The following is a 72,089-nucleotide window of genomic DNA, read 5'->3' as shown; positions in this document are numbered from 1 at the left end:
CTCTAATTTTCTCCTTCTCTCTTTCTTTCTCTCGGAGGACCTGGGCCCTAGGACCATGCATCGGGACTGCCGCCCGTGGTGACTCCTTGCTGTCCCCAGTCCGCCTGGCCTTGCTGCTATTCCAGTTTCAGCTGTTCTGCCTGCGGTTATGGAACCGCCACCTGTCCCAGATCTGTTGTTTTTCAACTCTTAATGATCAGCTATGAAAAGCCAACTGAAAATTATTCATGATTATTATTTGACCATGCTTGTCACTTATGAACGTTTTTGAACATCTTGGCATAGTTCTGTTATAATCTCCACCCGGCACAGCCAGAAGAGGACTGGCCACCCCTCATAGCCTGGTTCCTCTCTAGGTTTCTTCCTAGGTTTTGGCCTTTCTAGGGAGTTTTTCCTAGCCACCGTGCTTCTACACCTGCATTCTAGCTGTTTGGGGTTTTAGGCTGGGTTTCTGTACAGCACTTCGAGATATTATCTGATGTACGAAGGGCTATATAAAATAAAATTGATTGAAAATTGATTGATTTTACGAACTAAAAAAGTTATTTGTACAAGTATAGTTTCAACCTCTCCCTGTCTGTGTCTGTAAACCAACATGTTTCAAGCAGACCGCCATAGTCCCTGTGCCCAAGAACACTAAGGTAACCTGCCAAAATGACTACCGACCCATAGCACTCACGTCTGTTGCCATGAAGTGCTTTGAAAGGCTGGTCATGGCTCACATCAACACAATTATCACAGAAACCTAGACCTACTCCAATTTGTATACCGTCCGAACAGATCCACATATGAAGCTTCCTGCCATCCAGGACCTCTATACCAGGCGGTGTCAGAGGAAGGCCCTAAAAATTGTCAAAGACTCCAGCCACCCTAGTCATAGACTGTTCTCTCTGCTACCAAAGTCTAGGTCCAAGAGGCTTCTAAACAGCTTCTACTCCCAAGCCATAAGTCTACTGTACATCTAATCAAATGGCTACCCAGACTATTTGCATCCCCTACTCCCCCCTCTTTTACGCTACTGCTACTCTCTCTATCATTATCTATGCATAAGTCACTTTAATAATTCTGCTCATATGTATATATTACCTTGAATTACCGTGACTAACCGGTGCACCCCTCACATTGACTCTGTACCGGTACCCCCTTTATATAGCCACGCTATTGTTACTGCTGCTCATTAATTATTGTTACTTTCATTTCTTATTTTTTAAGTATTTTGTAATGGTCCTAGCCCTCACCCTCCGATCCAACAGGTCCCAGACGTGCTCAATGGGATTGAGATCCGGGCTCTTTGCGGGCCATGGCAGAACACTGACATTCCTGTCTTGCAGGAAATCATGCACAGAACGAGCAGTATGGCTGGTGGCATTGTCATGCTGGAGGGTCATGTCAGGATGAGCCTGCAGGAAGGGTACCACATGAGGGAGGAGGATGTCTTCCCTGTACCGTACAGCATTGAGATTGCCTGCAATGACAACAAGCTCAGTCCGATGATGCTGTGACACACCGCCCCAGACCATGACGGACCCCCCACCTCCAAATCAATCCCGCTCCAGAGTACAGGCCTCGGTGTAACACTCATTCCTTCGACGATAAATGCAAATCCGACCATCACCCCTGGTGAGAGAAAACCGTGACTCGTCAGTGAAGAGCACTTTTTGCCAGTCCTGTCTGGTCCAGCGACGGTGGGTTTGTGCCCATAGGCAACGTTGTTACCGGTGATGTCTGGTGAGGACCTGCCTAACAACAGGCCTACAAGCCCTCAGTCCAGCCTCTCACAGCCTATTGCGGACAGTCTGAGCACTGATGGAGGGATTGTGCGTTCCTGGTGTAACTCAGGCAGTTGTTGTTGCCATCCTGTACCTGTCCCGCAGGTGTGATGTTTTGATGTACCGATCCTGTGCAGGTGTTGTTACACGTGGTCTGCCACTGCGAGGACAATCAGCTCTCCGTCCTGTCTCCCTGTAGCGCTGTCTTAGGTGTCTCACAGTATGGATATTGCAATTTATTGCCCTGGCCACATATGCAGTCCGCATGCCTCCTTGCAGCATGCCTAAGGCACGTTCACGCAGATGAGCAGGGACCCTGGGCATCTTCCTTTTGGTGTTTTTCAGTCAGTAGGAAGGCCTCTTTAGTGTCCTAAATTTTCATAACTGTGACCTTAATTGCCTACCGTCTGTAAGCTGTTAGTGTCTTAATGACTGTTCCACAGGTGCATGTTCATTAATTGTTTATGGTTCATTGAACAAGCATGGAAAACAGTGTTTCAACCCTTTACATTGAAGATCTGTGAAGTTATTCGTTTTTTTACTAATTATATTTGAAAGACAGGGTCCTTAAAAAGAGACGTTTCTTTTTTTGCTGAGTTTATATTCAAACTAGCCTAAAGCACACTATATTCACTTTTCTTTGTTAGGGTTTTATCATGTTATGCACTGTAAAACATTTCCTGTAAAATTACAGTAACAAATTGGCATTCATTTTCCAGTAAGTTACTGTCATTTATTTTACAGTAGAGCTACTGTAAAATTTTACTTTACCACACATATTACTGTAATCTACTTTACATTATCGAGTCAGTAATTGTAATCTAATTTACAGTACCAATTTACAGTACAAACAGCATATTATTGTAATGACCCAGTGACATTTACCTTTACTCACATCAGTCATAGCAAGTAACACATTTCTGTAACCATTACTGTTGTAAAATGTTGTAGTTAAGCATACAGTGGTCTTCAGAATATATATCTATGACTATCTCTGCAGAGTGCCAATACAGTACTAAGCTATTTACAGTAACTTGATGCCAGCATCCTGTAAATTATTACAATATCCAAAGCAATTAAAAACAGTACAATACTGTAAAAGTGACAAATAAACTGTATGATAGATATTTTGACAGTATTTTACAGACATTTCAAGGGATTGGAGCAAGCAGGTTGGATGCTAGGCATTTGTACTGTATATTACAGCATATTCATTAATAATAGGAGTGTTTTATTACTTGCACTTCTAGAGGCCTAAACAAAGGCTTCCAAACTTCCCGTCAGCGGAAATAAAATCGCAGCACCCCCACCCCAAACAGCAAGATTTTCCCACAGCTATAGACACGCCTTAAAATATGTTAATGAGACAGTGATTATTTATCCTCCCACAATAATTTTCCACAATGCACCATAATATGTGGCGGCAGGTAGCCTAGTGGTTAGAGCGTTGGACTTGTAATTGTTAGGGAACCACTACCACACATCAGTTAAATTAACGTACAGTGTTCTCACTAACAGGTGCAACAAATATAGCCTCTTACAAGACATCTCTCAAAATATGTTAATGAGTCAGAAACAACAATATCATGCACCCACTAGTGTTCAAAAGTTTTTTTCTGCTCCAAAAATGCATTATGGTATTGTATTCTGAATTGCTGCAATTGGCCAGTAAATTGCTGTAGATTTTCAGTTTGTATTACTGTATTTTTACTGTATTTTGTGGGGGTACAGCATTCTCACTCACGGGTGCAACAAATATAGACTCTTACAAGGCACACCTCAAAATATGTTAATGAGCAAGATACTTTTCCCGCCCACAAAATTTTCCTCAATGCACCATCATTAATTCTATCAAACTCATTTAAGGTAATTTTACAGTGTTTACTGTTGCAATGACAGAAAAGTAGTCTTACAGTGCTCTGCAAAAAAGTATTACAGTGTTTTACTGTGCATTCTGCAGTGTTTTACTTTTGAAATTGCGGAAAAGTCTTATGTGCTGTAAAACACATTAACGGGAATTTATTGTGCATTCTACAGTGTTTTACTGTTGAAATTACAGAAACATCTTACAGTGTGCATAATGCATGGTATGATGATTAAGTATGTCTGTCTGTCAATATGGCCTAGCTGTCTCTCAGAGAAGCTCCTGACCTCAGTGTGCAGTTCGGCGCCGGGCTCAATGTGGGCGGAGTCAAAGGCGTTTAACCTGAACCCTTCCCGTCTCCTTCAAGGTCACCCAAGTTGAGGTAAACGTCTGAGGTATCAACGTCAACGCAAGCGAATCTTAATCGAACCTAATCTACATGGACAAAAATATAAACTACGGAAGTAAGTGAGAGTGTCACTAAGCATAATGTACTTTGTAATATTCGTGTTATACCAGTGCAGTGGTATATTTTTATATAACCAACTACTGCACCAATGTTAGCATAGCGTTAATTAGCACCCATTTGCATGTGAGCTAGCTAATTGCTCACAATGAGGGAATCTTATTTGGACAAATTTGAGCAGTAAGCCTGGGTTTACATGTACAGTTATGTAATCAATTTGTTCGTTGATTTTCTGTGTTTCTTCAATGTATGCCTTGTGTTTGGCTGGCTCTAAATGTGTATTGTTGATGCCAATCCCTTAGTTTCACATAGTGAGTCTACACAGCCTACACATAGTGTATATACAATAATGAAATCACCTGGTCCCAACATACATGGCAAGTCAAGAAGTCATTGTAACTTGTCCACACTGCAAACTGAAGTTAAATAAGAAAAACTTAAACACATTTACGAAGAAAGCATACACATTGCTTTGAAACAGTGTCCAAGGAACAGTTTTTGGCATGTGAGTGCGTTGATGTGAGAAATGGTGTGTTTGCAATCAAAATACATTTTCTGGTCCAGGAACACATGTTGTGAAAAATACTTGGGCTAATTCAGTTCCAACTGTGTTCAAAACTGTTATGCATGCTGAAGTATAAAAAGCTGTTGAATTGTACTTTTTCTTTACTTTCACATACACTGTGTTCACAGAAACATTGCTCGGATCTTGTCCCTTGGACCTTGGAGGACTTTTGGTGTGGATGATGTTCAGGTTAGATATTCCTTTAAATTATTCCACTGAACTGTACCATTTGATTGTCATTAGCTTATTTAAAATTGTACCTTGTTCACACCACAGGGCCTACAAAAGCAAGGTTTCTCAAACAACTGTGGGGTGTTTGTTTTGATGGTAAAATGCTGGCTATTCAGTATATTATATCAGTCCTATTTTCTGTTATAACATATGAAAAGTTATTATTATTTCTGTGCTTGCAGCATACAAAGCACACCATTGTTATTGCTCATACTTTTTCTTGTTTATTATTCTTGACACTTTTGGGGACCTATTTCCTACAGTTTTTAAACTACATACACAATTTATACATCAAACTCCTGCAGAGCTGGATACTGATGTGACATGCTGTGACTTCTTGGGGGGGGTGTCTTCTACATCCTGAAATATATTATTATTATTTACTATTATCATTATTGTTATCATAACTATCAAAGTTAACAACCTACTCTTTCTTAACTTACAGTACGCTCTGTACATTGCAATGGAAGCACAGTGTGATTTCACTGAGGTATCTACAAATTATGAAATTCTCATCACTAGTGGACATAATGTTTTTTGGGATACTCATCCGATTGTGTGATTTTCTTTTTCAAAGGAAAACATGCAGCAAATTAGGCGAGGGTGGTGGCTTTTGTTTGCATGGTGGTTTTGTGAAAGTGGGGTGTAATTTGACTTGATCACCCAATGAGGCAATACTCTTAATATTTATTCTTCCCTTTTCTTCAAGGAAGCAGGTGTTCTTCCCAGGTACACCCTAGAGGCGAACGCCAAACATTTAAAGGCACTGTTTACCCTCCTAGTGTAATTCGGATGGACGGGGAAGACCGCATTACAACCCTTAAAGAACTACAGTTGTATGATGGCCTGGATGAAGAGGAAAATATTCTCCTCAAGGAACCATTCATGTTACAGAAAGATTATGAGATGTTCTATGTGGAAGCAGTTGACAACAAGAAAATAACTGTCTTTGCCTCTTTTGAGGAGCAGGAGTGAAGCCATTTTTGAGGAGAGGTCAAACCTTGTTTTTGTCTGCTGTGTTAATTGCTTCAATTGTTAACTGTTAATTGTGTTAATTGTGTTTAGTAGAGATAATGTAGAAGTCACCGAGTCTCTGATCTCTTTACTGGAGCTGGTATAACTTAATGTACAAAACACATTGTACACACATTCCCTTACATTACGCTAGCTGTCTAGAGCACATCGGACTGCTAGCTTAAGAGGCCCATCGGACAAATTCTTTGGCCACTATACCTATTTTGCCAATTGGCCTGGTTTACCACACGGAGCCCTGCTGATCTGTCTGCCGACGTCACAGCACGAGGGGGCCACAACAGACTTTCTTCCGTCATGACGTCCCTCAAAGGCCCGTCTGCTAGCTTGCCATCACTGGACTCCTATGATCACTTGGCTATGCATGCCTCTCCCTAATGTCAATATGCCTTGTCCGTTGCTGTTTTGGTTAGTAATTATTGCCTTATTTCACTGTCGAGCCTCTAGCCCTGCTCAATACGCCTTAGTTAACCCTTTAGTTCCATCTCCCACACATGCGGTGACATCACCTGGTTTAAATTATATTTCTAGAGACAATTTCTCTTTCATCGTCACTCTATGCACAGGTTTACCCCCACGGTATTCACATCCTACCATACCCTTGTCTGTATATTATGCCTTGAATGGTCCCGTGTGGCTCAGTTGGTAGAGCATGGCGCTTCCAACGCCAGGGTTGTGGCTTCATTTCCCACGGGGGGACCAGGGTTCAATTCCCACGGGGGGAACAGGATGAATATGTATGAACTTTCCAATTTGTAAGTCGCTCTGGATAAGAGCGTCTGCTAAATGTAAATTGAACTTATTCAAGAAAGATCCAGTGTAATACATTATAAAAATAAAGCGAACTGGATGGAATATGGGGAAAAATGCACCAAATTCTTTTTCAATCTTCAATATAGAAATGCTACCAAAAAAACGTATTAAAACTTGTTACAAATGATGGAGTCACGCATGATTCACCAAATTATATTTTGAAAGAGGAAGTAAAGTACTTTAAGAATATGTTTTCATTTCAGGATCCTCCATCTCCACTAACTGAAACTAATTGTATGGATTTTTTCCCCTAATAATAATGTAAAATTAACATCTGTACAGAAAGACTCATGTGAAGGCCTAATTACAGAGGAGGAACTACTTGATGCAATTGGGGCCTTTAAGGATGGGAAAACTCCAGGACTGGCTGGCATACCAGTGGAAGTATACCATTTTTTTTTTGATATACTCAAAGGACCATTATTAGCTTGTTTTAACCACTCCTATATAAATGATAGATTATCAGACACGCAACAAGAAGGTGTGATATCATTATTACTGAAACAGGACCCAAGTGGTATATATAAAGATCCAGTCCATTTAAAAAATTGGAGACCTCTTACACTTCAGTGTTGTGATGCAAAAATCCTAGCAAAATGCTTGGCGCATAGAATAAAAAAAGTTTTGTCAGATATTATTCATCCTAATCAGACAGGTTTTTTACATGGACGATACATTGGAGATAATATAAGGCAAGTACTGGAAACAATAGAACACTATGAAATATCGGGGACACCAGGCCTGGTTTTCATAGCTGATTTTGAAAAGGCTTTTGATAAAGTGCGACTGGAGTTTATATATAAATGCCTAGAATATTTCAATTTTGGGGAATCTCTTATAAAATGGGTAAAAATTATGTATAGTAACCCTAGGTGTAAAATAGTAAATAATGGCTACATCTCAGAAAGTGTTAAACTATCTAGAGGAGTAAAACAAGGTTGTCCACAATCGGCATATCTATTTATTATTGCCATCGAAATGTTAGCTGTTAAAATTAGATCAAACATTAATATTAAGGGATTAGAAATCCAGGGCCTAAAAACTAAGGTGTCATTGTACGCTGATGATTCATGTTTTCTTTTAAAACCACAACTAGAAACTCTCCACGGCCTCTTAGAGGATCTAGATACATTTGCTATCCTCTCTGGATTAAAACCAAATTATGATAAATGTACCATATTACGTATTGGATCACTAAAAAATACACATTTTACATTGCCATGTAGTTTACCAATTAAATGGTCTGACGGAGATGTGGTTTACCACAGGTTACCTATTTGCTTATGGTTTTGCCTACACCTAGTGACCTGCTTTATAAATTATACGAACAAAAAATATTCAATTTTATTCGGAACGGCAAGCCAGATAAAATTAAAAGGGCCTATTTATATAACGAATATGAATTCGGAGGGCAGAAATTATTAAATATTAAAGCATTAGACCTCTCACTAAAGGAATCAGTCATACAAAAGTTATACTTAAATCCAAACTGGTTCTCTAGTAGATTGGTACGAATGTCTCATCCTATGTTCAAGAAGGGCCTTTTTCCCTTTATTCAGATTACACCTGCTCACTTTCGGTTGCTTGAAAAGGAAATAATCTCCAAAATATCTTTATTTTTTAAACAAGTCTTAGAAAGTTGGTTGCAATTTCAGTTTAATCCACCTGAAAGGACGGAACAAATAGTACAACAAATCTTGTGGTTAAATTCAAATATAGTAATTGATAAAAAAAACTGTATTTGTCAAAGAAATGTTTAAAAAAGGTATAATTTTTGTGAATGATATCATAAATAGGACTGGTGGAGTAATGTCACACATGCAGCTAACACAGACATATAGAAATGTCTGCTCTACCCAAAATTACAACCAATTAATTGCAGCATTACCACAAAAATGGAAGAGGCAGGTAGAAGGGGATAAAAGTAAGGAACTTGTATGTCGGCCTTATATTAAAGAACATAAATGGTTAAAGAAAAGTGTGATAAATAAAAACATATACCAATTTCATTTAAGGACCAAAAAACTTACAGCTGTGCCATATAAATTGCAAAATAGTTGGGAAGAGATTTTCGATGTACCCATTCCATGGCACATGGTTTATGAATTGATGCGCAAAACAACGCCGGATTCAAAACTTCGAATTTTTCAATTTAAATTATTGTACAAAATTCTTGCAACTAATAGAATGTTATATATATGGGGGATACAATCTTCCCAGCTCTGTAGATTCTGCTGTGAGGAGGCAGAGTCATTAGACCATTTATTTTGGTATTGTCCGCATGTAGCTCGTTTTTGGTCACAGGTCCAGGAATGGTTGAAGAATTGCAACATTTGCGTAGAACTAACGCTACAGATAGCAATACTGGGGGATCTGAAAAGCCATAGTCAATCAATCAATAATATAATAATTATTTTAGCAAAAAAATGTATTTTTAATTTACAATCCATGGAAGCTATGAGAATAGGAAGATTCAAATCTTTTGTGAAGCATCACAGCACAGTTGAAAAATATATTGCAAATAAAAATCCGAAATGGATGATGTTGGAAGATAGATGGGAAAGGTTGAGTGGAGCTGAAGGGTGGGACTAATAACAAGATAAACAATGTAGGGCATACGGGATCTGTGAAATGTGTATAGGTGCGGAGCTATTGTGAAATAGCACAGTTACAAGTGGAAATCAAACTGGATGGACAACAGAAATAGAGGAAGGACTAAGAACAAACAAGAGAGAACTATTATAAAGTAGACTGTGTCTGTAAAATGTGTATAAGATGTATAAATTGAAGGTAAAAACAGAAATGTTTATCAGTTTACTCCAATGGGGGGATCGGTGGTAGGGTTTGCGGGGAATAATAATAAAGGTATACTCGTTAAAAAAAGTATGTATGTCTATGTAGGTATGTGTATGTATATATGTGTATATGTATGCATACGTGAATGGATATATATATTTACCCCAAAAAATATGGGGGATTGGAAATGATGCAGACAATTACATTGGAAGCAACATTCTTTCCGCAATATTAAGCTGATCCACCCCCAATAAAAAAAAAATATATATATATATATATATATATTTTTTTTTTTTGAATCTATTCTACCGTGCACAGAAATCTGCTCCTTTTACTCTCTGTTCTGAACGTATTAGACGACCACTTCTTTTAGCCTTTAGCCGTACCCTTATCCGACTCCTCCTCCTCCGCTCTTCCTCTGGTGATGTGGAGGTTAATCCAGGCCCTGCAGTGCCTAGCTCCACTCCCATTCCCGAGGCGCTCTTATTTGTTGACTTCTGTAACCGTAAAAGCCTTGGTTTCATGCATATTAACATTAGAAGCCTCCTCCCTAAGTTTGTTTTATTCACTGCTTTAGCACACTCTGCCAACCTGGATGTCCTAGCCGTGTCTGAATCCTGGCTTAGGAAGACCAACAAAAACCCTGAAATGTCCATCCCTAACTACAACATTTCCCGACAAGATAGAAATGCCAAAGGGGGCGGAGTTGCAATCTATTGCTGGGATATCCTGCAGGGTTCTATATTACTATCCAGGTCTGTTCCCAAAAAATTTAAGCTTCTACTTTTAAAAATCCACCTCTCCAGAAACAAGTCTCTGATGTTGCCGCTTGCTATAGACCACCTTCTGCCCCCAGCTGTGCCCTGGATACCATATGCGAATTGATTGCCTCCCATCTATCTTCAGAGCTCGTGCTGCTAGGTGACCATAACTGGGACATGCTTAACACCCTGGCCATCCTACAATCTAAGTTTGATGCTCTCAATCTCACACAAATGATCAATGAACCCACCAGGTACAACCCCAAAGCCGTAAACACGGGCACCCTCATAGATATCATCCTAACAAACCTGCCCTCCAAACACACCTCTGCTGTCTTCAACCAGAATCTCGCTGTCTTCAACCAGAATCTCAGCGATCACTGCCTCATTGCCTGCGTCCGTAATGGGTCTGCGGTCAAGCGACCACCCTTTATCACTGTCAAATGCTGCCTAAAACACTTCAGCGAGCAGTTCTTTCTAATCGACCTGACCCTGGTATACTGGAAGGATATTGACCTCATTCTGTCAGTGGAGGACGCCTGGTTGTTCTTTAAAAGTGCCTTCCTCACCATCTTAAATAAGCATGCCCGATTCACAAAATGTAAAACCAGGAACAGATTTAGCCCTTGGTTCACTCCAGACCTGACTGCCCTTGACCAGCACAAAAACATTCTGTGGCGTACTGCATTAGCATCTAATAGCCCCCGCGATATGCAACTTTTCAGGGAAATTAGGAACCAATATACACAGGCAGTTAGGAAAGCAAAGGCAAGCTTTTTCAAACAGATATTTGCATCCTGTAACACTAATTCCAAAATGTTCTGGGACACTGTAAAGTCCATGGAAAATAAGAGCACCTCCTCCCAGCTGCCCACTGCACTGAAGCTCGGAAACACTGTCACCACCTATAAACCCGCGATAATTGAGAATTTCAATAAGCATTTTTCTCTGGCTGGCCATGCTTTCCACCTGGCTACCCCGACGCCGGTGAACAGCCCTGCACACCTCACTGCAACTTGCCAAAGCCTCCCCCATTTCTCCTTCACCCAAATCCAGATAGCTTGTAACGATTGTCGTCTGGAGAAGGAGAGGAGGACCAAGGTGCAGCGTGGTAAGTGGTTATATTTTTTAATAAAATACGAAAACGCTTGACAACCAACAAAAACGACAAACGAACAGTCCTGAAAGGTGAAACAAAACACTAAACAGGAAACAACCACCCACAACCAAAATGGGGAAAACAGGCTACCTAAATATGATTCTTAATCAGAGACAACGATCGACAGCTGCCTCTGATTGAGAACCATATCAGGCCAGACATAGAAATACTACAACATAGAAAACAGAACATAAACTACCCACCCCAACTCACGCCCTGACCAACCTAACACAAAGACATAAAAATAAACTAAGGTCAGAATGTGACATAGCTGATGTTCTGAAAGAGCTACAAAATATGTATTCCTACAAATCAGTAGGGCTAGACAATCTGGACCCTCTCTTCCTAAAATTATCCGCCAAAATTGTTGCAACCCCTATTACTAGCTTGTTCAACCTCTCTTTCGTATCGTCTGAGATCCCCAAAGATTGGAAAGTTGCCGCGGTCATCCCCCTCTTCAAAGGGGGAGACACTCTAGACCCAAACTGCTACAGACCTATATCTATCCTACCCTGCCTTTCTAAGGTCTTCGAATGCCAAGTTAGCAAACAGATCACCGACCATTTCAAATCCCACCATACCTTTTCCGCTATGCAATCTGGTTTCTGAGCTGGTCATGGGTGCACCTCAGCCACGCTCAAGGTCCTAAACGATATCATAACCGGCATCGTTAAGAGACAATACTGTGCAGCTGTATTCATTGACCTGGCCAAGGCTTTCGAATCTGTCAATCACAATATTCTTATCGGCAGACTCAACAGCCTTGGTTTCTCAAATGACTGCCTAGCCTGGTTCACCAACTACTTATCTGACAGAGTTAAAAAATCATACAATGTGATTTTCTGGATTTTTGTTTTAGATTCCGTCTCTCACAGTTGAAGTGTACCTATGATAAAAAATTACAGACCTCTACATGCTTTGTAAGTAGGAAAACCTGCAAAATCGGTAGTGTTTCAAATACTTGTTCTCCCCACTGTATATTTACATTTAAGTCATTTAGCAGACGCTCTTATCCAGAGCGACTTACAAATTGGAAAGTTCATACATATTCATCCTGGTCCCCCCGTGGGAATTGAACCCACAACCCTGGCGTTGCAATCGCCATGCTCTACCAACTGAGCCACACGGGACCTATACAGTATATATATTTATATATATTTATATAGTATTTATATGTATTTATATATATATACAGTATATATATATAAATACTCAATTAAATAATTTTTTAAAAGTTATAACATTTATCAACACAATTTTAACAGTACATGACATACATAACAAGTCTGTTCACTGCAACAATATCCATAGCTTGTCTCAAATATAGCATGAAGCAAAAAGGGTTACAACACATTTGCTGGTACCACTTTTATATAATATTTCTTACTATCTTCAAAAATGAAATACGTTTTTATTTAACGTGTGCCTTGCACAAACGTATGTGTCTGTATTTGGTGTGTGTGTATTCGGTGTGTGACTGTCAAACCTCAGATGGACAAAAACCCATGGGCGTGGTCAAACGTGGGCGGAGTCCATCGTTTGACTCCGCCCACATTGAGCCCGGCCCTGAATCGCACGCCACAGTCAGGGGGACTCGCACGCCGCAGTCAGGGGAATCGCAAGCCGCAGTCAGGGGGAATCGCAAGCCGCAGTCAGGGGGAATCGCACGCCGCAGTCAGGGGGACTCGCACGCCGCAGTCAGGGGGAATCGCACGCCGCAGTCAGGGGGAATCGCAAGCCGCAGTCAGGGGGAATCGCACGCCGCAGTCACGGGTAATCGCACTCCACAATCAGGGGGAATCGCACGCCGCAGTCAGGGGGACTCGCACGCCGCAGTCAGGGGAATCGCAAGCCGCAGTCAGGGGGAATCGCACGCCGCAGTCAGGGGGAATCGCACGCCGCAGTCAGGGGGAATCGCACGCCGCAGTCAGGGGAATCGCAAGCCGCAGTCAGGGGGAATCGCAAGCCGCAGTCGGGGAATCGCACGCCGTAGTCAGGGGGACTCGCACGCCGCAGTCAGGGGGTATCTTACGCTGCAGTCAGGGGGACTTGTAATTAAATCAGGTGTTTGTTTGGCCTCAGTGTGTGTGTTTTGTGTGTGTGTGTGTGTGTGTGTGTGTGTGTGTGCGCGTGCGCGCGCGGAAATCACAGAGAGATGTGGAGAATGCTGAGAGGATGTTTCTTTAAGACCTATTGCCTTCCAATCCGAAAGAGGGGGAGGCTATGGTAAGGTGGTGTAGCGCCCCTCCCCGCTCCCTTATGCCGTTTACATGTGCAAAGGAGAGAGACAGGGGGAACCATATATCTGGGTATTTGAAAGCAGCACAGGCACGGAGGCATAATCCGCGGAGAGGTGTCCGAGACATATTTAACGTCAGATTTGGACAGTATGAGCATCGCGCGATGACTGTGGTAAGGATGTAACTTCCACCGCCCCTCCCAACCCATTTTCTTATGGCATGAAACGAGAAGAGTCTGTGAAAATGTGTGCGTTTGTGTGTGGCCCGATAACCAGTTAGCCTATGTTGATTGTGTTGTCAGGAAGGGAGGGGAATATAGGAGGGTGTTAAATACATACAATAAACGATGCAATAAATATAAACGAGGCACCTGTACTGTACTTAACCTACAGGTGCGTTAGCAACACACGTTAGCAACACACACCTCGATGTATTTAGGGCGCTCACGAGAGAGAGAGAGAATGTAGCCTACAAATAACGTTATATGTAGCCTATGCATTGCCAAGTTCTTCTAAGCCTATAATAAACTAATACACTAGCATATAAACTACCGTTATTAAGCAACGATTTCCAAGAATAAGCATTATTTTAGTGCTTTTCTCTCGTTTGTCTCTGGAGTAAATTGTATCAAATGCGTGACATGTATTTTGGATCCCGTTCAGTGTATTTCTGACGTGCTGTTCTCCAGAAAATGAGTAGCCTATATCCTATGGCATGATGAGCGTTAACCATCGAGATATCTTCCTGCAAACTGTGGATGTTTTTATGAACATTCAGGAATGTCTGTAGTTGTGTGGGGCTGTGTGTGTGTGTTTTATCAAATTATATTTTTCTTTCCATACATTAAAACATGGAAGTAGTCTACAGCTGTCATCTCCAAACGCCTCATTTTCAGCACTGAAACACTGTTGGTGATGCGATTAAAAACATGTTTGATTGTCTTTCCTTCCTTTGATTCTGTCTCACTCTGCCCAGCTGCCGACAATCAGTTATTGATTTCAATGATGCGTTTCGTGATAGGAGATGGATTTAAATAGGCTAGTTGTGTTTGCTATTGTGAATAATGTGGCACAGGACAAACCGCCGCTGTCTCAGTCATCATTAATGTGTAAAAATGTCAAGTAAATAATTTAATGTGTGCGTAAATGCTGAGTAGGCTATATAAGACAACATTTATGGTGAACAGATCATCCCCCACTTTCTTCCAATGTCGGTAATAGCGAAAGGCTTGGCCACACTCCCCTCTCTCCCCCAATGTCTGGTGAACAGCGCTGTGTAGGCTGCCTTGCTCCTTCCTTCCTCATCAATCGCTCTGTCTCGCTCTCTCTCTCTCTCTCAAACGTTTCATATTTTCCTTATTAGTCCCCCATTCGTGGATAGCTGCTATTTTAGTAACCTAATACTGTACAAGATTGAGGCCTGCTCCTAATTGGCTATATAGAGAGCAACCACGAGATGGCCTACTACTCTGGGCTTGAAAGAACAACCACAAACATGCTAGGAATGTGACAGCTATAGGGTGTTGACAGAGATGATGAGGGTGATGGCAAGTATGATGATAAATTGTATACAGAGATAATTTTGTAGCTGTTCAATGATGCAGTATTAGTCAGTGTGTCACGTGCAAAGAAGACATGGTCCTAGATGACCAACTAGCATTCATAAGCTGAGTACGCTTAAAATCAGCCTCCCCTATCAGCTGCCCCTATCGTCCTATTCTTTCCAATGAAAAATGATGGAATATCTTATCACAAGCCCAATCATCTTTGACTCCTATATAATAATTTGTCCATCATTTGGGACTTTGCTTGTCTTGAGAGTTTTGTCGCTTTTGTATCCTCGTGTCAACTGTTTGTAATTGCCATTAACATGTTTGAATAGCCTACCTCACAAAGATAATGAAAATACTACTACATTACTATTGGTATTATATATTGTGGAAAGGCTGGGGCCACATCTAGTACTTGTCCTGAAGTGCAGGGGCCAAATGGTCACATTGCCTGGTTGTCCAGTCTGTTTGTGCTTTCATCATATGGCAGTGTTCTGCATTGCTTTTGAATGTGTCTCTGTAAATATCTCTAGTCCTCTGTCTCTCTAGTCCCCTGTACAGGCAGTGCACTGGCCATCACTAAGTACCCCTACCTCAGAGCTGAATCAGGTGTGTCAGTGCTGGGCTGGAACAAAAGCCTGCACACCGAGTAGCTCTTCAGGACCAGGGTTGGAGACCACTGCCCGTACCAGTAGAAGGATGGCATGAGAGACAGCCTTGGTGGTCCTCCTTACCTCTCCTGGATGAGATGGACAATGCTGATATAGCAGCAGGAGTAACCCAGGTGCAGTAGGTGCTGGGTGGGTTACAGTTTGCCAGACATCCTCTTCCTGGCAGGTCATGGAGGGAATGCTATAGTGGTTACCCAGACTGACTCATGGTTCTGATGGCCTGACTTGCCTTATCTACAGCCACCACAACATGTAATAAAATGTAACACTGGTCCTAGACCAGTGTTATTCATTACTGGTACTGACTGGGGACTCACAGGGTGTGCAGGCTTTACATCTATTTCAGCACTAACACACCAGTTTCCAGACCCCGATTTATTAAATGAATTATGTGTTAACAAGGGGCAGGGACATATGCCTGCACAGCCTGTGGGTGCCCAGGACCAGGCTTGAAGAAAAACACTGATCTTTCCTTAGATCTCTATTTTAGGCCTATCCTCTCTGTTCACAAACCTAAACTGGACAGGTGTGGGAAACAAGCTTTTTCATCCAGTCACCTTATTGATCTGTGATCATTAGATAAATATAAGGGAAGGAAGGGTGTGTAAAGTATTGGGACACAGGCTGGGAGTTGTAGTCTTCCCGCGCAGCCCGTTGTTGTTACTGTACCACTAGTAGTCTCTCTCGAAAAGACTACAGAGCCACTATGTGCCGGTCTGCCCCCCAATCTGGAGAGGTGAGGGTCTGGAACTGGGCATGTCTTCAGCATTTAGATTAGGTTACATAGGTCTGCGTGGTCTCAAAAGCCTGCACACTCCGTGTCTCCCCAGGACCAGGATTGAATCAAATAATCAGCAATTTTTTCAAAACTTGATTAGCTGAATCAGGTGCATGAGTGCTGTATTGGTGCCTTGCACACGCTTTGTTTGTTTAATCACAGAGAATACACTAAGATGTTTAACACACTAGATGTGGTCAATATCTGGGTCATGTTTAGTAGGGAGAAAACATGTAGAAATGGGGAGGTACTACCAATAAGAACACAGATCGTTTTGTTTTCCAGTGTAAAACATTTGCTAACACATGCCCTGCTGAACACGACCCAGGTCCCGCACCTATATTTCATTACATATTTCGTATCATTATCTGTCCATGTTTGAGAGATGCTTGAGATTACTACACTTACAGTACATCAAGTTACAGTACAGGTTTATGTTGTGGAATTGTCTTACAGTAGTTGTAGTACTGGCCTAGCTTGTCTTTTCCTATGTTGTATACAGTGCATTAACTGAGGTGGGCCTAGTATGACACTTTGTCTATCTTTATTTCTTTCAGCTATCGCTCCGGGTGTTGTGAAGACCCAACCTGTGGATCCAGTCGGAAGGTGGGCCTTCCACTATCCATTCCTGCCCTCCCTTTCCTCAGCCAATGCTAGACTCCTACCACAGCCCAGTTTCACAGAGATACTTCCTCCTTCGGTCATTCAAGAGCACATAGATCAGGGATTATCAACTAGATTCAACCGCGGGCTGATTTTTTCTTGAGTGGATGGGCAGGGGGCCGGAACTGACCGCAAGAAGCCCAAACAGATATAACATTTGACTAAAACATAATAATTGTAGCTGATTTGCTGGTGATTTTACAGTCATTTATGTCCAAAAAGAAAGAAATAACAATTTTCTTTGCTCTGCAAACTTGGGGGGGCCAAAAAATATCACCAGAGGGCCAAATTTGTCCCGGCCCCGCAGGCCGCCAGTTGAGGAACCCTGACATAGTTCCTTCCTGGTAAACAAAACCCAGGTTGTTGCACAGTAAGAAAAAAGCAGCGAGAGAGAAAAGTGCACTAGGCCTATTTATTGGTGTTGTTTTGGAGAGAAGAAGTAATGCAATAGATGGAATCAGAAGGAGTGAAATGGAAGCGTCAAACATGATTAAAAGCTATTTTTTACAAAGAAAAAAGGAACAATTTATATTTTTTATACACTGTCATTTCAGTCAGAGATGAACAGACTCAAACAGAAGATCTCGTTCAAGTAACAGACATTCTGTCAACGAATCACACGTACACACACTTTGACCCACCTGCACACAGGGCTTTTGGGTAAACACAAACTCCCAACATAGACGTTTTCTCTCAGAACCCGCCACACACTCTCCAGTCTCATGATGATGTGCGAAGTGATGCCCACCATTTCGGAGGACGGGCGCGGTGGAGGCCCCTCCTCTCCTGGGGTCGGGGCTGGGGGCCCTGGTGGGGCCATAGAGGGAGGGGGCTACGGTGGCCGAGGAGAATCAAGGGGTGGGGGTGATGAGGGAGGCAGCACAGGGAACCTGGAGTCCCTGATGGTCAACATGCTGACCGAGAGGGAGAGGCTGCTGGAGAGCCTGAAGGAGACCCAGGACAGCCTTGGGACGGCCCAGCTACGCCTCAGAGAGCTAGGCCATGAGAAGGACTCCCTCTCCAGACAGTTGTCCATCGCCCTGCCACAGGTAGTGTGTGTGTGTGTGTGTGTGTGTGTGTGTGTGTGTGTGTGTGTGTGTGTGTGTGTGTGTGTGTGTGTGTGTGTGTGTGTGTGTGTGTGTGCGTGGGGGGGTACAGTATGTATGAGTGGGGGTACAGTCAATGTATTTTCATGTGAGTGAGTATGTGGGTGTGATTGGCATGTCTGAGTGTGTATTTGTGCGTGCGTGTGTGTGTTTGTGTGTGGTGCGGGTGTGCGTGTGTGCGACTGCATATGTGTGCACGTGTGTTCATGCATGCGCATGCTTGTCTGTGTATGCGTCAGTTGCAGAGCAAAGCTGGCTCACAATAAATCCCTGCAGTGGCAGATCAGTGTGCTCCCCCATATAGAGAAAAACGATCAAGTGTAGAGAGGGACGTCAATTAATTCCAGTCCTGCCTCTTTAAAATAACCGGTATTGTACTTACACATGGAGAGGATTTGTGCTTGTGTTCCCTTTTGTCTTTTTGCTCCCTTACTGTCGGCATTTTCTTTGAGCTATTTTTCATCTCAGATTGAGGGAAACATTTGTTTGTTTTTAGCACTGTAATTACCATACAGTCATTGGTAATAGGTGTAATAGCCTATGGATCTGATAGGACATTATAAAGTAGTACTGTGTTCATATTTTTCATTAGATTGACCTTCATGGCCACAGTAGGTGTAGGGTAATCTACTTCAGTGGGCATATATACTAACTTTGTACAGTCGTGGTCAAAAGTTTTGAGAATATGAATATGCAAATGTTTGAGAATACAAATATGAATTTTCACAAAGTCTGCTGCCTCAATTTGTATGATGGCAATTTGCATATACTCCAGAATGTTATGAAGAGGGATCAGATGAATTGCAATTAATTGCAAAGTCCCTCTTTGCCATGCAAATGAACTGTATCCCCAAAAACATTTCCACTGCATTTCAGCCCTGCCACAAAAGGACCAGCAGACATCATGTCAGTGATTCTCTCGTTAACACAGGTGTGAGTGTTGACGAGGACAAGGCTGGAGATCACTCTGTCATGCTGATTGAGTTCGAATAACAGACTGGAAGCTTCAAAAGGAGGGTGGTGCTTGGAATAATTGTTCTTCCTCTGTCAACCATGGTTACCTGCAAGGAAACACGTGCCGTCATCATTGCTTTAAACAAAAAGGGCTTCACAGGCAAGGATATTGCTGCCAGTAAGATTGCACCTAAATCAACCATTTATCGGATCATCAAGAACTTCAAGGAGAGCGGTTCAGTTGTTGTGAAGAAGGCTTCAGGGCACCCAAGAAAGTCCAGCAAGCGCCAGGACCGTCTCCTAAAGTTGATTCAGCTGCGGGATCAGGGCACCACCAGTATAGAGCTTGCTTAGGAATGGCAGCAGGCAGGTGTGAGTGCTTCTGCACGCACTGTGAGGCAAAGACTTTTGGAGGATGTCAAGAAGGGCAGCAAAGAAGCCACTTCTCTCCAGGAAAAGCATCAGGGACAGACTGATATTCTGCAAAAGTTACAGGGATTGGACTGCTGAGGACTGGGGTAAAGTCATTTTCTCTGTTGTTTGGGTCATCCGGAAAAAAGCTTGTCCGGAGAAGACAAGGTGAGCGCTACCATCAGTCCTGTGTCATGCCAACAGTAAAGCATCCTGAGACCATTCATGTGTGGGGTTGCTTCTCAGCCAAGGGAGTGGGCTCACTCACAATTTTGCCTAAGAACACAGCCATGAATAAAGAATGGTACCAACACATCCTTCCAGAGCAACTTCTCCCAACCATCCAGGAACAGTTTGGTGGCAAACAATGCCTTTTCCAGCATGATGGAGCACCTTGCCATAAGGCAAAAGTGATAACTAAGTGTCTCGGGGAACAAAACATCGAGATTTTGGGTCCATGGCCAGGAAACTCCCCAGACCTTAATCCCATTGAGAACTTGTGGTCAATCCTCAAGAGGCGGGTGGACAAACAAAAACCCACATATTCTGACAAACTCCAAACATTGATTATGCAAGAATGGGCTGCCATCAGTCAGGATGTGGCCCAGAAGTTAATTGACAGCCTGCCAGGGCGGATTGCAGAGGTCTTGAAAAAGAAGGGTCAACACTGCAAATATTGACTCTTTGCACCAACTTCATGTAATTGTCAATAAAAGCCTTTGACACTTATGCAATGCTTGTAATTATACTTCAGTATTCCATAGTAACATCTGACAAAAATATATAAAGACACTGAAGCAGCAAACTTTGTTTGTGGGATCTTGTCTAGGTATAGTTGCCTGTGAGCACTACTCTGAGCTTCACGTTTCGTTTGTTCGCTTTATTGTTTTTGTTCTTTAAGTTTCTCTTCCAAATAAAAGGATGGAAACATACCACGCTGCATCTTGGTCCACTTCTTATAACGATCGTGACAGGTACAAGAACAAAAAAATCTACTGGCAGCGCAGCAGTCAATTTTCACAGGCCAGTGACCAAAGAGAAGGCGGCAACCATAGCATCTTATTATCTTAAACTAAGCAAAAAAAGAAACGTCCCTTTTCAGAATCCTGTCGTTCAAAGATAATTTGTAAAAATCCAAATAACTTCACAGATCTTAAGTTGTGCCCTACACTGTTTCACATGCTTGTTCAATGAACCATAAACATTAATGAGCATGAACCTGTGGAACCGTCGTTAAGACACTAACAGCTTACAGATGGTATGCAATTAAGGTCACTGTTATGAAAACTTGGGACACTAAAGAGGCCTTTCTACTGACTCTGAAAAACACCAAAAGAAAGATGCCCAGGGTCCCTGCTCATCTGCGTGAACGTGCCTTAGGCATGCTGCAAGGAGGCACGAGGACTGCAGATGTGGCCAGGGCAATAAATTGCAATGTCCGTACTGTGAGACGCCTAAGACAACGCTACTTGGAGACAGGACGGACAGCTGATCGTCCTCGCAGTGGCAGACCACATGTAACAACACCTGCACAGGATCGGTACATCCGAACATCACACCTGCGGGACAGGTACAGGATGGCAACAGCAACTGCCCGTGTTACACCAGGAACGCACAATCCCTCCATCAGTGTTCAGACTGTCCGCAATAGGCTGAGAGAGGCTGGACTGAGGGCTTGTAGGCCTGTTGTTAGGCAGGTCCTCACCAGACTTCACCGGCAACAACGTCACCTATGGGCATAAACCCACCGTCGCTGGACCAGACAGGACTGGCAAAAAGTGCTCTTCACTGACGAGTCACGGTTTTGTCTCACCAGGGGTGATGGTTGGATTTGCGTTTATCATCGAAGGAATGAGCATTACACTGAGGCCTGTACTCTGGAGTGGGATCGATTTGAAGGTGGAGTGTCCGTCATGGTCTGGGGCGGTGTGTCACAGCATCATCGGACTGAGCTTGTTGTCATTGCAGGTAATATCAATGCTGTGCGTTACAGGGAAGACATGCTCCTCCCTCATGTGGTACCCTACCTGAAAGCTCATCCTGACATGACCCTCCAACATGGCAATACCACCAGCCATACTGCTCGTTCTGTGTGTGATTTCCTGCAAGACAGGAATGTCAGTGTTCTGCCATGGCCAGCGAAGAGCCTGGATCTCAATCCCATTGAGCACATCTGCGACCTGTTGGATCGGAGGGTGAGGTCTAGTGCCATTCCCCCCAGAAATGTCCAGGAACTTGCAGGTGCCTTGGTGGAAGAGTGGGGTAACACCTCACAGCAATAACTTGATAATCTGGTGCAGTCCATGAGGAGGAGATGCACTGCAGTACTTAATGCAGCTGGTGGCCACACCAGATACTGACTGTTACTTTTGATTTTGACCCCCCCCTTTGTTCAGGGACACATTATTCCATTTCTGTTTGTCAAATGTCTGTGGAACTTGTTCAGTTTATGTCTCAGTTGTTGAATCTTGTTATGTTCATACAAATATTTACACATGTTAAGTTTGCTGAAAATAAACGCAGTTGACAGTGAGAGGACGTTTATTGTTTTGCTGAGTTTAGTTATCACTGCGTAATTCAGCAGCGAGCTTTGTGCGGGAAGATGTTAAACATGAAAGAGGTGATGGATGTTGCGATGAAGATTGTGCGTTCTATTTGAGCGAGAAGCCTACAGCGGAGGCTATTTCGTGCTCACTTAGAAGAGACTGAAGCGGAGCACACAGACCTGCTGCTGCACACGGATGGTGGCTGAGCCGAAGGACATTTTTAAGGAGAATCAGTGAGTTGTTGCCTGAAATCAAGGAGTTTCTCAAGGTCTCCAAATATGCAGAATATGCACTGCTAGAAGACACACTGTGGCTCCTGTATTTAGCTTTTATTTAGCTTTTCTCACTGACCTAACTTATATGCTTAATGAATTGAATGTAGAGCTGCAAGGAAAAGGCAAACATGTCATCGACATGATCAGCTCTGTGAACACTATTAAATGCAAACTACAACTGCTCACAAGAAAGCTTCAACGTAAGGACCTGCACTTCTGTCAACACATGCATTCAGAGCTTGAACGTCAGGGCAAGGATACTGCACAGCTTGACAGTGCACCTTACGTGGAACACGCGCAGAGCATCTTATCTGAGTTTGACATCTTATCTGAGTTTTGTCGTTTCACTGATTTTGCATCACTTGAGCCTATTGCCACTTATGTGTGCGTTCCGTTTGGCACAGACATAAATGTGGAAGTCATTGCCTCCAAAATGGGATCACTTTTTCAGTTGGACACAACTGTAGCAGAAACTGAAATTGTCACCCTTCAAAATGACATCCTACAGACATCCACAGTTTATGTTATGTTTTTATTAATATGTAGTTTAATTAATGTATGCTTGGTTTACGGAGCCTCAACTGCACACACACACAGCTTATTCTGAAAACAAGATTTTTGAACGGTACCCCAGTACCATTCTGTGATTTTTAGATTAGAACTAGTAAGTGTACATACAAGTACACAACACACACTCTGTACAATAAACAAAGCATACGTGAACTGTACAGTATATAGCACACAACTACTAATTGGACCGTGTGATAAAGGGTATGTTTGTATGCCACTCTTTAAATAGGAGTTCTGAATGGAGCCCAAAGTCTCTCAATGATCACACAGACAGCGAGAATGAGAGAGATGGAATACAAATAAATGAGCAGAGATGCCAAGTGAAATTCTGACCCTTATCCAAATAAGGACCAACCCCAGAAAGCAGTGCCAACAATCCTACTGTGTCACCATCTGTATACTCTCCTTCTCTTATCTCTGACTCCCATCGCTGTTGCATTACATTTCATGCTGCATGTTTCTTTGTGCCATGTTGATGACAGCAATTGTTATCGCTTACATTGCAGCATACGCATTGTCACTGTAGTCCTCCAGTCGGAAGGTAGTCAAGTGAAAAGGTCCTCAGCTTGTGCCTCCAAAATGAACATTATAAAGCGTGTGCTGCCAAAACCAAGCTTCATTTGGGGGGTTTCCTTTTTCTTCCAAAAAATAGGGATCATTGTCACTTTTTTTGGAAGGGTAAGGATCATAAGGAATCATTAGCAAAGTGTTGCATGCTGTGTTACCTTCGGATGGCAAGATATTTTACTCACACTGTCGTTGACAGTGTTTCCAGTTAGTATTGTAAGTGACATATCAATGCTGTGTTTCTCGCCATTCCAGTGCCTTTCAGTGCCGTATCATTGTGTAACTCAGTGATTTAATCCTTGAAGGCCAGTTGACATAGGCGGCTCTGAGCCTGATAGTGTCACCGCAGCGTAATCTGTGTCAGTGTATCAGTACATGATTATTATGCTTGCTTACTGCTTCAATGTCTGCACGTGTGTGTGTGTGTGTGTTTTCAGAGTTGGTTGCACACCTTGCTGATTACAGTATATTTCCTGTAATATTGCGTCTACATTGATTGAGCATATGTGAGCATGTTACAAGTCGTCCATATTGTTCATGAATGCTTGGGGGTTCTGCAGGAGTTTGCTGTGCTGACTAAGGAGCTGAATGTTTGCCGGGAGCAGCTACTGGAGAGGGAAGAGGAGATTTCTGAGCTCAAGGCGGAGAGAAACAACACACGTGTAAGCTGTTTATCAGCCATTTTACTCCTTAGCACTTTCCCAGCAGTTGTGTTTGTTCTTTCTCAGCCATTGTAGTTGTGGTATTGATTCATTCTATTACTCCCTCTTCTCCTCCCTAGTACACACTTTCACATTTTCTCCCACCGTCCCTCTGCCCTCTCCTTTTTCTCCATGTTTCTCCCCCTTCTCTTTCTGCTACCTTATGCTCTTCCACTCTTATCTACTCCCTCTAAACTCTGTCATTGTGCCACATTGTCTCTCTCTCTCTTCCTCTGCCTCTCTTACCTTCTCTGTCCTTCTTTTTCCTTCTTCCTCTCCACTCTCTTTTTTCTCCACCTCCTACTCTGCCTGTCTTTCTCTCCTTCCCTTTCCTCCGTCTCCATCATCTTCCGTGCGTCGCCAACTCTTCTGCCTCTCTCTCTTTCTCCCTCTACCTCTCCCTCAATCTCTTTATATGCCTCTTTCTGGCTGTCTCTTTCTCCTACTCTCTTCCCCCCCTTCTCTCTCTTTCCATCTTTCCCTCTCCCTTCCCATATATAGTTGTTACTAGAGCACCTGGAGTGTCTTGTGTCCCGTCACGAGCGCAGTCTGAGGATGACGGTGGTGAAGAGACAGGCCCAGTCCCCAGCAGGGGTCTCCAGTGAAGTGGAGGTCCTCAAGGCCCTCAAGTCCCTGTTTGAACACCACAAGGCTTTGGATGAGAAGGTGGGCGACCAGGGCCACCAGGCTCCCATTTTGGGTCTCCATCCCACTCAAAAGCAGCTACTGTAGCTTTCCTCTCAACAGTCGCTTTACTGTTTGGATGAAGGGATCCAGACAGACACATTTCTCAGCGTTTCTCATTCGTTTCTCATTTTTTGGCCCTAAGGTTCGAGAGCGACTCCGGGTGGCCCTTGAGAGAGTGACTCTTTTGGAGGATCAACTACAAGCAACAGCACAAGAGGTAAAAGCCATACGGGATACACATGTTTTATTAGAGCACGTTATATCTCAATTTCTTGACAATAAGAAAGATGCAAATGCATTCACTCTATTTTTTGACATTTACCGCTCTTGCAGGTAATCTCTTTAAGAGACCCAATTAAAAGACGGCAACAAGGGATGGACGGCGGGAAAGATGTAAGGCGGATTTATGCACGTTGGTTCCAGTATTTAAGTTTGTTAGCGTCCAAACGTTAATAACAGTACTACAGTATATAGTATGTGGGTATTATAATGTGTCTCGTTGATATTCAACATGGGTCTAATCGATCTCATTTCCCGTCGCTCTCCTTTCTCGAAATCCATCGTCGCCGGCGACACCAGCGCCTACCCAATGGGCCGTCTTCTGGATTGGACGGTGAGATTGACAGACAGAGAGAAACGGAGATAGAGCGCCTAAGAGCTGAGCTCGCCCAGCTGAAAGAGAGACTGGCCCTGATGTGTCGACAGGTGGGTTAGAGAGCGAGAGAGTGAGAGAATGTAGCCTATCCTACATGTTTTGGTACATGTATGCATTTCCTACACTGTAAGTTGTTTCTGTAATTTCAACAGTAAACATTTTTAAAATGCACAGTAAAATACTGTAAATGTGTTTTACAGAATTAATTATGGCGCATTGTGGGAAAATGTTGTGGGCGGTGAAAGAGTCTCTGGCTCATTAATGTATTTTAAGTAGTGCCTTGTAAGAGGCTATATTTGTTGCATCCGTGAGAATGCTGTACCCCAACAGAAAACAGTAATATACTGTATTTTAAGGATTTCTTCAATCCTTGTCCTGAATATCACTGCTAGTAATTTTCTGTAATTCAGAACACAGTACCATACTGTATTTTTTGAGCGACGAAAACCATGAGCGACGAAAACCATTACACTAGTGTCTCATTAATATATTCTGAGCGGTGTCTTGTAAGAGGTTATATTTGTTGCACCTGTTAGTGAGAATGCTGTACAAATTTAGCTAATATGTGGTAGTGGTTCCCTAACAATTAAATGTATGTAGGGAACAGATCAGAGTGCAAGTGATATAAAACACCAAATATCAGTTAGTGTGCTGGAAAGTAAAACCATCTAGTACTGAGTCGGACACCCCTTTGCCTCCAGAACAGCCTGAATTATTTGGTGCATGGAAACGTTGCTGAATTGGTATTAAGGGACCTAACGTGTTCCAGGAAAACATTCCCCACACTATTACCGCCACCAGCCTGTACCGTTGACACCAGGACGGATGGGGCCATAGACTTACGCCAAATCCTGACTCTGCCATCAGCATGACACAACAGGAACCTGGATTCGTCAGACCTGGCAATTTTTTCCCACTCCTCAATTATCCAGTGTTGGTGATCGCGTGCCCACTGGAGCCGCTTCTTTCTGTTTTAAGCTGATAGGAGTGGAACCCGGTTGCCCATTCGTGACAAGAACCGACAAGTTGTGCATTCCGAGATGCTGTTCTACACACCACGGTTGTTAAAAAAATATATATATATTTCACCTTTATTTAACCAGGTTGGCTAGTTGAGAACAAGTTCTCATTTGCAACTGCGACCTGGCCAAGATAAAGCATAGCAATTCGACACATACAGCAACACAGAGTTACACATGGAATAAAATAAACATACAATCAAGAATCAGAACAAAGAAAACAAAACGTCTATATACAGTGAGTGCAAGTGAGGTAAGTTAAGGCAATAAATAGGCCATGGTGGCGAAGTAATTACAATATAGCAATTAAACACTGGAATGGTAGATGTGCAGAAGATGAATGTGCAAGTAGAGATACTGGGGTGCAAAAGAGCAAGATAAATAAATAAATAAATACAGTATGGGGATGAGGTAGGTAGATAGATGGGCTGTTTACAGATGGGCTATGTACAGGTGCAGTGATCTGTGAGCTGCTCTGACTCTGACTCTCTGGTTGTACTGTGCCATTTGTGCCCCACCTGTTAGCTTGCACAATTCTTATCATTCTCCTTCGACCTCTCATCAACGAGCTGTTTTCACCCTTGTTGTTTGTCACACCATTCTCGGTTAACCCTAGACACTGTCGTACGTGAAAAGCCCAGGAGGCCGGACGTTTCTGAAGTACTGGACCACTGGTTAATATGTCACTGGGTAATTACAGTAATATTCTGTAATTGTAATTGGTACTGTAAATTAGATTAGTCATATTTGTGGTACCGTAAAATGGATTACAGTAGCTGTACTGTAAAATAAATGAAAGTGACTTACTAGCCAATTGCTGCCAGTATGTTACTGTAAATTTACATTAAAGGTTTTACAGTGTAGTTTATTTAAGTGATAATGCCCGAGAAGCCGGTGTTTGGATGATATATAATGCCCTTCGAGGCATTATCACTTTTATACAACGGGTTACCAACATATTCAAATAATAATTGACATATTTTCATTAAAAACGTTATTTTGATGAATGTATTCATACTATTTCATCCTTCCACAAGATATAGTCCCGAAAGAAATCTAGGGTTGCGACCCAAGCCGGCTGGTCGTTCGTTCTATTGGTTCGGTTGCCAGAGACGGGACCCAGTAGTTCAGTCTTTTTGTTCTGTATCTCTCGACGCGACCCAGTTGTTCGTTCTAAATGTTCTATTGCCATACTGGCTGGCAACGTTCTTATGCTTTGCTTGCTAGCTAGCCAACTACGGCTAACTTACGGTCATGTCAAACAGTGTGGACAGAATAACAACAGTAGCTGCATTTGTTAAAGATGTTTTCTTGTGACATTTATTTGGATACATCATAACAATGAGTTAATGAGGTACGATTTCACCTGGCATAGAAAATTTGCTTTCTTGTTAGGACACTTAGAGGAGCTAACGTAAACTCACGTAAACTCGTACATCGCCTTGGTCCGTACAATGGCCCTTATTTTAGCGCCCCAAAAACGTAATACTTCCAGATCAACTGTAATGTCAATACCATTGTAAAGCACAATTGCTCCCCTTTCCAACATTATCAATTACATGACCTAAACGCTGCCCGTTTCTGCATAATTCAAGCAGGCAATGAGCCCCGTCGGGTCTTTTTAAAAATGGCGGGTGGGGAAGCGAAACTAATGCGTGATAGTGAGAAGGAGAGAGGTTGTGTGGTAAAATTGCTTTTTTTCACTCGATCTGTCCAACTTATCACCTTATCGCCTCTAAAATGTAAATAAAACACTATAAAGAGTTTATATAATGTGTCATTACATACCTATTTGACGGTTTGTGTCGAATTTGAATCGGGTTTTTAGGGCGGTGCTAAAGTGATCTTAGCTGTAAACAGCGGCTTTGAGAATGATGATAGCATGCAATGATGACGCAAAAAATGACTAGGTATCCCCCCTTACCCCCGTCACTGTCCATTTCTTGTTTTTAAACGATGAGAGAAGTGCTACACCTGGTGGAGAGAGATTGTAAGACATAAATAGTTGCTTTATGCGTGCTGTACATTACGACATGACACGTCATGATGTAACGGAGGGTCCGTTTTTTCAACTTTTCTCCAATACTATAGATCCATTACCATGTCGATCAACGCTTGAATAGAAACGTAGTTCACACCCCCGATTTTGAAGTCAACACAGTCGCTACAGTCCTAGTACTTTTCTTTGTAGCCTCGTTTGAATGTTGCGGTTGCGCACATTTGTACGGAATGGGGTGAGTTTACGTTAGCCAACAACACAGCTAACACAATAACTTCAAACCAAAGCTGGAAAGACCGCAAGTTAGCTGCACTTCGTTTCGTTTGACCCTTTTTCAAATGACATTTCTTTGTATATATCCATTAAAATGCCAGCTGATTCATGATTGACTGTCTGAGAAACGCTGCCTGCCTCTCTCTCGTCCTGACTCCCGATCCCTACACGTTCATTACTATGGGACAGTTGAATATTTTAATATTGAAACAATGTTGCAAATGTCGTAAGGTTTATACAAATCTCTGCTGTTGAAAACGAAATGTTAGTCTAAAAGAAATGTGAGATCATGTCTAGATGTTTTTTCTAGTGGAGATCAAGTTTATAAAGTGCCTGGCTGGGCTGATGAGACAGTGGATTGCACAGTCAGATGGAACAGAGTAAATATGCATTTTAACGTCATGGATTTAGCCGGTGGTAACTTGTGGAATAGACACCAGCTGGAATGCGTTTTTAACCAATCAGCATTCAGGATTAGACCCACCCGTTGAATAATATGAGCTTATTGCAACCTATACTGTTACAAACCATTCCCAACACTATTGTGTGAGAGAGTGTGAAAGAGAACAAGTGAAAGAGAGAGAAAAGAGAAGAAATGTAAAGAAACATAGAGTAGGTGGGGGGAGGGGAGGGGGGGTGTATGAAGATTCTTAAAACCAGTTCCCTTCTTCTCTCTTGTGGACAGTTACAACATTTAATCTGTTTGACAAAACCCACATCATTGTACATGACATTGTACATGACACTCTTTTCTATATAATTGCCAAAAACCTGCCTCTACCCAAACCAGTACTTCACGGCTTCACACATAAAGGCCCTCTATCCTGTTATAGTGCTTTATTGTCCCTTATCATCTTATTGCTCTTCCTCATGTCATTTCAGGTTGGGGAAATAGAGGAACAGCTTGCAGCCGCCAGGAGGGAGGTGACAAAGTCGGAGGAGGCCAATAAGAAGCTCCAGAGGGACGTGAAGGAGGTCAGTCGGGCCAATCTGTTCCTGACCAAGGCCTTTGGTCAGGGGTGGGAAACCTTTTTCGTTCGAGGGCCACATCGGTATTACGAAATTCAACGGAGGGCTGTAGTGATTTTTTTTATGACCTATTTGTTTGTCAAAATCAATTTGAGTGACAAAAAAAAGGACGGTTATTTAAAAATTATATAGGGCAATTATAATTTCTACATACAGTACTTTCTATCTAGTTTTAGATGCTCAAGTAAGGCCTGGAGAATCGATTTTTACACACCCCATGCCTTACATTCTATCAGTTCCCAAAGCCTCTCTGTTCAAGCTGCTTTTCTATCCCATTATGTGCATCCAATGCAAATATCTCAAAGCACAGAGCATAAGAATGCCTAGTATGAATTACGGGAAAAGATGCATTAATGAGTTATATTCATCATGGATCAGTGGCAATATATCATTTAGCTCCCGAGTGGCTCCTGAGTGGCGCAGCGGTCTAAGGCACTGCATCTCAGTGCTAGAGGCGTCACTACAGACCCTGGTTCAATTCCAAGCTGTATCACAATCGGCCACGATTGGGAGTCCAATAGGGCGGTGCACAATTGGCCCAGCATTGTCCGGGTTAGGGTTTGGCTAGGTTAGGCCGTCATTGTAAATAAGAATTTGTTCTTAACTGACTTGCCTAGTTAAATAATGGTTCCAAATATAAATGTAAAAGTCCAAACATGTAGTTAATGATGCATAATAATCTTTTGTCAGTTAAAATTGAGCTTACAGCACTCTGGTATTCCAAGGCTGTCTCCCATCCAAGTACTCACCAGGCCAGATCCTGCTTAGTTACCAAGATCAGACATGTTCTGGGTGGTATGGCCACAAGCATACTTGGCTCATCGCTGCAACTCCCCAATTGGCTCGTTAGAGGTGAAGGTCGAGTCATGCATGCTCCTGTGTTATATTCTCCTACATTCAATTCACATTTTCCACAAACTTCAAAGTGTTTACTTTCAAAATGGTACCAAGAATATGCATATCCTTGCTTCAGGGCCTGAGCTACAGGCAGTTAGATTTGGGTATGTCATTTAGGCGAAAATTGGAAAAAAAGGGGGCTTTCCCTAAGAATATATTATAATATTATTAAGCATGTCAATTAATATTGAATATGACAGAAAGAGTACCTATAAGACAAGCCCTAGGTGACAAAAAAGCCTGTGCACATATTAAATGACTGAACAAATGTGATAATGAATAGTCAATTCATATAAATGTGCACATTTCTCAGTCAAATGTTTAGGTTACCATTTTATACAGTTTGTGATATTCACAATGTGTAATGTATAATCATATATTTATTTGGATGATTAACCATGCTTCACTACATTTCTGCATCGTTCAGGCTCTGTGCCAGAGGGAGGATATGGAGGAGAGGATTACTACATTAGAACGCAGGTAACTCTATTTGATATGATACTGGCTTGTGTGATTTTTCATTTCCCCTTTTTCTACACCCAGTACAATGGTGCCAAACTACCAGTTTTTTCCCTCATTATCTGAAAAGCTGTCACCAAGGTGTCTCAACACATGTACCTTTCGTCTTTATCTCAATGCCTGGGTATTTTTCAATCGTTACAGCACACTGCAATAGTTGGCTTGTGTCTGCATACTGTACATACAGTGAAGAGCGGACGTGCATAACTAATGGTCAGGGATGTAGTGGAGCATAAATGCACATCAACTTTGTTTCGAAAACGTTTACACTCCTATTGTGCCAAATAAGCTTTGTTAGCGTTAACACTGACATTACTCGCTGCCGGTCATCGGCCCGACCAACGTTCACCGTTGGTGTTATCCACCTTCCTTACCATCACATCACCATGTGTCCATGTTGTTTGCAGGTACCTTAGTGCTCAGAGGGAAGCAACCTCTCTACATGACATCAAAGACAAGCTGGAGAATGAACTGGCCAGCAAGGAGTCACTGCACAGACAGGTAATGGTTAACAAACGACTACAAGGGTGGCTTACATAGATGTACAATAACCCTGTAAAAAGGAGTAGGTTATATCCAGAGTAGCATTGTCTTTTAATACTTAGGGCCAGATTCTTACAGCCAATTTCCTGTACCTAGATTTAAGTCATTCTCAATGGAGTATCTCCATTAAAAGTGTGTGTTAGTCCGGTACTAGGCTTAATCTGAGTCCAGAAAACCGGCTCTCGGGCTCAGACCTGGATTGTATAAAAATATCCCTGACTTCATCTGCTCTCTTCCCTCTTTCTCGTCCTGTGTGCTGTCAGAGTGAGGAGAAGAACAGGCAGTTCCAGGAGCGTCTGGAGGACGCCAAGCAGAAACTCCAGCAGACCCTGCAGCGGGCCGAAACACTGCCCGAGATTGAGGCCCAGCTCGCCCAAAGAGTGGCTGCCCTCAACAAGGTACTGTACTGGATGTCTAAGTTCACTCTGTTTGTTCTGTTTACTCATGTGAATATTTATGACTGTCTGTGAAACTGCTTGGTTGTGTCTGTCTGTCCACTTTCTACCGTCCGTCCGTCTGTATGACCTGAGTTGTCCTCCCTTTTGGCAACCCAACTATTTGTCCGTGTGTTAGTCTGAGTTTATATTTGATCTCATATACAGACACTATCTTTTCTATTTAGGCAGAGGAACGCCATGGAAACTTTGAGGAGCGACTACGACAGATCGAGGCACAACTTGAAGAGAAGAATCAGGAGTTGCAGAGGGTAATAAATGCAGTATTTGTTTGTACACTGTAAACCCCAATGTGCTGTCATTATTCAAACATTTTTAGGAAACCTGTTACACTAAATATATCTGAGTACAGTTACTTAAAGTGATTTTGGAGTCATTACTCAAATCGATAGAGTGGATGTGACCGTGTAGGGCAGGGCTGTCAAACTCGTTCCATGGAGGGCCTAGTGTCTGCTGATTTTGAGTTTATTCCTTTCAGGTAAGACCTAGACAACCAGGTGAGGTATGTTTCTTACTAATTAGTGACCTTAATTCATCAACCAAGTACAAGGGAGGAAGGAAAACCCGCAGACACTCGACTTTCCGTGGAATGAGTTTAACACATGCTATAGGGGGAACCAGATTTGAGTTGGACGGTATCAGCTTGCCTTTTCGAGTGAATTGCAGAATTACCACTTATGACTGCAATTGTTAGTGACAGACATTTAAAAAAAAATTATTTAACCTTTATTTAACTAGGCAAGTCAGTTAAGAACAAATTATTATTTACAATGACAGCCTACAGCTGCCAAACCCTGCCAAACTTCCACGTGGCGGTCTAAGGCACTGCATTTCAGTGCTAGAGGCATTACTACAGACCCTGGTTCGATTCCAGGCATTATCACAACCGGACGTGATTGGGAGTCCCATAGGGCGGCGCACAATTGGCCCAGCGTCGTCCAGGTTAGGGTTTGTCTGGGGTAGGCCGTCATTGTAAATTATAATTTGTTCTTAACTGACTTGCCTTGTTAAATAAAGGTTAAATAAAAAATAAAATATCTTATTTCTCAAAAATGACTAAATCCCGAGGCCCATTATCCTGCCATTCATTCACCGCCATCACCTCATGTTTCAGCATGATAATTCACGGCCCCATGTCGCAAGGATCTGTACACAATTCATGGAAGCTAAAAATGGCCATGGCCTGAATACTTACCAGACAGAGCATGTTTGGGATTTTCTGGATCGACAGCGGGTTCCAGTTCCTGCCAATATCCAGCTACTTCGCACAGCCATTGAAGAGGAGTGGGACAACATTCCACAGGCCACAATCAACAGCCTGATCAACTCTATGTGAAGAAGATGTGTCGAGCTGCATGAGGCAAATGGTGGTCACACCAGATACTGACTGGTTTTCTGATCCGCGCCCCTACTTAAATTTTTTTTTACACTACATGGCCAAAAGTCCTTCAAATTAGTGGATTTGGCTATTTCAGCCACACCCGTCTCTGACAGGTGTATAAAATCGAGCACACAGCCATGCAATCTCCATAGACAAACATTGGCAGTAGAATGGCCCGTACTGAAGAGCTCAGTGACATTCAACGTTGCACCGTCATAGGATGCAACCTTTCCAACAAGTCGGGGGGCCTTGTAAGGATCCAACGGCGAGTGAGTAATCCCCCTCTACCGTCAGTCCTATTAGCCAACGTGCAATCATTGAATAACAAAATGGATGAGCTCAGATCAAGGCTATCCTACCAACAGGACATTAAAAACTGTAATATCTTATGTTTCACCGAGTTGTGGCTGAACAACGACATGGATAACATACAGCTGGCAGGGTTTTCGGTCCATCGGCAAGATAGAACAGCTGCCCCCGGTAAGACATGGGGTGGCGGTCTGTGTCTCTGTGTCGATAACAGCTGGTGCACAAAATCTAATATTAAGGAAGTCTCAAGGTTTCGCTCGCCTAAGGTGGAGTATCCCAAGAGAGTTTTCATCTGTATTTTTCGTAGCTGTCTTTTCTACCACTACAAACTGATACTGGCACTAAGACGGCACTCAAAGAGCTCTATAAGGCTAAAAGCAAACAAGAAACTGCTCATCCAGAGGCGGTGCTCCTAGTGGCCAGGGACTTTAATGCAGGGGAACTTAAATCTGGTTTACCTAATTTCTACCAGCATGTTAAACGTGCAACCAGAGGAAAAAAACAAACAAACTCTAGACCACCTTTACTCCACACACAGCGACGCGTACAAAGCTCTCCCTCGCCCTCCATTTAGCAAATCTGACCGTAACTCTATCCTCCTTATTCCTGCTAACAAGCAAAAACTAAAGCAGGAAGTACTAGTGGCTCGCTCAAAAAGGAAGTGGTCAGGTGACCACTGACCACTTTCTGACCACCAAGTGGTCAGAAAACCCAAGATGACTTGGGTTTTGCTAGCTCAGACTGGAATATGTTCCGGGATTCTTCCGATGGCACTGACGAGTACACCACATCAGTCACTGACTTCATCAATAAGTGCATCGATAACGTTGTCTCCATAGTGACCATACGTACATACCCCAACCAGAAGCCATGGATTACAGGCAACATCCGCACTGAGCTGAAGGGCAGAGCTACTACTTTCAAGGAGCGGGACTCTAACCTGGACGCTTACAAGAAATCCCTCTATGCCATCCGACAACCCATCAAACAGGCAAAGCGTCAATACAGGACTAAGATTGAATCGTACTATACCGGCTCCGGTGATTGTCGGAAGTGGCAGAGCTTGCAAACTATTAAAGACTACAAAGGGAAGCACAGCCGCGAGCTAACCAGTGACACGAGCCTACCAGACGATCTAAATTACTTATATGCTCGCTTCGAGGCAAGCAACACGGAAGCATGTATGAGAGGATCAGCTGTTCTGGACGACTGTGTGATCACGCTCTCTGTAGCCGATGTGAGTAAGACCTTTAAACAGGTCAACATTCACAAGGCTGCACTCCGGACATGCGCTTACCAACTGGCAAGTGTCTTCACTGACATTTTCAACTTTTCCCTGACCGAGTCTGTAATACCAACATGTTTCAAGCAGACCACCATAGTCCTTTTGCCCAAGAACACCAATGTGACCTGCCTAAATGACTACCGACACGTAGCACTCACGTCGGTAGACATGAAGTGCTTTGAAAGGCTGGTCATAGCTCACATCAACACCATTATCCCAGAAACCCTAGACCCACTCCAATTTGCATACCATCCCCAACAGGTCCACAGATGATGCAATCTCTATTGCACTCCACACTCCCCTTTCCCACCTGGACAAAAGGAACACCCACGTGAGAATGTTTTTCATTGACTACAGCTCAGCGTTCAACACCATAGTGCGCTCAAAGCTCATCACTAAGCTAAGGACCCTGGGACTAAACACCTCCCTCTGCAACTGGATCCTGGACATCCTGAAGGGCCGCCCCCAGGTGATAAGGGTAGGTAACAACACATCTGCCACCCGGATCCCCAACACAGGGGACCCTCAGGAGTGTGTGCTCAGTCCCCTCCTGTAGTCCCTGTTCACCCATGACTGCATGGTCAAGTACGACTCCAACACCAGCATTAAGTTTGCCGAAGACACAACAGTGGTAGGCCTGATCACCGACAACGATAGGGAGAAGGTCAGAGACCTGGCAGTGTGGTGCCAGGATAACCTCTCCCTCAACGTGATCAATACTAAGGAGATGATTGTGGACTACAGTCAAAGGAGGACCAAGCACGCCCCCATTCTCATCGACTGAACTGTAGTGGAGCAGGTTGAGAGCTTCAAGTTCCTTGGTGAACACATCGCCAAAAAACTATCATGGTCCAAACACAGCAAGACAGTCGTGAAGAGGGCACGATATTGCCTCTTCCCCCCTCAGGAGACTGAAAATATTTGGCCCTGGTCCTCAGATCCTCAAAACGTTCTACAGCTGCACCATCGAGAGCATCCTGACTGGTTGCATCACCGCCTGGTATGGCAACTGCTCGGCCTCCAACTAACAAGGCACTACAGCGGGTAGTGCGTACGGCATCTATACCAGGCGGTGTCAGGGAAAGGCTCCAAAATTTGCCAAAGACTCCAGCCATCCTAGTCATAGACTGTTCTCTGATAACGCACAGCAAGCCGTACCAGAGCGCCAAGTCTATTTCCAAAAGGCTTCTAAACGGCTTCTACCCCCAAGCCATAAGACTTCTGAACAGCTAATCAAATGGCAACTTGGACTATTTGCATTGTCCCCACCCCACATTTTTTACACTGCTGCTACTCTCTGTTTATTATACATGCATAGTCACTTTACCTCTATTTTTTTATTTAACTAGGCAAGGCTTTAAGAACAAATTCTTATTTACAATGACGGCCTAGGAACAGTGGGTTAACTGCCTTGTTCAGAAGCAGAATGACAGATTTTTACCGTGGGGATTTAGCTTGGAGATTTAGAACTAGCAACCTTTCGGTTACTGGCCCAATGCTCTAACCACTAGGCTACCTGCCGCCCCTCTACATACATGTACAGTCCCAGTCAAACGTTTGTACACACTTACTCATTCCAGGGTTTTTCTTAATTTTTTACTATTTTCTACATTGTAGAATAACTGTGAAGACATCAAAATGATGAAATAACACATATGGAATCCTGTAGTAACCAACAAAGTGTTTACCAAATCAAAATATATTTTGTATTTGAGATTCTTCATGGTAGACACCCTTTGCCTTGATGACAACGTTGTACACTCTTGGCATTCTCTCAACGAGCAAAACAAAAGTGAGGTCCATACAGAAATGGTTTGTTAAGATTGGTGTGGAAGAACTTGACTGGCCTGCAAAGAGCCCTGCCCTCCACCATGTCGAATACCTTTGGGATGCATTGGAACGCCAAATGCAAGCCAGGCCTAATTGCCCATCAGTGCCCGATCTAACTAATGCTTGTGACTGAATGGAAGCAAGGCCCCTTCACAGAAGAGTGGAGGCTGGTGTAGCAGCAAATGGGAGCAGCAAATCCATATTAATGCCCATGATTTTGGAATGAGATGTTCGACGAGCAGGTGACCACATACGTATCGTAATGTATCGTGACCAACAGATGCATATCTGTATTCCCAGTCATGTGAAATCCATAGATTAGGGCCTAATGACTTTATTTCAATTGACTGATTTCCTTATATGAACTATAACTCAGTAAAATCTTTGAAATTGTTGCATTTATATTTTTGTTCAGTGTAGTTAGGATTTTGTACTAAATGTTTCACCTGACCGGTAGCTAAGCAGGTAGAGTAGTGAACTATGAAACACTCAGGGATGTGAGAGGTATGAGGTCCAAATGAAGTTGAATTTCGCTACACAAGCCTTTCGCTACACCGGCAATAACATCTGCTAAACACGTGAATGTGACCAATACAAATTTGATTTGATTTATGTGAAACCACAATTTCTGCACCGTTGTTAAAATACTCGTTTTTCTATTTAGTATAGTGTGTTTCTGTGTTAAGAATCCTAAATAATGCCATAGATACAGTTTTTTGAAAGATAGTAAACTTGAAGGAAAAACAAGGAAGAGTGTTGTAACTGTTATTCCAACTGATTATAGGCGATTATAGCCAGCGACTTACCATTGCATCAAGACGCTTAGATTAAAAAAAACGGCTATCTGATAATCACACGCTGCTTTTTATTGCTAACCGGCAGATGTCACTTATGTACATTGTGAAAAGATAATGAAGCTCTGAGTAATGCACCGTCTTTTTGGCACAATTTGGTGAAAGCACCGAAGCCTTCAGAAAACGTTAGTTTCCCGTCACTACAACACTACCTGCAGGTCACATTATGATGGCTTGCAAAGTGATGTGCAATTCCTATTGGAATCCAGCCAGAGTTAGGATATCCGTTGATATCAGTTATTCACCAGCAACCTGCATTCATAATGACTGCCAGGGTTAGGAACAGTGAGAGGAGACTGCATAAGCCTTTTAAACTGGAACATACATTTCAGTCAAGGGTGCAAAAATTCTAACTAAATGACTGGATTTGTTTAGAAAAATGTATGTTATTTATTTTTAGTGTAGCATAAGATTAATCAATCGCTCAATGTACATGCAAAACACAGGTATTAAAAACGATTTTAGAAAATGCACCTGCAGTAGAACGAGCTGGGAAAAAAGTTAATTTGTTATCATAACTTAACTTGACTTTGAGTTCAACTTACTATAATTATTTGATAGAAAAATGCCTTGGGGTTTACAGTGGTCTATTATAAAGTCTCATACATGCTTATAACAAGTTACAAAGCATTATACCTGCTATACTTTACCTGCTAAAGTGGCCATGTGTTACAATGTGTTCCTTACCCTCCATTTTGGCCAATCAATTTAAACCCAGTCCTGTCTTTATGAACTGTATGAACTCTTATTCTTACCCAAAAGCTCACGGTTTCTTCAGCTTTTTCTTTTCTCTACCTTTCTCTACCTCACTACGTAATTCCATCTGTTTCAGGCAAGGCAGAGAGAGAAAATGAATGACGAACACAACAAACGCCTCTCGGATACGGTGGACAAGCTACTGTCTGAGTCCAACGAGCGACTGCAGCTTCACCTCAAAGAGAGAATGGCTGCCCTAGAGGAGAAGGTACCATAAGGCATTGTTAGCCATATGCTAAATTAAGCTAATATTGCCATCAATAATCATAAGTCTTTTTTTTATCGACACAATCAATGGCAAACATGAGTAAACTTGGCATAATCACTCCTCTACTCTTCTAGAATGCACTGTCAGAGGAGTTAGCAAACATGAAGAAAATCCAAGATGATCTTTTAGCAAACAAGGTACATATCTTCCCCTTATTGTATCCAGTTGATCCAATTTCAATATGTACATCGTTGTTGTACTTTACGTCTGTCGATACATGGAATGAGGACATCAGCAGTACTTTATACTGATTTATAACTTTGGACTCGGGTCTTACTCATCGGTTGTTTTTAGGGCTATACACCGACTTTTGCAAACCCTTTTTGGGATACTAGTGTGGATAGTTTACCCTCCCCAGTCTCAATATGCAATTGAATCTATCAACGCAAGGGTTTGTCTGTATCGCCGCGAGAACTGGAGACCAGTCACACTGCTCTGCACTGATAACAATATGTTGGTTTTGCCAACAAACAAAGACTTCTGTGATCTTGTAGTTTTGTCAGTTCTGTCTGTTCTTTAGTGATTCTTATATGTGTTCTTTGTTTTGTTATTTTAGTATGGAAATAGATGCATGTAAACAAGTAGGCACTTTTCTTTACTGGAATATAATGTTATCCTGTACTCTGCTCCCATCTCTCTCTCCCAGGACCAGCTCATAGCCGAGCTGGAGAGGATTCAGCTGGAGGTGGATCAACTGAGGGGGAGGCCTGGCTCTTCCTATTCCAGGTTAGCCACAATTGAGCTGCAAGGGTATTTATAAATACATTTGATAAAAGCATAAAATAAACACATTTGTTCTCTCGAGGGAAGACCCCTTGTCAGAGGATCATGTTATGAACACTGTACCACTCCTAAATGATAGACTTTCTAAATGTTTGTTTTATATTTTGCTAAGACGACCAAAGCAAAGAGTTTAGAGCAAAAATATTGTAACGACCCTGGGTTTATAAGCGCGGAAATCGACTCTGCCGCTTGAGCATGCTTTTGCGGCACAGTCGATAGCGCGCCGGACCTCGGGCTAGGAGGTCGAGGGTTCGAGACCTGCTCCCTGCCTGTTTCATTACATTCTGTCGTGGATGCGAGGTCCGATCACTTCTGACACCAATGTAAAGAAACAGCAGGGAGCAGGTCTCGAACCCTCGACCTCCTAGCCCGAGGTCCGGCGCGCTATCGACTGTGCCGCAAAAGCATGCTCAAGCGGCAGAGTCGATTTCCGCGCTTATAAACCCAGGGTCGTTACACTACTCCCTCCTTTCAAAGAGCGCGTCCTCGCGCTAGCTTGCGACTTTACGTCTTACAGGAACGCGCTCACCGGCCAAGCACACGCACTGTCGTGGATGCGAGGTCCGATCCCACTTCTGACACCAATGTAATGAAACAGGCAGGGAGCAGGTCTCGAACCCTCGACCTCCTAGCCCGAGGTCCGGCGCGCTATCGACTGTGCCGCAAAAGCATGCTCGAGCGGCAGAGTCGATTTCCGCGCTTATAAACCCAGGGTCGTTACACTATTATCAATATGTTTTGCCCTAATACCCTCAAAACCAACAAAAATAATGGTTGGTGACAAGTCACTGATGGTTAAAGGTCCTGGACAGGCAAAATCATGTTTTTCACGAAATTGGATGATAATTGGATGAAACCAGATCAAAGTAGGACTACCAAAGTATGAAAAAAATAACTGTTGCTTCTACATTGATAAAATTGTATCTTAAAGTTACTGGTCCCCTCGCCCATGTCAAACACTTGGATTCAGGAGGCTGGATGGAGGCAGGATTATTAAGGGCTTTTTGTGACATCACAAAAATACTAATTAAAAAAATATTTTAAAAAATCCCCCCTTTTTCTCCCCAATTTTCGTGGTATCCAATCGCTAGTAATTACTATCTTGTCTCATCGCTACAACTCCCGTACGGGCTCGGGAGAGACGAAGGTCGAAAGCCATGCGTCCTCCGAAGCACAACCCAACCAAGCCGCACTGCTTCTTAACACAGCACGCCTCCAACCCGGAAGCCAGCCGCACCAATGTGTCGGATGAAACACCGTGTACCTGGCCCCCTTGGTTAGCGCGCACTGCGCCCGGCCCGCCACAGGAGTCGCTGGAGCGCGATGAGACAAGGATATCCCTACCGGCCAAACCCTCCCTAACCCGGACGACGCTAGGCCAATTGTGCGTCGCCCCATGGACCTCCCGGTCGCGGCCGGCTGCGACAGAGCCAACAAGTTTGTCTTTAAAATGGTGTAAAATGCTTGTATGTTTGAGGAATTTTAATTATGAGATTTCTGTTGTTTGAATTTGGCACCCTGCACTTTCACTGGCTGTTGTCAAGTCGATCTCAGCCGTAAGAAGTTAACTAGAAATGCCTTGGAGATCGACCATTCTATCGCGATCGACTGTTTGTGACCAATGCTGTAGGGCGAGCAATGTGAACTCACTTCCTTCCAATCTATTTTGAAGATCTCTTTCAGGGAGTGCCTCAGAGCTCCGGTACCCCCAGGGTGGTGGCTCCCTCCCAGCCGGCTATGGCAGCTCCTCCTGTGGCGTGGTGGTCCGGAGGGCACACCGCGGCCGATGGGCTTCCCCTAGGGATGAAAGCAACAAGGTGAGGATCTCATGGACTATCTACAGTACTGTAGCTCTCTGGTAGCCTGGTCCCGTAACGTATTGGCTATAGCCAACTCCTAGAAAAGAAAGGCTGCGCATTTACAGTGCCTTCGTAAAGTATTCAGACCTCTTGACCTTTTCCACATTTTGTTACGTTACAGCCTTATTCTAAAATTGATTAAATAAATAACAATTCTCAGCAATGTACACACAATACCCATAATAACAAAGTGAAAACAGTTTTATTTATATTTTTGCAAAATAAAAAAACAGAAACACCTTATTTACATAAGTATTTAGACCCTTTGCTATGAGACTCAAAATTGAGCTCAGGTGCATCCTGTTTCCGTTGATCATCCTTGAGATGTTTCTACAACTTGGTTGGAGTCCACCTGTGTTAAACTCAATTGATTGGACATAAGGTTCCACAGTTGACAGTGCATGTCAGAGCAAAAACCAAGCCATGAGGTCGAAGGAATTGTCCGTAGATCTCCGAGACTAGATTGTGTTGAGGCACAGATCTGGGGAGGGGTACCAAAACATTTCTGCAGCATTGAAGGTACACAAGAACACAGTGGCCTCCATCATTCTTAAATAGAAGACGTTTGCAACCACCAAGACTCTTCCTAGAGCTGGCCGCCAGGCCAAACTGAGCAATCGGGGGAGAAGGGCCTTGGTCAGGGAGGTGACCCAGAACGCAATGGTGACAGAGCTCCATAGTTCCTCTGTGGAGATGGGAGAACCTTCCAGAAGGACAACCATCTCTGCAGCACTCCACCAATCAGGCCTTTATGGTAGAGTGGCCAGACAGAAGCCACTTTTCAGTAAAAGGCACATGACAGCCCACTTGGAGTTTGCCAAAAGGCACCTAAAGGACTCTCAGCCCATGAGAAACAAGATTCTCTGGTCTGATGAAACCAAGATTGAACTCTTTGGCCTGAATGCCAAGCGTCACGTCTGGAAGAGACATGGCACCATCCCTACGGTGAAGCATGGTGGTGACAGCAACATGCTGTAGGGATGTTTTTCAGGGACTGGGAGACTAGTAAGCATCGAGGCAAAGATGAACGGAGCAAAGTACAGAGAGATCTTTCATGAAAACCTGCTCCAAAGTGCTCAGGGCCTCAGACTGGGGTGACGGTTCACCTTCCAACAGGACAACGACCCTAAGCACACAGCCAATACAATGCAGGAGTGGCTTTTGGACAAGTCTCTGAATGCCTTGAGTGGCCCAAGCCAGAGCCCGGACTTGAACCCGATCTAACATCTCTGGAGAGACCTGAAAATAGCTGTGCAGCAGCTGTGACAAAGCTTGAGAGGATTTGCAGAGAAGAATGGAAGAAACTCCCCAAATACAGGTGTACAAAGCTTGTAGCGTCATACCCAAGAAGACTCAATGCTATAATCGCTGCCAAAGGTGATTCAACAAAGTACTGAATAAAGGGTCTGAATACTTGTGTAAATTATATATTTCATATTTTAAAAAGTTGCAAAAATGTTTCAAAATAACATTTTTGCAACTTTTTAAAACTTTTTAATACATTTCAGAATAAGGCTTTCATTTAATAAAATGTGGAAAAGTCAAGGGGTCTGAATACTTTCCGAAGGCACTGTATGTGGTTCCGATGCAATTGAATAAATACCAACATTTCAACAGCTTTGCTGCATCTGTAAGGGTTTCAACTCCTGTCCCACAATGCACAGTCTTGGACCAGTCTAGCTCTCTGGGTGGCACCTAATTTTGTGTTTTAATGATTTATGATTTATGATTGACTGAGTGACCTGTCACTCCTACACATTGGGGCCATTTAGTTTGAGTCTTGATGTGACATGCAAGGATACAAGTACACTGTAAGACATTTATCTAATTTCAACAGTAAAACACTGTTGAATGCACAGTAAAATACCATAAATGGGTTTTACAGAATTAATTATGGGAACGCAGTACCCCCACAGAATACAGTAATATACTGTATTAGTGTCACGCCCTGACCATAGTTTGCGTTGTTTGTTTCTATGTTTTGTTTGGTCAGGGTGTGATGTGAGTGGACATTCTATGTTGTATGTCTAGTTTGTCTGTTTCTATGTGTTTGGCCTGATATGTTTCTCAATCAGAGGCAGGTGTCAGTCGTTGTCTCTGATTGGGAGCCATATTTAGGTAGCCTGTTTGTTATTGTGGGTTGTGGGTGATTGTTCCTGTGTTTGTGTTCACTATACGGGACTGTTACGTTTTCGTTCGTTCACTTTGTTGTTTTTGTTCAGTGTTTCTATTTGCTTTATTAAAGTATGGAAACTTACCACGCTGCACATTGGTCCTCTGATCCTTCCTACTACTCTCCCTCAGAAGAGGAGGAAGACGAGCGTTACAATTAGAAGAATTTCTACAAATATTTTCCTCTGCAGCACTGACTATTTTCTGCCAGTAATTTACTATAATTCAGAATACAGTATCATACTTTATTTTTGGAGCTCCAAAAACCTTTTGAACACTAGTGGGTGCATAGTATTGTTGTTTCTGACTCATTAACATATTTTAAGGCATGCCTTGAAGTGGCTATATTTGTTGCACCCGTTAGTGAGAGTCCTGTGCCAATTTAGGTGAAACGTTTCACAGTGGTTTTCAAATAACCAACTCATCTTCAAGCTTTGTTTGTTAAACCCTGTCTTACTGTTCAGTTTACAAGAAATATTTAACAGTGTAGCTAACAGCATTACAAGTCATTTCTCTTCTTTTCTTTTTCTCTCCTCTGTCTCTCTGCAGTATGGAGAGTGGGACAGTGGCACCATGCTGGGTTCCAGGTTTGAGGGGGGAGCTGAGGGGGGCTGCTCGGATGACGAAGAGGACAGGGAGACCCTGTTTGGCTCGGAGCTGCTCTCGCCCAGCGGACAGACGGACGTGCAGACCCTCGCCATCATGCTGCAGGAGCAACTGGAGGCCATCAACAAGGAGATCAAGTAAGTCTTCTGGTACAACGCAAACAGGAATGGTGTGTTTGACTGAATTCCTAACGGACCTAAAATTGCCTCAGAAATACATCAAAAAACTACACTCTTACTATATCCTCTGTCCCATTCGATGGGTGATCCAGAGGGCAAAACCCCAACATTAACTAAAAATCGACCGCTCTTTGCTTTTCTACTCTGCTTTGTCCAAACCAGGAGTGAATAATAACACCGATACAGATGGAAAAACTCACACTCCGTTGCTTTACTCAAGCCAGAGGTTTATTGCACATGCATATCATAAAATAGTGATACCGCAAACATCTCTTTGCGGCTCTCCTCAGGAGTAATTTTCCTATTTTTCTCCCTTCTCTTTCTTCTCCTCTTTTCTCATTTCCTCCACTTGCCCCTTTCTGTCGCATCACTCTTCCTTTCCTCCCCTTTCTCCTCTCGTTGCCACTCTCCTCTCAGGCTCATCCAGGAGGAGAAGGAGAGCACTCAGCTGAGGGCGGAGGAGATCGAGAGCCGGGTGAGCAGCGTGGCCTTGGACTCCAACCCTCTCCTCCCCCCCTCCTCACTGGGCGGGGGCAGGGAGAGTGTGGGGAGGGGCTACATGACCCCCTCCCTCACTTCCTCCACCTTGGCCTCCCCGTCTCCCCCTAGCTCTGGACATTCCACCCCCAGACTGTCACATTCCCCTGCCCGAGAGTCAGACAGACAGGTACAGTACCGTACTGCTGGTGGCTGTCTGTGTTTGGACACATCTAGCATTTCAATGTGCACTTCTTGGTTGTTGCTCCCCAACGGGTAAGGCTAGTTGAAATGACATCATGTCAGCTTACAATCAGAACTGGTTATAACCTAGTTGTAGCATCATTTCAATAGTTTTACCCGCTGGGTAAAGGAGCTTCTTCTTTATGTCTACACTGTGTTTGATTGTGTTTATTTGTGTGTTTGGTCTTCTAAATATATTCTCATGTGGCTGCGCGAGAAAAACAATTATGCCAATCTGGTATTATTGTTGCTGCCAGTCTCAAGTGTGCTGTGACTTAAACAAGCGGAATTGTTTACAGTACAACAAATAAATATAGTTTTCTATTGTGATTTAAATGGGTGGAACTGTCTGTGGGGTTCCAAATTAATTCAACTAGCACAGTTACTTGAATGAACACATCTTCCTACGGCAATTAAAATGTATTAGAGTGGTCTACAGTGACTCAATTGAACTGATTCTCTGTCAATACAGAACAGCAAAGAGAGCGACGACTGCCGGGCGCTAGCCCTGATTGACTCCACCCCTCCAGTTCCTCGCGCTCTGCGATTAGACAGAATGACTCACACACACCCAGGGGCGGGGCTGGATGATCACCGCGAATTCCGCAGGTACAGAAATGACTTTAGTCTACATTGTGTGGTGTTCGTTAGGAAGCTAGGTAATATAATTGACTTCCCGTTGAAATAAAGAAAAAATAATATATAGAAAATAGCTTGCCAATAGAATATATATAGAATAGATTACCAACTAGATCCGTGACCCTCATGTGTCACTAGTGATGTTCTGAGGTTAATTTGACAGTCTGTCTGCTGATGGTGCAACCACCAGTAGTCAGGACTCTCTCCACAAAGCGGGCAAGAGGAAGAGCCTCAAGTCCTCCATTGGTCGCCTGTTTGGAAAGAAGGAGAAAGGGAGGATTGGAGGACCTGGGAGTCAGTCTGCCTCTCTGGGTAAGTCAATATAGAGTGTTAACCATGTGAGTGGTATGAGGGTTAGAAATAATGTAAGGTTGCCTGCACACTTATACAGTATACACTATTATTTGCAATATAACAGTAATATAATTTACCCTAAAGACATATACAACAAGGTCAGCTACTTTCACAGTTTTACGAAGAAAAGCCGATGGCAAAATCGATTTTCCAGTAATCACGTGGAGTATTCCTAGACAAGGGCTCACCAACCTTGTTGCAAGAGAGCTACAGTCCTGGAGGTTTTCACTCCACCCTAATATAGCACACCTGATTCTAATAATTAGCTGGTTGATAAGCTGAATCAGGTGAGTTACAACTGGGGTTGGAGCGAAAACCTACAGGAGGGTAGCTCTCCAGGAACAGGGATGGAGAACCCTGTCCTAGACAGAGGTGGTTTAAGCCAGTGTTAAACTCATTCATTCAATGGAGGGCCTAGTGTCTGCAGGTTTGTATTTTTTATTTTCAATTAAGCCCTAGACAACCAGGTGTGAGGAGTTCCTTACTAATTACTGACCTTAATTCATCAATCAAGTACAAGGGAGGAGTGAAAATCCAGACACTCCGCCCTCCGTGGATTGAGTTTGACACCTGTGGTTTAAACAGTGACCTTTGACCTCAGCCTCCACGCCCTCTGATGACCTGGGATCAGCCGACCCCCTGGGCCTGGCCAAGATGGGAACTGGCACCGTGGAGAAAGATCGCCGCAGCAAGAAGAAGCAAGACCTGCTAGAAAAAGCCTGTCGTCAGGGTCTTCCCTTTGCCTCATGGGATGGCCCCACCGTGGTCACATGGCTTGAGGTACGTTGTCTCATTGGTTAACTATCTGGGAGGAAATCATTAATGATGTGCAGTGTTCTACCTGACGGTGCTCCATTTAATTATGAGTGGATCTGAATAACGTACAGTACCAGTCAAAAGTTTGGACACATCTTTTTAGTCAAGGGTTTTTCTTTATTTTTTTACTATTTTCTACATCGTAGAATAATAGTGAAGACATCAAAACTATGAAATAACACATATGGGATCATGTGGTAACCAAAACAGTTAAACAAATCCAAATATATTTAATACTTGATATTCTTCAAAGTAGCCACCCGTTGCCTTGATGACAGCTTTGCACACTTGGCATTCTCTCAACCAGCTTCATGGGGAATGCTTTTCCAACAGTTTTGAAGCAGTTCCCACATATGCTGAGCACTTGTTGGCTGCTTTTCCTTCACTCTGAGGTCCAACTCATCCCAAACCATCTCAATTGGGTTGAGGTCGGGCGATTGTGGAGGCCAGGTCATCTGATGCAGAACTCCATCACTCTTCTTCTTGGTCAAATAGCCCTTACACAGCCTGGAGGTGTGATACTCCCACTAAATGATACTCCCACTAAGTGCAAACCAGATGGGATGGCGTGTCACTGCAGATTGCTGTGGTAGGCATGCTAGTTACGTGTGCCTTGAATTCTATATAAATTGCAGACAGTATCACCAGCAAAGCACCCCCACACCATCACACCACCTCCTCCATGCTTCACGGTGGGAACCACACATGCAGAGATCATCCGTTCACCTACTCTGCATCTCACAAAGACATGGCGGTTGGAACCAACAATCTCAAATTTGGACTCATCAGACCAAAGGCAGATTAAGAAGAAGTATCTTCTTATTATTGGTAGTTTTTTCCTTTAGTAGTTTTTTTGTTGTTGCAGCAATTTGACCATTATGGCCTGATTTACGCAGTCTCCTCTGAACAGTTAATGTCAAATAAAATGAAATGTTATTGGTCACATACACATGGTTAGCAGATGTTAAAAGCTGTTCGGGATCAGTGTACCACTGGCGGTACAATTTCCGGTCGAACTGGAGGGCGGTAATTCAAATAAATTCAAATAGTTAATATAGCTGTTAAACATTTAGGTACATAAGTGTCTTATATAGGCTGAAAGCTTAAATTATTGTTAATCTAACTGCACTGTTCAATTTACAGTAGCTATTACAGCGAAAACATGCCATGCGATTGTTTGAGGATGGCGCCCCACATCAACAAAGAAAATTGCACTGGCACATGTTTCATACATTCACATATAAAGATTAAATATTCACTTACTTTTTGAAAATGTTCCTCTGATTTGTCATCCAAAGGGTCCCAGAGATAACATGTAGTGTAGTTATGTTAGATAAAATCATTTTTTATATCTCAAAAAGTCTGTATAGTTGGTGTAATCCACTTGTTCAACTTGCAGAGAAAGAAATCCAAAAATCTACCCCTAAACTTAGTTTCAACAAGTCAAAATACGTTTGTATTTACTCCTCAGACACCCTAAAATGTAATCAAACTATAATATATTTTTCGGAAAGAAGTATGTTCAATAGGAAACGGATTTTAGCAGGTGCGCAACTTCATCATGGCGCACGATGACACAGATTTTCAAGACTGTGTCTTCATGGGACTTCCGGCAATGGCGAAGCTCTAACAAGACGCGTCTGCGTAGCGCCCTCGAACTTTCGAAAAATTAAGGCATTTTGACACGGTTTACCGGTTCGTTAATAGTGAGTTGGAAGTGAAAACATCTATTCTATCGCCAAAGCAAAAGATGCCCAATATGTCAAAGCCTCAGACGAGGCATGGAAAAATGCCCCTCTCTGACAGCCCTTCTTCGGCCTCGTAGGATGCTAGCTCGGAAGAAGCACCAGCATGGTTCAGAATGGAGATGGACAAGGGTATAACAAGAATCCAAGAGACACTTTCTGAACACCTCAGCAAAATTGATATACTGGTCGATAAACTCCACGGACCAGAAAGTCACAAAGGGACGAGTGACAAAGTTAGAAGAAGACCATGCTGACCACCGAGGAAGTGGACCAAAAATACAAGAAGTTGGAAGACGCCATCTCTAAACTCGAGGATAAATGTTATTATTACGAGACTTCAAGGTTTACCGGAGGCCGTGGAGGGAAGAGACGCAATCTCCTTTCTACGGGAATGGATTGCCAAAATTCTGGATCTATCCCCTCCAGGAAACGGCTGGCTAGATGGCTAGCGTGATAATGACTGGTGAGGTAAAGTTGGATCATAGCTAATGCTGGCTGTGCTATTTAGCCAGCTCGCTAAGTTTACAAGGGTGTAGGTATAGCTACTATACATCCACACTATGCCAGGTAGTTAAATTTTTGCTGTCTACTTTTATTTTACGCAGATAGGTCGGGTTTGGTTAAATAGTTATTTGGCTTTTGACTGGGTTTCAAGCCTAACTATGTTGTTTATATTACTTAGTGGAATTTTAGCTACTATTACGTTTGCTGGCTTGTTTATTGTTAGAGATGTATGCTAGCATTAGTGATACTGAGGCAGGGATAAGCTACACACTGGCTGTCCGCCTAATTGCCAGCTAGGTGTAAAATGGGAGTGGGCACACTTATGCATACAGTGGGGAGAACAAGTATTTGATACACTGCCGATTTTGCAGGTTTTCCTAAAAAAAATCCAGAAACTCACATTGTATGATTTTTAAGTAATTAATTACACGATGTGCCCCAATGTAGCATGATGTTTTGTAAAAAAAGAAATGCCAATAACTATTTTGTATGGCTCCCTATGGAAGCCAAAGGAATTGCATCCAGGGAGCTTTTTTACAATATGACAACATTTCTAAGAGGATGGTCTCTCCAAAAGAACAATTTCCATTTGGTTTTTCTTTGGAGTTTCTCCTACCATATCTATTGTTATATTCTCCTACAATATTTAACATTTTCTACAAACTTCAAAGTGTTTTCTTTCAAATGGTACCAAAAATATGCATATCCTGGCTCCAGGGCCTGAGCTACAGGCAGTTTGCTTTGGTCATGTCATTCAGGCGGAAATGGAGAAAAGGGGTCCCTAACAAGTTAATGCGAGTGTAGCGAAATGCTTGTGCTTCTAGTTCCGACAATGCAGTAATATCTAACAAGTAATCTAACAAATTCACAACAACTACCTTATACACACACATGTAATGATGAATAAGAATATGTACATATAATATATGGATGAGTGATGGCTGTGCGGCATAGGCAAGATGCAGTAGATGGTATAGAGCAGTATATACATATGAGATGAGTAATGTAGGATATGTAAACTTCATTAAAGTGGCCTTATTTAAGGTGACTAGTGATACCTTTTATTAAGTCCATTTATTAAAGTGGCCAGAGATTTGAGTCTGTATGTTGACAGCAGCCTCTCTATGTTAGTGAAGGCCGTTTAGTCTGATGGCCTTGAGATAGAAGCTGTTTTTCAGTCTCTCGGTCCCAGCTTTGATGCACCTGTACTGACCTCGTCTTCTGGATGATAGCGGGGTGAACAGGCAGTGGCTCGGGTGGTTGTTGTCCTTGAGGATCTTTTTGGCCTTCCTGTGACATTAGGTGCTGTAGGTGTCATGAGGGCAGGTAGTTTGCCCCCGGTGATGCGTTGTGCAGACCGCACCACCCTCTGGAGAGCCTGCAGTTGAGGGTGGTGCAGTTTCCGTACCAGGCGGTGATACAGCCCAACAGGATGCGCTCGATTGTGCATCTGTAAAAGTTTGTGTGTTTTAGGTGACAAGCCGAATTTCTTCAGCCTCCTGAGGTTGAAGAGGTGCTGTTGCACCTTCTTCACCATATTGTCTGTGTGGGTGGAACATTCATATTGTCAGTACGCTGAGGAACTTGAAGCTTTTCTCCTTCTCCACTACTGTCCCGTCAATGGGGGGGGTGGGGGGGTTCCTAAAGTCCACGATCATCTCCTTTGTTTTGTTGACGTTGAGTGAGAGGTTATTTTCCTGACACCACACTCCGAGGACCCTCACCTCCTCCCTGTAGGCCATCTCGTCGTTGTTGGTAATCAAGCCTACCACTATAGTGTCGTCTGCAAACTTGATGATTGAGTTGGAAGCGTGCATGGCCACGCAGTCATGGGTGAACAGGGCGTACATAGCATTCCTACAGAGGTATTCCTCTTGTCCAGATGGGTTAGGGCAGTGTGCAGTGTTATGGCGATTGCATCGTCAGTGGACCTATTGGGGCGGTAAGCAAATTGGAGTGGGTCTAGGGTATCAGGTAGGGTGGAGGTGATGTGTTCCTTGACTAGTCTCTCAAAGCTTTGTGATTGTGATTTAGTTCAGTTACCTCAGCTTTCTTGAGTACAGGAACAATGGTGACCATCTTGAAGCATGTGGGGACAACAGACTGGGATAGGGATTGATTGAATATGTCCGTAAACGCGCATGCTCTGAGGACGCGGCTAGGGATGCCGTCTGGGCCGGCAGCCTTGCCAGGGTTATCCCGTTTAAATGTTTTACTCACGTTGGCCACGGAGAAGGAGAGCCCACAGGCTTTGGTAGCGGGCCATGTCAGTGGCACCTTATTGTCCTCAAAGCGAGCAAGGAAGTTGTTTAATTTGTCTGGGAGCAAGACGTCGATGTCTGCGAACGGAGCTGGTTCGCAGACATCGCAGACATTACAAATTCTTTTTGTAATCCGTGATTGACTGTGGACCCTGCTACATACGTCTCGTGATTGAGCCGTTGAATTGCGACTCTTTGTCTCTATACTGACGCTTTGATTGCCTTGCGGAGGGAATAGCTGCACTGTTTGTATTCGGTTATGTTTCCAGTTGCCTTGCCATGATTAAAAGCGGGTGTTCGAGCTTTTCAGTTTTGCGCGAATGCTGCCATCAATCCACGGTTTTTGGTTAGGACATGTTTTAATAGTCACAGTGGGTATGACATCTCCGATGCACTGGACGGACCTGAGCATGGGAATTTCCTGTTTTGGTTTCTGTCTATAGGCTGGGAGCAACAAAATGGAGTCATGGTCAGATTTGCCGAAGGCAGGGCAGGGGAAGGCTTTGTATGCATCGCAGAAGTTAGACTAGTAATGATCCAGAATGCTAGCAGCCCATGTCTCGCATTCGATATGCTGATAGAATTTAGGATGTCTCGTTCTCAGGTTAGCTTTGTTAAAATCCCTGGCTACAATAAATGCAGCCTCAGGATGTATGGTTTCCAGTTTACATAGAGTCCAGTGAAGTTCTTTCAGGGCCAACGAGGTATCTGCTTTGGGGGGGGGGGGGTGGGGGTATACATGGCTGTGACTATAATCGAAATCGAAGAGAATTCTCTTGGAAGATAATGCGGTCGGCATTTGATTGTAAGGTCTAGCTCAGGTGAACAAAATTATAGAAGTTCCTGTATGTTGTTGTCATTACACCATGAGTCTTTAATTATAAGGCATACACCCCCGCCCTTCTTCTTACCAGAGAGATGTTTGTTTGTCGGCGCGATGCATGAAGAAACCGGGTGACTGTTGCGACTCTGACAACATATCCCGAGTGAGCCATGTTTCTGTGAAACAGAGAATGTTACAATCACTGATGTCTCTCTGGAAGGCAACTTGTGCCCTAAATTCGTCTACCTTGTTATCTAGAGATTGGGAAATTTCCGAGTGGATGGTGTACTTGCCTTCTGAGTCTGACCAGTAGGCCGCTCCGTCTGCCTCTCCTGCGACGACCGCGTTGTTTTGGGTCAGCTTCTGGGATAAGATCCCATGTCCAGGGTGGAGATTCCGAACAAAGGATCCGCTTTGGGAAAGACTTATTCCTGATCGTAATGTTGGTAAGTTGTCATCGCTTTTATATCCAATAGTTCTTCGCATCTGTATGTAATAACACTTGAGATTTCCTGGGCTAACAATGTAAGAAATAATACATTAAATAATACATTAAAAAAACATAACTGCATAGTTTCCTAAGGCGAGGCGACCATCTCTGTCGGCGCCATCTTGCATTGAGTGGTGTCTGTTACTTGAACTCTGTGAAGCATTTATTTGGGCTGCAATCTGAGTTGCAGTTAACTCTAATGAGCTTATCCTCTGCAGCAGAGGTAACTCTGGGTCTTCCTTTTCTGTGGCGGTCCTCATGAGAGCCAGTTTCATCATAGCTCTTGATGGTTTTTGCAACTTCACTTTCAAAGAATTTTCCGTGTTGACTGACCTCATGTTCTAAAGTAATGATAGACTGTCGTTTCTCTTTGCTTATTTGAGCTGTTCATGCCATAATATGGACTTGGTCTTTTACCAAATAGGGCTATCTTCTGTATACCACCCCTACCTTGTCACAACACAACTGATTGGCTCAAACGCATTAAGAAGGAAAGAAATTACACCAATTAACTTTTAACGAGGCCCACCTGTTAATTGAAATATATTCCAGGTGACTACCTCATGATGCTGGTTGAGAAAATGCCTAGAGTGTGCAAAGCTGTCATCAAGGCGAAGGGTGGCTACTTTGAAGAATCTCAAATATAAAATATATTTTGATATGTTTAACGCCTTTTAGGTTACTACATGATTCCATATGTGTTATTTCATAGTTTTGATGTCTTCACTATAATTCTGCAGTGTAGAGAATAGGAAAAATAAAGAAAAAACACTGAATGAGTAGGTGTCAACTTTTGTACTGTTATTGTACATGATGAACATATTATTCAATTCAGCCTTATCGGCAGGTATATGTGTGTACATATTCTCATATTCTGTCTCCCTCGTCTTAGTTGTGGGTGGGCATGCCCGCCTGGTATGTGGCTGCGTGTCGTGCCAATGTGAAGAGCGGTGCCATTATGGCCAACCTGTCGGACACAGAGATCCAGCGGGAGATTGGCATCAGTAACCCCCTGCACCGCCTTAAACTGCGCCTGGCCATTCAGGAGATGGTGTCCCTCACCAGCCCCTCGGCACCGGCCAGCACACACTCTGTAAGTGATACAATACGTAATAACCTGCACACAAGCATTAGCATATGTTCAGTAACATACTTGCTACACATCCAGAAGTTTGAATATGTCTGAGTGAAAACGTATTTAAACTGTAATCATTTATTCTTTTCCAATCTCAAATTGTCCTCAATGACATCACAGTCGACCAGTAATATCTGGATGACTCATGCAGAAATGGAGTCACTGACCGCTGCCATAAAACCAGTAAGCTATTTTGTATTTTTGTATTTGATTTAAGTTCCCTTTAGAAAATATTTTATTTCAAAATGTTCAACAAATTAAGACATTTCGTGCAACACAATTATCTAACGATAGTGTATTCATTCGGAACTGTATAAGATTGTATGGTACACATTTAACTGGCTTAAAATCATCAGGCAACTTGAGACTATGCTGAATGAAATGCCCTTTATCATTTGTTTTCTTTGTCTTTGTCTCTGATTAGGCATGTATTGCTGCACCTCTCCCCCACTACTCCCCCAATTTCTCTTTGAATGTAGTGTTTCTCCAACTAATTTTCCTTCACTAACAAACTATTCCTCCTTCTGCCCTTCCTTCCGTATATCTTCTCCTCTCCTCCTGCCATTTACCGTTCTGGCAATCGTTCCTTCTCCCTCTCCCTCCATATCTATCCCTTTTTTTCTCCTTCCTTTGCCTCCACTGAAGGAAGTGAAGGAGTTCAGCTGGGACCAGGTGAGTTGTTTTTGTCGTTAATATTATTGTCAGGATCAGCAAAACTATATTGATTATATCACATTGCAAACAGACCATACAGTTGAAGTCGGAAGTTTACATCCACCTTAGCCAAATACATTTCACCTCAGTTTTTCACAGTTCCTGACATTTATTCCAAGTAAAAATTCCCTGTCTTAGGTCAGTTAGGATCACCACTTTATTTTAAGAATGTGAAATGTGAGAATAATAGTAGAGAAATATTTATTTCAGGTTTTATTTCTTTCATCACATTCCCAGTGGGTCAGAAGTTTACATACACTCAATTAGTATTTGGTAACATTGCCTTTAAATTATTTAACTTGGTTCAGACGTTTTGGGCAGCTTTCCACAAGCTTCCCACAATAAGTTGGCTGAATTTTGGCCCATTCCTCCTGACAGAGCTGGTGTAACTGAGTCAGGTTTGTAGGCATCCTTGCTCGCACATGCTTTTTCAGTTCTGCCCACAACTTTTCTATAGGATTGAGGTCAGGGCTTTGTGATGGCCACTCCAATACCTTGACTTGGTTGTCATTAAGCCATTTTGCCACAACTTTGAGAGTATATTGGGGTCATTGTCCATTTGGAAGACCCATTTGCGACCAAGCTTTAACTTCCTGACTGATGTCTTGAGATGTTGTTTCAACATATCCACATAATTTTCCTAGCTCATGATGCCATCTATTTTGTGAAGTGCACAAGTCCCTCCTGCAGCAAATCACCCCCACAATATGATGCTGCCACCCCCGTGCTTCACAGTTGGGATGGTGTTCTTCGGCTTGCAAGCATCCCCCTTTTTCCTCCAAACATAACGATGGTCATTACAGTTCTATTTTTGTTTCATCAGACCAGAGGACATTTCTCCAAAAAGTACAATCTTTGTCCCCATGTGCAGTTGCAAACCGTAGTCTGGCTTTTTTTATGGCGGTTTTGGAGCAGTGGCTTCTTCCTTGCTGAGCGGCCTTTCAGGTTATGTCGATATAGGACTCGTTTTACTGTGGATATAGATAATTTTGTACCTGTTTCCTCCAGAATCTTCACCAGATCCTTTGCTGTTGTTCTGGGATTGATTTGCACTTTTCACACCAAAGTACGTTCATCTCTAGGAGACAGAGCGCGTCTCCTTCCTGAGCGGTATGACGGCTGCGTGGTCCCATGGTGTTTATACTTGTGTACTATTGTTTGTACAGATGAACGTGGTACCTTCAGGCTTTTAGAAATTGCTCCCAAGGATGAACCAGACTTGTGGAGGTCTACATTTTTTTTCTGAGGTCCTGGCTGATTTCTTTTAATTTTCCCGTAATGTCAAGGAAAGAGGCACTGAATATGAAGGTAGGCCTTGAAATACATCCACAGGTACACCTCCAATTGACTCAAATGATGCCAATTAGCCTATCAGAAGCTTCTAAAGCATTGACATCATTTTCTGGAATTTTCCAAGCTGTTGAAAGGAACAGTCAACTTAGTATATGTAAACTTCTGACCCACTTGAATTGTGATACAGTGAAATAATCTGTCTGTAAACAATTGTTGTCAAAATTATAGTTTGTTAACAAGAAATTTGTGGAGTGGTTGAAAAATGAGTTTTAATGATTCCAACCTAAGTGTATGTAAACCTCTGATTTCAACTGTATATCCCAAATCCAAATGTTCAAATGTTAAATTATTTTATCTATTCTCAGAGAAGATTTTGGAAGGAAATTTAGGAAATTGAAATAAATTGTCTCTGAGGCCATCGATTCTCACTGTCTGGTGCTCTCTCTTACCCACTTTTTCTCTCGTTTTTATATCCCACCTCCCTCTTTCTCCCCTATGTTTTGTATCCCAACACCCCTTCTCTCTCCCTCCCTCTTTCCCCCCCATCTAGATCCTGGCCTACGGGGACATGAATCATGAGTGGGTAGGGAATGAGTGGTTGCCCAGCCTGGGTCTGCCCCAGTACCGTTCCTACTTCATGGAGTCTCTGGTGGATGCTCGCATGCTGGACCACCTCACAAAGAAGGAGCTTAGGGGACAGCTTAAAATGGTGGACAGCTTCCACAGGTTAGATTCAAATATTTTCAATCAGTCTTTGCTGTCATCGAAGGGCATTCCATGTATGGAAGCAGATTCATACCAAAATCTGCTTCCTTAATTTATGCGATGCATGAAAACAAATAAAATACTGATCATCAACAGAATATTAAATGTACAATACCAAAGGGCATCTTATCTAGTGTCCTCTGCTCAGTTACATATTTCAATGGTTTTTACATGTATTTCTTATCATCATCTATTTCTTTCCTCTTCTCTAGAGGAGAAGGGGTTGGTTGTCACACGTTTTACTCTTGTGTGTATTTCTTAGCACCAGTATACACTATATATACAAACGTATGTGGACACCCCTTCAAATGAGTGGATTCGGCTACTTCAGCCACACCTTTTGCTGACAGGTGTATAAAATTGAGCACACTGCCATGCAATCTCCATAGACAAACATTGGCAGAAGAATGGACTTACTGAAGTAGAATGGACTTACTCATTGACTTTCAACGTGGCACCATCATAGGACGCCACCTTTCCAACAAGTCAGTTCGTCAAATTTTCTGCTCTGCTAGAGCTGCCTCGGGTCAACTGTAAGTGCTGTTATTGTGAAGTGGAAACGACTAGGAGCAACAACGGCTTTGCCGAGAAGTGATAGGCCAGACAAGCTCACAGAACGGGACTGCCCAAGTGGTGAAGTGCGTAACGCGTTTAAATGGTCTGTCCTCGGTTGCAACACTCACTACCGAGTTGCTTTCAGAGGCAGTTTGGAACGTCAGCACGTTCGTCGGGAGCGTCATGAAATGGGTTTTCATGAAAAAGCCTCACCATGCACAATGCCAAGCGTCGGCTGGAGTTGTGTAGAGCTTGTCGCCATTGGACTCTGGAGCAGCTATTTTTCATGTTTCGGGCTGGTCACCTTAGTTCCATTGAAGGGAAACCTTAATGCTACAGCATACGATGACATTCTAGACGATTCTGTGCTTCCATCTTTGTGCCAACAGTTTGGGGAAGGCCCAGTCCTGTTTCAGCATGACAATGCCCCCATGCACAAAGCGAGGTCCATACAGAAATGGTTTGTTGAGATCGGTGTGGAAGAACTTGACTGGCCTGCACAGAGCCCTGACCTCAACCCCATCAAACACCTTTGGGATGAATTGGAACGCCAACTGCGAGCCAGGCCTAATCACCCAACATCAGTGCCTGACCTCACTAATGCTCTTGTGGCTGAATTGAAGCAAGTCCCCGCAGCAATGTTCCAACGTCTAGTGGAATGATATTTTGTAATGAGATGATCGACAAGCAGGTGTCCACATACTTTTGGTTATGTAGTGTATCTTACAATAATTTTTTTAATATCAGGAGAAAGACCAAAGACTTGGTTTGAAACGGGGACCATTTTTATCCTCCTAGCTTATTCCATAAGCCACCACACACTCTGTCCACTTGTGACAACCAGCCCCATTGTGGAATGATGTCACACAGTATGGGGTTGGTTTTTGCTAGAAGAATGATATTCCTAACAAAATTCAGCATTTTAGGCCGTGAGAATAACAAAGTACCTTTTTAGTAAATTTGTGAGTGTATGCGTGTGTTTGCACATGTGGGTATGTGACAGAAACAAATATGTGTGAGAGAGGGGCAACAAAGGGAGCTCTTTATAGCACATGCACAAAGGAGCTTGGGATTTACTATAATGGAGTTGATAGTGACAACCAGCCCCATATTTCATGTGACAACCATCCCCAACCTCTATTCCCCCCCCCCCCATGCTAATTAAGATTCTAGTTACTGGATGTATGTCATGTTCAAATCAAAGTTTATTTGATTTCGTGCGCCGAATACAACAGGTGTAGACCTTACAGTGAAATGCTTACTTACAGGCTCTAACCAATAGTGCGAAAAAAAGGTATGTGTGTGTGTGTAGGTAAGTAAAGAAATAAAACAACAGTAAAAATACATTTGAAAATAAGAGTAGCGAAGCTATATACAGACACGGGTTAGTCAGGCTTATTGAGGTGGTATGTACATGTAGGTATGGTTAAAGTGACTATGCATATATGATGAACAGAGAGTAGCAGTAGCGTAAAAGGAGGGGTTGGCGGGAGGTGGGACACAATTCAGATAGCCCAGTTAGCCAATGTGCGGGAGCACTGGCTGGTCGGGCCAATTGAGGTAGTATGTACATGGATGTATGACATGAATTGACCAGGTGTCCGAGTTCTTTCAAAGAATTCACATATTTTAACCTTGAAAATATTAGAGTGCCATTTAGATTGGGAGTAATTAGCACTGTGACAACCAACCCTGGTCTCCGCTACTCAATAGTTTTCTTTTCTCCAGTTTCTCTGCATCAGGGTTTTTAATGTGTTTGGTTGTGAGGACATCAACAGTAACGCTCCTTTCTCTCTCTTTCTCCCTCTCTTTCTCTCTCTCTCTCTCGCAGGGTCAGTCTGCATTATGGCATCATGTGCTTGAAGCGTTTGAACTACGACAGGAAGGAGCTTGAAAGGAGGAGGGATGAGAACCAACATCAGAACCAAGGTGAGCATACGTACAGTATACGTACAGGTATCTTGAACCATAACGTATTTGGGGGCTCGTCTGATATTGCCAATGATTGTTGTCTTGCAAATAAAACGGGCAACTTGGGCTATAACGTCGCCATATTCTTTGTCTCTCAATTGCAAATGTTCACTGTATTTGTAACCCCACTTGGTTGTTATTGTACTACAGTAGCGGCCTCTTTCTGCCCACTCCCTAGATGTGATGGTATGGTCCAATGATCGAGTGATGTGTTGGGTCCAGGCCATTGGGCTAAAGGAGTTTGCAGATAATCTCACAGAGAGTGGGGTCCATGGGGCCCTCCTAGCCTTGGACGACACGTTTGATTACACCGACCTAGCCCTGCTCCTCCAGATGCCCAATCAGAACACACAGGTACCTTCCCTTCCTGCTACACTCCAAGAAATGCTGGATTAAAAACGACCCAGTTTGCTAACCCAACGCTAGGGATGGGCTTTTGAAATAATTTCACTATACGAATAATATCATGGTATCCGGGTAGTCTAAATACATTTTAAACTTCAATGGGGACTTGCTCGTGCGACTCAAGAGGCGTGCTCTGCTTGTTTCAGCACAGAACGGTGCGGGAGGGGCAGAGTGTCTGACATGGAAGGGGAGAGAGAAAGTAGCCAAACCAACTCGCTCAAGTTAGACATCCTATTGCAGCAAAAAGTTTATCATCTCATCTGGTAGTGTCTGTCTTAACTGCATCAAATTGAAGTAAAGAAGCTAGCTAGCTACACTAGCCAGCTAGCTAGCAAGGCTAATTGAGGCTATTTTTCTGCGCTCCCCGTCCAACAACTCTATTCATATTAATCAACAGCCTACCTATTGGATGATCATTGTAGCCTACTCTCCCACTTCACTGCTACACATAGAGCCTCTGACAGTAAAGCTGTTTTGATTGACTGACCATAACAAGCTACACGCGTGAAAAGTGTGTAGGCTGCCGGTAAGTCTTTTTTCATGGGCACACTCATAACAACTGTCATCAAAACTGTCATAAAACTGTTGTTTTATAAACATTTTTAATGTCATGGTCTATCCTTGCATGTAGCAAGGTCACATAGAGAATACAATTTTAGTCAAAGCCTCTTAATAAAAATAAAAAATAAAAAATATAATACATTTAAAATAATAATATAATTTAAAAAAAATATACTCTCACAAGTAATCGTATAATAATGCCTGTTCGGATATTCGGGTAAATGTTGGACAGAACACACAATGAGTTATTTTGACCCAGCCAGTTGTGTTGTATGAATAACCCAATATGTTTGGATTACACAAACATTGGCTAATTTAACCATCACTTTCATGCTGGGTTGACCCAGGGGTGAATGACTGCCCCCTCTCATTGAAGCCACGGAAGTTCAAAGCCAACCGTGGTACTGCAGGACTTGTTAGCAGGAAACAGGATCCCCCGTTATAGTGAATGGGAAAATTGCAATCTTCGTGGTAAATGTTCGTGTAAAGTTTTTAAACACAATCATGGTACCAATAATAGATTGTAATACACCAGATGTATAGTCACCTGACAGTGTATTAAGTACACCCGTCTTCTTCCGGGTCAGACCACCCTTTGCCTACAGAATAGCCTGAAATCTTCGGTGTATGGATTCTACAAGGTTTTGGAAACATTTGTTGCTCAATTGGTATCAAGGGACCTAATGTCTGCCAAGGAAAACATTCCCCACACCAGTACACCCCTGCCACCAGCCTGTACTGTTGACACCAGCCAGGATGGGGCCATGGACTCATGCTGCTTACGCCAAATCATGACTCTGCCATCAACATGACACAACAGAAACCGTCCAATTGTCCAGTGTTGGTGATCGTGTGCCCACTGGAGCCACTTCTTCTTGTTTTTAGCTGATAGTGGTGGAACCCGTTGTGGTCGTCTGCTGCAATAGCTGATCCATAGGAAGGATCGACCAGGTGTGCGTTCTGAGATGTCGTTCTGCAAACCACTGTTGTACTGCGCATTTATTTGCCTGCCTGTTCGTGGCCCACCTGTTAGCTTGCACAATTCTTGCCATTCTTTTTCGACCTCACTCATCAATGAGCTGTTTTCGCCCACAGGACTGCCGCTGACTGGATGTTTATTTATTTTTTTGTCACACCATTCTCTGTAAACCCTAGACACTGTCGTGCGTGAAAAGCCCAGGAGGGTGGCTGTTTCTGAGATACTGGATCCGGCACGCCTGGCACCGTCGATCATACCGCGCTCAAAGTGGCTTAGGTCACTCATTTTGCACATTCAATCGAACAGTAACTGAATGCCTCGATGCCTGGCTGCCTGCTTTGTATAGTAAGGCACAGCCACGTGACTCACTGTCTGTAGAAATAATAATTTCCGTGACCGTGGATGGTGTACCTAATAAACTGGCCTGTGTGAGTGTGTCCTTTAACTTATTATGTTAAAATCGAACACAGAAGAAGTTATAGTTGAGTTGCTAACGGCAGCCTGCAGTACACCGGTCGGCCTTCAACTCGCGTTACTCAGTGAGAGGTGAAGCAATCTAGCTAGCCTGCAACATCACTTCCTGGGGTAGCTCAAACTGTGCATGGTACGTCTCCATGAGACGCCATCTTAACCGACTTCATTTGGCTTCAATGCGCTATTGAGTCTTCACGAAGGAATGAATGGTGTCACGTGATCGATGGCTTTATCCATTCAAATCAAATTGTATTTGTCACACGCTTCGTAAACAACAGATGTAGACTAACAGTAAAATGCAGGTAGGGTTTAGGGTAGGGACATCCCAAGGATAGCACAAACCATTTTTTATTCTAATCCATAGGGAATTTGCAGGCGTGGCTTTTGGACAGTTATTTTTGCCCACCCCTGAGAGTAAATGTCATTCCTGTTCATCATTTTAAGTTTGTACACTTCAAATTAAAATTTTCCTTGAATGTTTTTAATCTTTCCATAATCTAATATGAAATGAATAACAATAGTATTTTTAATATTGTAACAAAGTGGTAGCTATCCCAACATTCGGATATGCATAGGCTTTTGACTCATACACTTGTGTAACCCTTATTAAAGCTATAAAAGCATTAGTGTTCAACCTTCATGTGATAACAATACAACAACAGAACAGATTAACCGGAATGACATTTGCACTCATGCCAAAAACGACCTGAAAGCCATGCCCCTACTAAGCCACGCCTACGGTCTATCAGCATCAATAACCCAACCTTGCTCTTTTTTAAAGTAAACAACCCAACTAAGTGGCCCAATGCCTGCAACCCAGCAGTTGGATCATCCAAACAACCCTGTGTACAGTAGTCCAATCAGAACATGCAGGTACTCACCACCAGGGATTTTTCTGCCGTGGAAATCTAAGTTTTTTCATATTTATTTTATGATGGAAAAATGCTTTCAGTGTAAACATAAATGACTAAAACCAGACATAAAGATAATAACGGACCTATATATTGTAATAATATCATGTTTGAGAACTAACAATCACTAAAATAAAAGCTAAGACATTTACTTTAAAGCTGCAATATGTCACTTTTTGGGTGACCTGACCAAATTCATATAGAAATGTGAGTTATAGATCTGTCATTCTCATTGAAAGCAAGTCTAAGAAGCAGTAGATCATTTACATTTAAGTAGATGTGTTCTATGTGCGAGTTTTCTATGCCTACCATTCTTATGTTTAGTTTTTGCATCTTTTACTCTCGTACTTTGATACTTTTGTACACCAGCTTCAAACAAGCTGAAATTTCAATATTTTTCGTTAAATAATATATTTCACGGCGATTTAAATGGTACAATGATTCTCTACTTGTTTTTGTTGCTTATTTTGTCACACAAATTGAAATTAGGCAAACTATTAGAATTTTTTTAACCAGGAAATGGCGATGCGATTTCTGCATATCACACCTTTAAAACTGACACCATTTCTTTCAACTCCATTGAGAAACTTGTAGAATTGCAGAAAATGTCCTAAAATTTAAAAAAAAGTCTCTACACAGCCAAGATGGGGTCCTCTAAAATGTTCTCTAAAATCCAGCCATGCCGATGGGCTGACCACTATCCAATCAGAGCACAGGCATTACCCATTCTACTATCGTAGTCTAATTAGAACAACCATCATTCACCACAATCACCAACCTACTTCATTTACAACTGTTTTGTAATTCAATGTAATCAATAAATGCCCTTGATAATCTTAATTATAATCTTAATACACTCATTCTTTCTCTCCCAGGCGAGGCAGATGCTGGAGAAGGAGTACAATGCGCTCATCTCCATGGGAACTGAGAGAAGACCAGATGAGGTAAAAATAATAATAATCAAAGAATGCCAATGAAAACAACATCAATAAAGTTATGCTCAATGTTAATGACTCATACAAGCAAGCGTTACAATCTTTATGAAATGGTAAATGGATAGTTGCTTGCCGAAGGCTATTGCTCATGAAGAAAGGCAGTTTGTTTCTACCAACATTAACTGGGAACCATGTGCATGTATTTTTCCCACATGCTGTTCTATAGCACAGGTGTCAAACTCATTCCACGGGGGGCCGAGTGTCTGCGGGTTTTCGCTCCTCCCTTGTACTTGATTGATGAATTAACATCACTAATTAGTTAGGAACTCCCCACACCTGGTTGTCTAGGGCTTTATTGAAAGGAAAAACCAAAAACCTGCAGACACTAGGCCCTCCGTGGAATGAGTTTGACACCCCTGTTCTATAGTATACCTACAGTTGAAGTCGGAAGTTTACATACACTAAGTTGACTGTGCCTTTAAACAGCTTGGAAAATTCCAGAAAATTATGTCATGGCTTTAGAAGCTTTTGATAGGCTAATTGACATCATTTGAGTCAATTGGAGGTGTACCTGTGGATGTATTTCAAGGCCTACCTTCAAACTCAGTTCCCCTTTGCTTGACATCAGGTGAAAATCAAAGGAAATCAGCCAAGACCTCAGAAAAACAATTGTAGACCTCCACAAGTCTGGTTCATCCTTGGGAGCAATTTCCAAACGCCTGAAGGTACCACGTTCATCTGTACAAACAATAGTATGCAAGTATAAATACCAAGGGACCACGCAGTCGTCATACCGCTCAGGAAGGAGACGCGTTCTGTCTCCTAGAGATGAACGTACTTTGGTGCGAAAAGTGCAAATCAATCCCAGAACAACAGCAAAGGCCCTTGTGAAGATGCTGGAGGAAACTGGTACAAAATTATCTATATCCACAGTAAAACGAGCCCTATATCGACATAACCTGAAAGGCCGCTCAGCAAGGAAGAAGCCACTGCTCCAAACCACCATGAAAAGCCAGACTACAGTTTGCAACTGCACATGGGGACAAAGATTGTACTTTTTGGAGAAATGTCTTCTGGTCTGATGAAACAAAAATAGAACTGTTTGGCCATAATGACCATCGTTATGTTTGGAGGAAAAAGGGGGATGCTTGCAAGCCAAAGTACACCATCCCAACCATGAAGCACGGGGGGGGGGGGGGGGGGGGGGGGGGCAGCAACATGTTGTTAGGGTGCTTTGCTGCAGGAGAGACTGGTGCACTTCACAAAATAGATGGCATCATGAGCTAGGAAAATTATGTGGATATATTGAAGCAACATCTCAAGACATCAGCCAGGAAGTTTAAAGCTTGGTCGCAAATGGTCTCCAAATGGACAATGACCCCAAGCATACTTCCAAAGCTGTGGCAAAATGGCTTAAGGACAACAAAGGCAAGGTATTGAAGTGGCCATCACAAAGCCCTGACTTCAAACCTATAGAAAATTTGTGGGCAGAACTGAAAAAGTGCGTGCAAGCAAGGAGACCTACAAACCTGACTCGGTTACACCAGCTCTCTCAGGAGGAATGGGCCAAAAGTCACCCAACTTATTGTGGGTAGCTTGTGGAAGGCTACCCAAAATGTCTGACCCAAATTAAACAATTTAAAGACAATGCTACCAAATACTAATTGAGTGTATGTAAACTTCTGACCCACTGGGAATGTGATGAAAGAAATTAAAGCTGAAATAAATCATTCTCTATTATTCTGACATTACACATTCTTAAAATAAAGTGGTTATCCTAACTGACCTAAGACAGGGAATATTTACCTGGATTAAATGTCAGGAATTGTGAAAAACTGAGTTGAAATGTTTTTGGCTAAGGTGTATGTAAACTTCTGACTTTAACTAGCACTTGGTAAATCTTATATCATCATACAATATTGTCTCGTTGACAGGATGGCACTAAGACGTTCAGTCGTTCACCCTCGTGGAGAAAGATGTTCAGAGAGAAGGACCTCCGGGGCGTGACCTCTGATTCCTCGGAAACGTTACCCGCCAACTTCCGTGCCTCCGCCATCTCCACGCCCTCCGTCACCCTGAGGAAAGTCCAAAGTGAAGGTGAGGTGGTCGTCTCTTTCATCTCCTTCCCCCTGGGTACCTACTATTTGAGTCATTGGTTCCATGCTGACCAATCATTTCAGTGTTATTGACTGGAAATCTAGTCTCATTGACTGGTGTTTAAAATCGTAATGCTATCTGTTTCAGTGAACTCCGGGCCCAGGGGTGAGTCAGGGTCAGTGAGAACATATTCCTGCTAGAGATAAGCACACCAGGTGAGAAAAATACTTAATTGCCAAATAATATCATAAACGTGTACAAAGTTGTAAACACTGGTGTAAAGTACTGAAGTAAAAATACTTGAAAGTACTACTTAAGAATTTTTGGGGGGTATCTGTACTTTACTATTTATATTTTTGACAACTTTTATTTCACTACATTCTTATTGAAAGTATGTACCTTTTACTCCGTACGTTTTCCCTGACACATGAAAGTACTTGCTACATTTGGAATGCTTATTAGCAGTACAGGAAAATGGTCTAATTCACACACTTATCAAGAGAACATCCCTGGTCATCCCTACTGCCTCTGATCTGGCAGACTCACTAAACACATGCTTTGTTTGTAAATTATGTCTTCGTGTTGGAGCGTGCCCCTGGCTATCCGTAAATTATAAAAACAAGAACACGGTGCCATCTGGATTGCTTAATATAAGGAATGTGAAATGATTCATACTTTTACTTTTGATACTTAAGTATTTTTTGCAATTACATTTACTTTTGATACTCAGTAGTTGAGTCATTTTCTATTAAGCTATCTTTTACTTTTACTCAAGTATGACAATTGGGTACTTTTTCCACCACTGGTTGTAAAGTAGTCAATGCTCATTCCTGGCTCAACAAAGCATCAACTTTTTTACATTTTGAATGGTGCTTTTGTCACCTTCTGTAAGTGTCTGAACTTCAGTCACCTAAACATGTCATTTCAGTCATCTCATGCATCCAAACACATTTCAGTAAGTAGTATCAGTTATCCAAAAACATTCCACTAATTTCAGTGAGCCATCATCCCAAAATATTTCAGTCCTTTCAGTACTGTCATCAGAACACATTTGTCAATTCAGTCATCTCAGTCATCCAAACACGTTTCAGAAAAGAGCCGACGCACACTGAAATGCAGTTTTTTTTTGGTTCCTTCATTATTTATCAACCCTGTCTTTGTTTTAGAGTCCGAAAAAAAATCCGCCCAGTTTAAGATGAAGATCATCAACAAAATGGAGGACAGAACACAAACAACAAGAATTCATTTGGAATCCTTCAAGAAACAAGGACAATGTGAGAGAATGAAAAGATGCAAAAATAGAGTGAATGTCCGTCTGTCTCTCTGTCTCTCTGTCTCTCTGTCTCTCTGTCTCTCTGTCTCTCTGTCTCTCTGTCTCTCTGTCTCTCTGTCTCTCTGTCTCTCTGTCTCTCTGTCTCTCTCTCTCTGTCTCTCTCTCTCTGTCTCTCTCTCTCTGTCTCTCTCTGTCTCTCTCTCTCTGTCTCTCTCTCTCTGTCTCTCTCTCTCTCTCTCTCTCTGTCTCTCTCTCTCTGTCTCTCTCTCTCTGTCTCTCTCTCTCTGTCTCGCTCTCTCTGTCTCTCTCTCTCTGTCTCGCTCTCTCTGTCTCGCTCTCTCTCTCGCTCTCTCTCTCGCTCTCTCTCTCGCTCTCTCTCTCGCTCTCTCTCTCGCTCTCTCTCTCGCTCTCTCTCTCGCTCTCGCTCTCGCTCTCGCTCTCTCGCTCTCGCTCTCTCTCGCTCTCTCTCGCTCTCTCTCGCTCTCTCTACAGTTGTGGCATGAAGCTATTTGATGCTGTAGAAAGTGACTCCATCGCCCATTGTTAAGTTCATCTTTAGTTGTGAGTGTGAAATGACAATGACATAATGACTCTTCTTTTTTTCTTTGGGACGTAAAACTGCATTCCAATTCTGATCAACAGAATGATGACCCAGATTTTTGGGGGACTGTCGAGAGAACATGCATACCCGTTCTGTTAAAATCTCAGAACGTGGTTTTGGGATCGTGTTTCTCAACCTTTTTGTGACATGAACAGGCAAGATAAGGTATTTTCTTTACTAAGGACCCACAAGTTATGGTCCTTCTCTCTTGGGGAACCATTTACATTAAAACGAGCAATTGAGAACTGACTAAATCAGGTACAGCTAACCATCTGAGGGACCAGTCAGCATCATCCAAGGAACTGGTCGGTCCGTGGACCAGAGGTTGAGGAACACTGTGTTAGGACAGAGGGAGAGGGAGGTTACGAAATAAGTTCTAAGGGTTATAAACAGTTATGAAGGGAGAGTATATGAGGGAATGGAATCATGTTCTTAAGCCATAACATACAACATGAGGTGCACAATGAGAAGGACAATGGACAATGAGTGAAGTGCATTATGACAAAATCCTGTTCCAACAACAAAAAAGTTTGTTAATATGCATGCCAAAACAAAACCATTTTAGAGTGAGATTAATGATATCAATCATGTAATGACATGAAAGCTTGGGTACGGGTAATTTGTAAAATGTGTGTTTTATTTGTATCATTTTTTTGTGTGTGTGTGTGTCTGAACTGTATGTTCATTTTATACTTAGTTAAGACTGACTGTAATTTTTGTTTAAAGTAAATGCGTTTTAAGTTATGGACATTTAAGATAATATTGTATATGTACATTTTAAAAACAACTTATGATTTAAATTAATGAAGAGTAGTGATGATAATTGAAAATAATATAACAATAATGATCATGATTGTAAAAGCTGTAATTAAAAAATACCTGTAAAATGGATGGAAACTAAGTGTTTAATTTCTTGTTCCGCATTATAATTCCTCTTCCAAATAAGGTATTGTAATCCTTCCTATGGAAGGTCAACAGGAGCAGTTCCTTGATTTGTTCTTGATTTTCTTTTAATCCTTTGTCACGTTCCTGACCTATTTATGTTAGTTTGTTATGTGTGTTAGTTGGTCAGGACGTGAGGTTGGGTGGGCATTCTATGTTTTCTGTTTCTGTGTTGGTTTTGGGTTGCCTGGTATGGCTCTTAATTAGAGGCAGGTGTTTGGCGTTCCTCTAATTAAGAGTCATATTTAGGTAGGCGTTGTCACAGTGTTCGTTGTGGGTGATTGTCTTCCGTGTCTGTGTAATTGTTTGCACCATACGGGACTGTTACGGTTTGTTCGGTTTGTGTAGTCTAATTGTCCTATTCATGCGTTCTTATTGTTTTATGTAAGTTCGTCGTATAGGTCTGTCTTCACCGTTTTGTTGTTTTGTTAGTTTATACAAGTTCGTGTTTTTTCGTTAAATAAATATGTGTTCAAACTTCGCTGCGCCTTGGTTCCCTCAATACTCCTCCTTTTCGGTCGAAGAGGAGGAGGACCGCCGTTACATCCTTCCCTCGTATCAGGTTCCCACTGGGCACAAATTGGTTGAATCAACATCATTTGTCAACGTATTGTGACGTGGAATCTACATGGAAAATACATTGGATTTGAAAAAGTTATCAGCGTAAACTGTTTTTTCAATCACAGGATTATGTCATCATTGAAACCAGTTTTCAACATAGATGAACCTTGTATAAAATAGGTTGAATTTGTACCTTTTCGAAACAACGTCAAATCTTCAACGTTAAATCCACTATCAGAAAAAAAACTATAGGCTGGGCAGCACCTCCTACTAGAGAATTTATCTACAGTTGAAGTCGGAAGTTTACATACACTTAGGTTGGAATCATTAACTCGTTTTTCAACCACTCCACAAATGTCTTGTTAACAAACTATAGTTTTGGCAAGTCGGTTAGGACATCTACTTTGTGCATGACAAAAGTCATTTTTACAAAAATTGTTTACAGTCAGAGTATTTAACTTATAATTCACTGTATCACAATTCCAGTGGGTCAGAAGTTTACATACACTAAGTTGACTGTGCCTTTAAACAGCTTGGAAAATTTCAGAAAATGATGTCATGGCTTTAAAAGCTTCTGATAGGCTAATTGACATCATTTGAGTCAATTGGAGGTGTACCTGTGGATGTATTTCAAGGCATACCTTCAAACTCCGTGCGTGTTTGCTTGACATCATGGGAAAATCAAAGGAAATCAGCCAAGACCTCAAACAAAATTGTAGACCTCCACAAGTTTGGTGGATGAACCAGACTTGTAGTAGACGCGTTCTGTCTCCTAGAGATGAACGCACTTTGGTGTGAAAAGTGCAAAGTAATGCCAGAACAACAGCAAATGGCCTTGTGAAGATGCTGGAGGAAACCGGTACAAAAATATCTATATCCACAGTAAAACGAGTCCTATAAAGACATAACCTGAAAGGCCGCTCAGCAAGGAAGAAGCCACTGCTCCAAAACCGCCAGAAAAAAGCCAGACTACGGTTTACAACTGCACACGGGACAAAGATTGTACTTTTTGGAGAAATGTCCTCTGGTCTGATGAAACAAAAATAAAACTGTTTGGCCATAATGACCATCGTTATGTTTGGAGGAAAAAGGGGGAGGCTTGCAAGCCGAAGAACACCATCCCAACCGTGAAGCATGGGGGTGGCAGCATCATGCTGTGGGGGTGCTTTGCTGCAGGATGGACTGGTGCACTTCACAAAATAGATGGCATCATGAGGTAGGAAATTTATGTGGATATATTGAAGCAACATCTCAAGACATCAGTCAGGAAGTTATAGGTTGGTCGCAAATGGGTCTTCAAAATGGACAATGACCCCACGCATACTTTCAAAGTTGTGGCAAAATGCTTAAGGACAACAAAGTCAAGGTATTGGAGTGACCATCACAAAGCCCTGACCTCAATCCTGTAGAAAATTTGTGGGCAGAACTGAAAAAGTGTGTTCGAGCAAGGAGGCCTACAAACCTGATTCAGTTACACCAGCTCTGTCAGGAGGAATGGGCCAAAATTCACCCAACTTATTGTGGGAAGCTTGTGGAATGCTTCCCAAAACGTTTGACCCAAGTTAAACAATATAAAGGCAATGCTACCAAATACTAATTGAGTGTATATGTAACCTTCTGACCCACTGGGAATGTGATGAAAGAAATAAAACCTGAAATAAATCATTCTCTCTACTATTTTTCTGACATTTCACAGTCTTAAAATAAAGTGGTGATCCTAACTGACCGAAGACAGGGAATTTTTACTAGGATTAAATGTCAGGAATTGTGAAAAACTGAGTTTAAATGTATTTGGCTAAGGTGTATGTAAACTTCCGACTTCAACTGTATATACAGCTATTCATTTGGTCTCCCATCCAGGGTTTTAAGCCCTACTTACATCAAATTGTATTGGTCACATACACATTGTAAGCAGAAGTTATTGCGAGTGTAGTGAAATGGTTGTGCTTCTAGTTCTGAAAGTGCAGCAGTATCTAACATGTAATCTAACAATTCCACAACACCTACCTAATACACACTGTTATGAGAATTCCCTTATCAATGTTCATAAACTTAAATTAATCTACTCAGTCTCCAACCCAGAGTTTGTAAGACTATGGTTGAATTAAACAGACAGAGTCCCAGCTTACAATAGTCAAAATGTTTATTCACGAGAGTACTCTGAAGTCCATTATACAAAGGCATCCATTTTATACTTTTTCCCTACTTACGTACATACTTCAACACAAACAGTAGATATCCTACGCACATACATACACACGAACAGTAGGTGAGTTGTATCCTTCTCCAGAGTTCTCACCACTGTTTATCACTACCCAGCCGACAGTTCCATTCCCCTAAGATTAGAGAAATCTTGAGAAGTACTCCCTGTCCTACCATAAGTTTCTCAGAGTTCTAGCCAGGTCGGGTCAAACACAGTTGAATTGTTCTCGGTATTTTCTTAGGCACACACATACACATACATTTCTCTCCCTCACAGGTCTCTTCTGAACCTATTTGGACTTACGTTTAATACTTTAGTTATTCCTTATACATGCTACATAAACTATGATCACTCATAGTTAGGTTTCAGGGTGGAATTATTGAATCATTATCTTTAAACATATAAATTCCCTTATCAACACATCTAAGTAATGGAATAAGATTATATACATATTAATATATGGATGAGCAATGACAGAGGGGCATAGGCAAGATGCAATAGATGGTATAAAATA

General features: G+C 42.6%; 1 protein-coding gene and 1 long non-coding RNA gene across 8 annotated transcripts in view; both read left to right on the top strand.

Moving 5' to 3' along the window:
- LOC129860385 (uncharacterized) overlaps positions 1 to 6,782 on the top strand; it is an 8,767-nt gene extending 1,985 nt beyond the window's left edge. Inside the window, exons 2-4 of the long non-coding RNA XR_008760357.1 lie at positions 1 to 4,097; positions 4,793 to 4,853; positions 5,605 to 6,782. The exon at positions 1 to 4,097 is cut by the window's left edge and continues 524 nt beyond it. This is a non-coding gene — a long non-coding RNA (uncharacterized LOC129860385). The remainder of the gene's footprint in view (positions 4,098 to 4,792; positions 4,854 to 5,604) is intronic.
- A 6,851-nt stretch (positions 6,783 to 13,633) lies between these two features.
- On the top strand, positions 13,634 to 68,760 carry LOC129860378 (liprin-alpha-3-like). 7 transcript variants are annotated; one of them, XM_055930742.1, is made up of 32 exons: positions 13,644 to 13,868; positions 15,795 to 16,029; positions 17,252 to 18,406; positions 24,347 to 24,448; positions 24,989 to 25,153; positions 25,317 to 25,391; positions 25,508 to 25,567; positions 25,754 to 25,879; positions 30,003 to 30,095; positions 31,474 to 31,526; positions 31,973 to 32,066; positions 32,372 to 32,506; positions 32,731 to 32,814; positions 39,055 to 39,186; positions 39,321 to 39,383; positions 39,893 to 39,972; positions 41,702 to 41,846; positions 44,610 to 44,803; positions 45,263 to 45,512; positions 46,038 to 46,174; positions 46,368 to 46,516; positions 47,160 to 47,338; positions 54,093 to 54,293; positions 54,456 to 54,518; positions 54,981 to 55,007; positions 56,893 to 57,068; positions 59,494 to 59,591; positions 59,812 to 59,987; positions 63,839 to 63,907; positions 65,833 to 65,995; positions 66,143 to 66,210; positions 67,162 to 67,250. In XM_055930742.1, exons 3-31 carry the CDS (start codon positions 18,080 to 18,082, stop codon positions 66,193 to 66,195), a joined length of 3,669 nt encoding a protein of 1,222 aa, XP_055786717.1. In that variant the 5' UTR covers positions 13,644 to 13,868; positions 15,795 to 16,029; positions 17,252 to 18,079; the 3' UTR covers positions 66,196 to 66,210; positions 67,162 to 67,250. The 7 variants fall into 7 exon arrangements, with proteins under 7 accessions (XP_055786716.1, XP_055786715.1, XP_055786711.1 ...); XM_055930743.1 differs by having other exon boundaries at positions 13,645 to 13,868; positions 46,395 to 46,516; XM_055930741.1 differs by lacking the exon at positions 66,143 to 66,210 and having other exon boundaries at positions 13,634 to 13,868; positions 45,263 to 45,320; positions 67,162 to 68,760.
- Positions 68,761 to 72,089: the final 3,329 nt, after the last annotated feature.

The sequence above is a fragment of the Salvelinus fontinalis genome, chromosome 8 (genome assembly GCF_029448725.1).
Source record: "Salvelinus fontinalis isolate EN_2023a chromosome 8, ASM2944872v1, whole genome shotgun sequence".
NCBI lineage: Eukaryota > Metazoa > Chordata > Actinopteri > Salmoniformes > Salmonidae > Salvelinus > Salvelinus fontinalis.
The sequence above is the reverse complement of the archived record's forward strand: the minus strand, read 5'-3'. Positions and strand labels throughout refer to the sequence as shown.

Excerpts from the sequence above, each read along its gene's own strand:
- LOC129860378 (XM_055930737.1), top strand. The coding sequence starts at position 18,080 with ATGATGATGTGCGAAGTGATGCCCACCATTTCGGAGGACGGGCGCGGT. Across the intron at positions 44,804-45,262 it reads GCCATCAACAAGGAGATCAA|GCTCATCCAGGAGGAGAAGG; the intron begins GTAAGTCTTCTG and ends CTCTCCTCTCAG. Across the intron at positions 63,908-65,832 it reads CTGAGAGAAGACCAGATGAG|GATGGCACTAAGACGTTCAG; the intron begins GTAAAAATAATA and ends TCTCGTTGACAG.